Source organism: Hypanus sabinus, chromosome 7 (assembly GCF_030144855.1).
Source record: "Hypanus sabinus isolate sHypSab1 chromosome 7, sHypSab1.hap1, whole genome shotgun sequence".
Classification (NCBI taxonomy): domain Eukaryota; kingdom Metazoa; phylum Chordata; class Chondrichthyes; order Myliobatiformes; family Dasyatidae; genus Hypanus; species Hypanus sabinus.
This window is the reverse complement of record NC_082712.1, coordinates 179,330,936-179,391,883: the sequence shown is the minus strand read 5'-3', so window position 1 is coordinate 179,391,883 and position 60,948 is coordinate 179,330,936. Positions and strand designations below refer to the sequence as shown.

Sequence of the window (60,948 nt, the reverse complement as noted above, 5' to 3'; positions counted from 1 at the left end):
CACTATAAAGAAACATCCTTTCCACATCCACAATGTAGCCCTTTCAATATTCGGTAGGTTTCAATGAGAAACACTCCCATTCTTCTAAACTCCAGTGAGTACAGGCCCAGAGACATCATCTCCAACCGAAGCTTGTGTGGATATAACTTGCACCCCAAATGTTATACCATAAAACCACAGACCACAATCAATTTCCATATAGAGTCTGGACAGACGGAGTAGCATGCACAAAGGGGAAGGCTGGTTTTATCAGTTACATACCAACACAGTTGGGGGGGGGGGGGGGGAGGAGGGGTTGTTGGGATAAACTCTCACTCTCTTGTAAATACACCCAATGGTGTATGTCTCAAATAGGCTCTCTCAACCAAGCCCAGCTTCTGGACTTCACATGGGGCTTATCTACTTACTAGGCTAAGCAAACATTTTTCAACTGACAGGAGGAAGGGCAAAGGCAGATTACTGGTATCTTAAAACTATTCACTTTGGGTAGATGAGGCTTGTTACTCATGGTTGACAGCTCATCTAGGGGGAAGAAAAACTCTGATCTCAAACCTCTGCTGCTCTGTACTTATACCCACTTAGGAGGAAGGCTTTGAGAGTAAATCTGGAGGAAAACTCCAGAGCTGGAGAGCTAAGGCAAACCTACATTGAGTTCAATGCTGACTGGCAACTCCTCAATGCCACTGGTGCCAACACTCTGCTGTTCGTTTAGATCCATCAGCTGCCTGGAGAAGAGAGCCTGCTGCTTGGGCAACACCAATGAAGGTCTCCCTCAGATACAAGAACATGCACATTGAAAGGCTTTGCCCACTGCCCACCAAGCAATGATCACAGGTCAGTTGACAGAGACACAGAGTAGAGCTGGGTGTGTTGTTGTAAAGTCACAGTGACCAAGTTGGTAATCAGTGAACTCTCCTTTTCCTGAAACATGAAGCTAATGAAAAAATCTTTTATTGATTTACATCCAACAAACAAAACTAATTAAAAAAATAATTTCAACAATAAAGCAAAGAACTGTTCAAAGTGTGGCAAGTTCTTCCTGCAAGTTAATGCAAATAGATGGACATTATTCAACAATAAAACTTCATCATAACTATCAGAAATACTGACATCATTAGTAGTCATTAACTTCACTATCATGCAATTAAACAGGCTCAAACCAGCTTTGAATCTCAGCAACTGAACACTTGGTTACTAAAGATCTTCAGATTAATTTGTTATCTCTAATTCCAACAAAGGTAGCTAGCAAACGAGTCAAGGTGACTGACCACAGGTACGGGGTGCATGGAGCACCCAGGGAGGGGCAGCACTCACTGTGAAGGGCTTTGTAGTGTCCACTCTGGGGAAGTTCACTCTCCTTTGGTCTCCACCGGACTCTCAGCTCTCACCTGTGGCTCCTGTTTGCATACGATAGCAGCCACTGCCCGCTACACCGCTTCAACAAGCAGGTTAAACCAGGTGAGGGTAGCCCTAGTGAATTAGGGACATGCCTGTACCAGCATGCAAAGTCAGCTCTGGTGGATTGGGTGGATGAGAAGTACAGTGAGATCCAACCATCAGGACAGCAGTATTGCAACACTCAGAGGAGAGCAAAGGTCTTGACGAAGCACACTGTAATTTGAAAATTGCACAGATGGAGATATACTGCAAAGGTTTTTACTCCTCATGCAGGTAAGAAATAAACTCAATTCAATTACCTATGGTCTTCCACTGCAACCAAGGAAGGCCCCACTTGTGACAACTACTCGTACCGCTGGACCTGGACTTACGAAGTCGAGAGTGTGGAACTGCCCCGGTGCAATGGTTTTTCCACGTTAAAAACTCCCACACAGGTTTCCTGTCATTGTCAGATACAACAGACAACCACCAAGGTGGCTGAGAAGGCTGCACCAACAAGAACAAACAACCCAGATGTCAAGCCCTCTACATTCTGCAGAAGGCAAGAGGCAAAATCTTCCATTGCTACTTGACTATGCTCTATGGATATACCTGTTTATCCACATACTGACTGGGTTGTGTGCAGCTGCTCTTCCTCATTAGAAGGGGAAGGTTGAATAGGTTAGGACTTTATTCCCCAGAATGTAGACGATTGACAGGAGACTTGATTGAGGAAGGTAAATGCAAGCAGGCTTTTTCTACTGAGTTTGTTTGAGACTCAAACTAGAGGTCAATGGTTAAGATGGAATACATAAGGGGAACATTTTCACACAGAGGATAGTGAGCGTGTCAAACAAGCTGCCAGTGTAAGTGGTGGATGACGGTTTATTTCAACATTTAATAAATTTGGATGGATACAAGGATGAGAGGGGTATGGAAGGCTGTGGTCAGGGTGCAGGTCGATGGGACTAGCTAGAATAATAGCTTTCAGCATGGACAAGGTGAGCTGAAGGGCCTGCTACAATGTTCCATCTTTGGAAACCAGAACAAGCCAGAATCACTGAGCATTTAAAACAGGGACTGCAATGGCCTGCCTCTGCAGTCTGCTTGTGCCAACAGTATGTTCCAGTTTTACAAAGTAATTAATAAAGTCGCTTATGAGGACTTGGGCACAGAGGAAGTTCTAGTGTAAAGGAGTTTGGAAGATGATGATGGATGTTGTGTAGCAGTAAATCTCGACATGGCCTGTGATGAACATAGATTTGATTTGGTAGGTTTTACAGGTATTTGAATCATTTTATAAATTTATTCTTACACATTAAAGCTGAAAGTTTCAACGATTTGACTCTTTTTCCAAGGATACAACTCATATCCTCAATATTTATTATTAATGGTTTTCTTTTATTGTATTTCTGCAGTTTGACTATTTATACTTATTTATCAATTCTGTTGTTTTTCTTTTTGTATTTGCACAATTTGTTGCCTTTTGCACACTAATTGTCTATCTTTGTGTATTTTAATTGATTCGATTGTTTCTTTGTATTTACTGTGAATGCCTGCAAGAAAATGAATCTCACAGTTTTAAATGGTGACATACATGTACTTTGATAATAAACTTACTTTTAACTTTGAAAGGCAACATTGTTTTTCAAAAATGCAAAGTCATTAAAGCACTGGCACAAATAGAGTAAATATTTCTAAATTTTCCTTTTGCAGCGACTGCTATATAGAGTAATTGTGGCCGTAAATGTCAAACCAAAGCTGCTTACTGTCACAAGCTAAAGGCTACACCACCCAGTTCATGGACTGTTTGTCCCACTCCCATCATGGAGAGGCTACGTAGCATCCACACCAAGTCAACCAGACTCAAAAACAGTTACTTTCCCCAAGCAGTAAAGCTGATCAACACCTCCACCCACTAACCCACCCCTCCACACCCCCAACCACCACTACTTTATCATTTCCTGTCAGTCACCTTATGTACAGACACTCCTGTGCCCAGCGCCACTTTATGGACACACAATCAATGTACATAAGATATCTTATGTATTTATCTATATTGTGTTTTTTAAAATTGTTTTCTTTATCTTTCATTTTTTTTATGTTGCATCGGATTCAGAGTAACAATTATTTTGTTCTCCTTTACATTTGTGCACAGGAAATGACATTAAACAGCCCTGAATTATTCACCGTCATTCACAGCTTCCTCAGAGAACCTGCCCCACACTAAATACTGTCACAAGACACAGTGCTAGGATGTTTAGGAAAATCTAGCAGCATCCTGACATGTCTTTTGAAAGCATCATTTATAATCCATTCAGCATAATCAGCTGTTAAATCATCAATGCATTCTGTTCTGCTTCAGTTAATTCCAACCACAGGTCTCCATGTTCTGGTCTCCCCATTGTAGGAAGGATATCAAGGCTTTGGAAAGGGTGCACGAGAGGCTGACCAGGATGCTGCCTGGATTAGAGAAATTGGACAGACTTGAGTCGTTTTCTCCGAGTGGTGGAGGCTGAAGTGGGGATCTAATAGGGAGTTTATAAGATTATGAGAGGCATAGATAGAGTAGACAGAATCTTTTTCCCCCCCAGAGTTTAAATGTCTAACACCAGAGAGCATGCATTTAAGATGAGAGTGGATAATTTCAAAGGAGATGCCTGGGGTGTGGTAGAGGCGGATACATGAGAGACTTTTGAGAGACGTTTAGACAAGCACATGAATGTGAGGAAAATGGAGGGATCTGGGCATTGTGTATGCAGGAGAGATTAGTTTAGCTGGCCGTTTGATTACTAATTTGTTTGGTTCAGCACAACATTGAGGGTCGAAGGGCCTGTTCCTGTGCTGTACTGTTCTATCCCAGCTAGGATGATTGCTAGGAAAATCACAGCCCAGTAATTGAATCTCACTGCAATGATTAACTCAAGCACAAATACAGGATTAACTGCTTTGTTTTCAGGAGATTAACATACCTATTCGCATGAAGTCACATGGTGACGCTTATCGAAAGAACAAGTAAAATAACAGGGAGTGCTAAAGGTGGCTTTGCCACGTTGGACACAATGCATGTTTGCCAAACCTTCAGTCTCTTTACCAAAGCACAACAAAAAAAATCACAGCCAGCCTGTAATCTGCTTTAGCTCACAATCAAACTGTCAGGTCAAAAAAAATCAAAAGTGATCCAATATACAAAAGCCCCAGGGCTCAGAATCCATGGTAGATGATTTATGTGTAGAAGGAAATATTTGTAGAACTCCATGGTCAGTCCCAAGCCCGGCTGCGGAAGGAGGAGGGTTGAGCACGGGCTAGCAATCCCATCCCGTAAAATCCCAATGCTATAGAAACTCCAACAGAAGCTCCAAAGACCTCATCCCTGGGAGAGGAAGGATCTTCACCTAGAAGACATTAAGTAGCTACAGGGCCGACCAACCTTCAGCCCAGGACAGAGGACTCTGGCGAGCTGCTGTTGTCAGTCTGTGCCCCAGTAAATGCGATGGACTTAAAAAGGAGACGACCAGTTGCAAGTAGTCTGTGGGGCAAATAGCTCCTGTGAGTCTTAAGGCTTGTGGGGATGCCCAGCCTCGTCCGCTATTTTGAGGATGTAGCTGGCAACATCTTCTTCGGTTGGGGCATCAGATACCACCCAGGAGTCGCCGGCCTCTTTCACCTGCAGTCGGCAAATAGGGCAGTTCCGGTTGTGATCGCTCCTGCCACAGAGAAAGGAAACAAACTCTCAGTGTCACTGTTAACAGGCAAGGCTTCCTCTCCCTCCTGGGCAGCCTGGCACACAGTTATAAATAGTGACAACACATCCTCACAAAATGCAGGAGGAACTCAGGAAGTCACGGAGCAACTATGAAGAGGAACAAAGAATCAGCTAACAAAGTTTCAGATCCTGAAGAAGAGCCTTGGCCCTTTGTGCTGCACCACCAGCAACCCAATTGAATCCTAGCCTAATCATGGGACAATTTATAATGACCAGTTAATCTTCTAACCAAAATGTCTTTAGAATGTGGGAGGAAACTCATATATTCCACGGGACGACACAGTAACTCCTTACAGAGGACACTGGGATTGAACTCTGAACTGCAATGACACTGTACTACTGTGGCACCTGGTTACCTTTGGTGAGTTTTGGGTTATCTTACTGCATAAGAGGTGCTACATAAATGCACAATGACTCATGCAGCCTTAGGTCCTGATGACGGGTCTCAACCCAAAATGTCTCCTCTTTTCTCCCTCCGTAGATACTGCATGACCTGCAGAGTTCCTCCAGCGTTTTGTGTGTGTTGCTCTGTAGAATGTCTTGTGCTTACAACATTCCCTCCGCACCTTGTCTGGTTTGGCGCATTCAGAGACAACAGTGGTTTTCAGTCTGGCTACAGTTCAGTTTTAAAATTCCTTTAGCTCCGTCATCTCCAGAGATTCTACAACCCTGAATGTCTCTGCATTCTTCCAGTTCAAGTGTATTACAGATCCCTGATCATTTCAGCCTTAGCAACAGTGCCATTCAGTTGTCTTGTGCCCTAAGCTCTGAAGTTCCTGCCCAACCTTTGAGTATAGTGTTCAGTTCTGGTCCTCTCAGTATAGGAAGGATGTGGAAATCTTAGACAGGGCACAGAGGAGATCTACCAGGATGCCATATGGATTAGAGAGCATGTCTTACGAGGACAGGCTGGACAAGCTTGGGTTTTCTCTCTTTGGATTGAAGGAGATTGAGAGAAGACTTGATGGAGGTGTATAAGACGATAAAAGAGGTATAGATCAAGTGGATAGCCAGAGTTTGTCCCTCCCCCCAAAGTGGGAATGGCTAATACGAAAGGACATAATTTAAGGCAGTTGGAGGAAAGTATTGGGGGCGGGGGGGGAGAGAGTCAGAGGGAAATGTTTTCCACAGAGAGTGGTGGGTGTGTGGAATGTCCTGCCAGGAGTGGTGTAGAAGCATTAGGGGCATTTAGGAAACTTTTAGATAGGCACATGGATGACAGAAAAATGGAGGACGATGTAAGAGGGAAGGATTAGATTGATGTTGGAAGGAGGTTAAAAGGTCTACGATGCTGCTGTGTTCTCTGTTCTATAAATTTGCCCTTTTTGTCTAAACTTTCTTAACAGCTCCTTTGGATGGCTTTGTGTCCATTTTTTATCATCTCCTGTGAAGAATCTTGGGACATTTTATTCTATTTAAGGTGCTACCTAAATGCACAGTGACTCATGCAGCCTCAGACTAGTCACCAGGTTCCCCTCAGTTAATGGTAGGGATCCATGGCATAAAAATCATCCTGAACTAGTGGATAATTCATTACTCTCAATAAACTAGATGACTCATAAAACCAAAACTATACAAGCTGCCCAAACAGAAGGCACTTGAGAACTGAGCATAGAAATATGTCCAGAGCAGCTTTGTCCTACTCTGGCAAAGGCCCATGCAGTAAATCTACCGACTTTTCTGCCAACAGATTCCAGGCAGGCACAGTCCCTGGTTTCAGCGGTGCTTTTGGCTTATTTCCTGGGACTCTGAAGGTCAAAACTACTGTTGACAGATCTTTAGACATGATATCAGGCTACGAGGTTACTAACTAAATTCAAATTAATGAGTTGTATTTACATAGAGCATTTAACCAAAGAAAAAAATGCAAAGTGGCATAACTTTAACTAATTTGGAACATTGCTGCTAGACTTTTAACAAAAACCAGGATTAGGGAACACATTACTCCTCTGTCCTAGCTACTTTGCACGAGCTTCTTGCATCTTTTGGAATTGATTTCATAGTTCTTTTACGACTTTTTAAAGTTATTGTTTGGGACATCACAGAATCATTTTCAGCAAAAACTGTAGGTAGACAGAGTCGTAAAGAATACTTTAGACTCACTGGCCTTCATAAATCAAAGTACTGAGTACAGGAGTTAGGATGTTGAAGGTGGTGAGGGTTAATCTGGAGTATTGTGTCCAGTTCTGCTTATCTTGCTACAGTAAAGATATCAATAAGATTGAAAGAGTGCAGAGAAGTTTTACACGAACATTGCCAGGACCTGAAGACCTGCTGATTAGGAAAAGGTTAAATAGCTTGGGACTTCCCTGGAGCGTAAGAGGATAAGGGGAGATTTGATTGAGGTATACAAAATTATGAGGGGTATAGATAGGGTAAATGCAAGTAGGCTTTTTCCACTGAGGCTGGGTGAGACTTGAACTACAGGTCAAGGGTTAAGGGTGAAAGGTGAAATGCTTAAGGCGATCTTCTTCATTCAGGGTCGTGAGAGTGTGGAATCAGTTGCCAGCAGAAGAGGTGAATCTGGGTTTAATTTCACCATTTAAGAGAAATTTGGGTAAATTCATGGAATGGGAGAGGTATGGAAGGCTACAGACCAGGTGCATGTCGATGGGATTAGGTAGTTTAAGAGTTTGACATGAACTAGCTGGACTGAAAGGCCTGTTTCTGTGCTGTAGTGTTCTATGTCTCTATGAGTGCAACATGCATTGTACAACATGGAGGAACTCAGCAGGTCAGGAAGCATCTATGGAGAGGAAGAAACAATCAATGTCTGCTTTGCCATTCTATCATGGTTCCCTCCCAACCCCATTCTCCTGCTTCTCTTCATAACCTTTGATGACTTGACTGATCAAGAACCTTTCAACCTCCACTTTAAATATATCCAATGACCTGATTTCCAAAATTGACTGTGACAATGACTTCCACAGATTCATCACTCTCCGGCTAAAGAAATTCCTCTTATCTCTGTTCTAAACGTATATCTTTCTATTCTGAGGCTGTGCCCTCTGGTCTTGGACTCCCACACTATAGGAAACATCCTCTCCCTGTCCACTCCATCTAGGCCTTCTCCTTAACTGGACAGGACTGGATGGGCCTTACTCGTCCCTGTCCTACTGCAATACCCACCAGTGCGATGGGCTAGTTAATCCATGTCGACACTCGAGAAGGCAGCTGCACCTGGAAGCTGAATCAACTCACCATTTGTCAATGCACTTCTGGCAGAAGCTGTGAGTACAGGGGAGAATGAGGTCTGCTCGACCGTCCATACAGATACAGCACTCTTCTTCATCAGTCATCTCCTTAATCCTACAACAAAAATACGTGACATTGAGGTTATTTCAATCAAACACACAACTTAATGCAAGCAGCCTTTTTCCACTGAGATTGGGTGGGATTACAACCAGAGGTCATGGGTTAAAGGTGAAGGGTGAAATGTCTAATGGGAACATGAGGAGGAACTTCTTCACTTAGAAAGTGTTGAGAGTGTGGAAGAAGTTGCCAGCGGTGGTGTTAGATGTGAGTTTGATTTCAATATTTCAGAGAAATTTTGAAAGGTACACAAATAGTCCTCCATGAGATCAAACCATGAGTTCTCCTTTACTACAGGGAATAAGATCCACTGGACACAATACACCAAGTGCAGCCACACAAACAACTTATATAAGTGCAGCTCCGAAACTCGATGCCCTGACTGATGAAGGCCAGCATGCTAAACATCATCTTCACCAGCCTGTCTGTTTGCATGGCCACTTTCAGTGAACTGTGCACTTGTACTCCCAGCTCCCTCTTTTCCACGACACTCCTCGGTGAGCTGACATTCACTGTATCGATCCCAGCTCCCTCTGTTCCATGACACTCCTCAGTGAGCTGACATTCACTGTATTGGTCCCAGCTCCCTCTGTTCCACGACACTCCTCAGTGAGCTGACATTCACTGTATCGGTCCCAGCTCCCTCTGTTCCACGACACTCCTCAGTGAGCTGACATTCACTGTATCGGTCCCAGCTCCCTCTGTTCCATGACACTCCTCAGTGAGCTGACATTCACTGTATCGGTCCCAGCTCCCTCTGTTCCACGACACTCCTCAGTGAGCTGACATTCACTGTATCGGTCCCAGCTCCCTCTGTTCCACGACACTCCTCAGTGAGCTGACATTCACTTGTACTCCCAGACCCCTCTGTTCCATGACACTCCTCAGTGAGCTGACATTCACTTGTACTCCCTGCTCCCTCTGTTCCATGACACTCCTCAGTGAGCAGACATTCACTTGTACTCCCAGACCCCTCTGTTCCACGACACTCCTCAGTGAGCTGACATTCACTGTATCGGTCCCAGCTCCCTCTGTTCCACGACACTCCTCAGTGAGCTGACATTCACTGTATCGGTCCCAGCTCCCTCTGTTCCATGACACTCCTCAGTGAGCTGACATTCACTTGTACTCCCAGCTCCCTCTGATCCACGACACTCCTCAGTGAGCTGACATTCACTGTATCGGTCCCAGCTCCCTGTTCCACGACACTTCTCAGTGAGCTGACATTCACTGTATCGGTCCCAGCTCCCTCTGTTCCATGACACTCCTCAGTGAGCTGACATTCACTTGTACTCCCAGCTCCCTCTGTTCCACGACACTCCTCAGTGAGCTGACATTCACTGTATCGGTTCCAGCTCCCTCTGATCCACGACACTCCTCAGTGAGCTGACATTCACTTGTACTCCCAGCTCCCTCTGTTCCATGACACTCCTCAGTGAGCTGACATTCACTTGTACTCCCAGCTCCCTCTGATCCACGACACTCCTCAGTGAGCTGACATTCACTGTATCGGTCCCAGCTCCCTGTTCCACGACACTCCTCAGTGAGCTGACATTCACTGTATCGGTCCCAGCTCCCTCTGATCCACGACACTCCTCAGTGAGCTGACATTCACTTGTACTCCCAGCTCCCTCTGTTCCACGACACTCCTCAGTGAGCTGACATTCACCGTATCGGTCCCAGCTCCCTCTGATCCACGACACTCCTCAGTGAGCTGACATTCACCGTATCGGTCCCAGCTCCCTCTGTTCCACGACACTCCTCAGTGAGCTGACATTCACTGTATCGGTCCTAGCTCCCTCTGTTCCACGACACTCCTCAGTGAGCTGACATTCACTGTATCGGTCCTAGCTCCCTCTGTTCCATGACACTCCTCAGTGAGCTGACATTCACCGTATCGGTCCCAGCTCCCTCTGTTCCACGACACTCCTCAGTGAGCTGACATTCACTGTATCGGTCCTAGCTCCCTCTGTTCCATGACACTCCTCAGTGAGCTGACATTCACTTGTACTCCCAGCTCCCTCTGTTCCATGACACTCCTCAGTGAGCTGACATTCACTGTATCGGACCCAGCTCCCTCTGTTCCATGACACTCCTCAGTGAGCTGACATTCACTTGTACTCCCAGCTCCCTCTGTTCCATGACACTCCTCAGTGAGCTGACATTCACTTGTACTCCCAGGTCCCGCTTCCATTCGTCCTTGGGTTGAAGGTGGAATTATTAACATTGATCATAGGACACTACAGCAAAACAGTCTCTTCAGCCTTTCAGCACACAATGTTGTGCTGACCTTCTAACCTACTTTAAAGTCAGTCTAACACTTTTTCTACCATCCTTGTGTCTACCTAGGAGTTTCTTAAATGACCCTAATGTGCCAGCCCTGGCAGGGCATCCAGACAATCACCACTCTGTGTAAAAAAACCTCTGATGTATAAAGTTGTTCTCATGTGTAGGCTATCTTCTTGGTGGAACCCTTCCCTTCAACATACACACCCCACATACTTTCATCCAGTCACCTTAAAATTACGCCCTCATCTATTAGCCATTTCCACCCTGGGAAAGTGTCAGACTGTCCATTCAATCTATATCTCTTATTATCTTGTACACCTATCAAGTCACCCCTCATCCTCCTTCTCTCCAAAGAGAAAACCTCTGGCTCACTTAACCTACCCTCAATAAGCTATGCTCTTCAATGCAGGCAGCATTCTGATACATGTCCTCTGCAACTTCTCTAAAGCTCCCACATCCTTCTTATAATTAGGCAACCAGAGTTGTCCCTAAAATGGGTCAAACCCCAACTGCAAAAGGAGGAGGGACCATAGGGCTAACAATGCATCCCGTAAAAACCCAGAGCTACAGAAACGCCAACAGATGATCCAAACACCTCATCCCTGGGAGAAGAAGCTTGAAAGACTGGCCCAGGACAGAGGACCTGGTGTCCTGCCATCAGCAGCCTATGCCCCAGTAGGGGTGATGGGCTTAACAACAACAGAAGTAAATGTCCAGAGTCCACAAAGATACAGTGGTGGATCAGGGATATCCCCAGTTTCTTTTTCACTGTGTAAAATGCACAGTGTAATGTTCAAGTTCAAGTTTATTGTCCTCTGACTGTACATATATACAACCCAACAAAACCACGTTCCTCCAGACCACGGTCACCCACAATACATATATACAACCCAACAAAACCACGTTCCTCCAGACCACGGTCACCCACAATACATATATACAACCCAACAAAACCACGTTCCTCCAGACCACGGTCACCCACAATACATATATACAACCCAACAAAACCACGTTCCTCCAGATCACGGTCACCCACAATACATATATACAACCCAACAAAACCACGTTCCTCCAGACCACGGTCACCCACAATACATATATACAACCCAACGAAACCGCGTTCCTCTGGACCACGGTCACCCACAATACATATATACAACCCAACAAAACCACGTTCCTCTGGACCACGGTCACCCACAATGCATATATACAACCCAACAAAACCACGTTCCTCTGGACCACGGTCACCCACAATACATATATACAACCCAACGAAACAACGTTCTTCTGGACCATGGTCACCCAAAATGCGTATATACAACCCAACGAAACAACGTTCCTCCAGACCACGGTCACCCACAATACGTATATACAACCCAACGAAACAACGTTCCTCCGGACCACGGTCACCCACAATACGTATATACAACCCAACGAAACAGCGTCCCTCCGGACCACGGTCACCCACAATACGTATATACAACCCAACGAAACAACGTTCCTCCGGACCACGGTCACCCAAAATGCGTATATACAACCCAACGAAACAACGTTCCTCCAGACCACGGTCACCCACAATACGTATATACAACCCAACGAAACAACGTTCCTCCAGACCACGGTCACCCAAAATGCGTATATACAACCCAACGAAACAACGTTCCTCCAGACCACGGTCACCCACAATACATATATACAACCCAACGAAACAACGTCCCTCTGGACCACGGTCACCCACAATACATATATACAACCCAACGAAAGAACGTCCCTCTGGACCACGGTCACCCACAATACATATATACAACCCAACGAAACAACGTTCCTCTGGACCACGGTCACCCACAATACATATATACAACCCAATGAAACAACGTTCCTCTGGACCACGGTCACCCACAATACATATATACAACCCAACAAAACAACGTCCCTCCGGACCACGGTCACCCACAATACATATATACAACCCAACGAAACAACGTTCTTCTGGACCACGGTCACCCACAATACATATAAACAACCCAACGAAACAACGTTCTTCTGGACCACGGTCACCCACAATACATATATACAACCCAACGAAACAACGTCCCTCCAGACCACGGTCACCCACAATACATATATACAACCCAACGAAACAACGTCCCTCCGGACCACGGTCACCCACAATACATATATACAACCCAACGAAACAACGTTCCTCTGGACCACGGTCACCCACAATACATATAAACAACCCAACGAAACAACGTTCTTCTGGACCACGGTCACCCACAATACATATATACAACCCAACAAAACAACGTCCCTCCGGACCACGGTCACCCACAATACATATATACAACCCAACGAAACAACGTCGCTCCGGACCACGGTCACCCACAATACATATATACAACCCAACGAAACAACGTTCCTCTGGACCACGGTCACCCACAATACATATATACAACCCAACGAAACAACGTTCCTCCAGACCACGGTCACCCACAATACGTATATACAACCCAACGAAACAACGTTCCTCCGGACCACGGTCACCCACAATACGTATATACAACCCAACGAAACAGCGTCCCTCCGGACCACGGTCACCCACAATACGTATATACAACCCAACGAAACAACGTTCCTCCGGACCACGGTCACCCACGATACGTACATACAACCCAACGAAACAACGTTCCTCCGGACCACGGTCACCCACGATACGTACATACAACCCAACGAAACAACATTCCTCCGGACCACGGTCACCCACAATACATATATACAACCCAACGAAACAACGTTCCTCCGGACCACGGTCACCCACAATGCATATATACAACCCAATGAAACAATGTTCCTCCGGACCACGGTCACCCACAATACGTATATACAACCCAATGAAACAGCGTTCCTCTGGACCATGATCACCCACAATACATATATACAACCCAACGAAACAATGTTCTTCCGGACCACGGTCACCCACAATACATATATACAACCCAACGAAACAACGTTCCTCCGGACCACGGTCACCCACAATACATATATACAACCCAACGAAACAATGTTCCTCCGGACCACGGTCACCCACAATACATATATACAACCCAACGAAACAACGTTCCTCCGGACCACGGTCACCCACAATACATATATAACACACACAGCACACAAACCAAAATATTACAAGTTAAAAAAATATAATTCAAAATGCAAGTAGCACACAGTACCAGTAGACAGTCAACAGTTCAGTAAACAGCTCAAAGAAATTTTTATTATCAAAGTACATATGTCACCACATACAGCCCTGAGTGAGATCCATTTTCCTGTGGGCATACACAATGAATCTATAGAATAGTATCTATAACAGCATCAATGAAAGATCAACCAGAGCGCAGAAGACAACACACTGTGCAAATGCAAATATAAATATAATGCTGCTTTCCTACAACAGTGTTTCATATAGATGTGCTCAATGGTTGGAAGGACTTTACCCATGTGGTACTGGGCTGTATCCAATACTTTTTGGAAGATTTTCTGTTTAAAGGCATTGGTGTTTCCATACCAGGCTTTGCTGCAGTCTTTACTCTCCTCTATGCAGTTATACAAGTTCGTCAAAAATTTAAATGTCATTCTGAATCTCTGCAAACTCCGAAGGAAGTCAAGGCGATGCGGTGCTTTCTTTGTAATAGCACTTAACATACTGGGCCCATGATAGGTACTCTGATATAGTAACACACAAGAATTGAAAATTCACTGTCCCACTGTCCTAGTGACGAGAACCTGGCGGTATTCATTAGTTTCATAGCCTGAAGGAAGAAGCCGTTATCTAGTCTAGCAGTCCTAGTCCTGATGCTCCTGCATCTCCTTCCTGACGATAGTTGGTCAAAGAGATTTGTAGGATGGGTGATGAGATCCTCAACAATGTTTTGGGCCCTTTGTCCTGGTAAGTGTCACAAATTGGGGGGGGGGGGGTGGTGATGGATGGATGACATGATTTCACACAATGCATCTAAGTGAAAAAACCACAACAGTGTATATTTGGGTGAACATTAGAAGTTGTTTATCAGATTCTATGACAGAACTATTTCTATCTGCAGATTAAGCTGCTGTGCCAGTAACCTTTGGACACGACTGGTTTTCAGTAAGTCACCATGTGTTCAGCTTCATAACTGAAGGATTTGGCTTCAAGTCTGAATGAGTATAAATTTCCTCACACGTTTGTTTTTTTACAGATTAAGTTCTACCTCTCTTCTTGCATCTGTTGCCGGAAGGAACAAACAAGATGTTTTTAGCACTGAACATTTTGGCATGGAAACTACTGCGATGGACAGGAAGTGTCTACAACGGCTTGTCAAAAATATCCATCATTAACACTAGCCTACCTGCCATCAAGGACATATATACAGAAAGGTGTCGGAAAAGGGCCAGTTACATCGTGAAGGATCCCACCCACCTTGCTCATGGACTGTTTGTCCCACTCCCATCAGGGACGGGGTTACATGGCATCAACGCCAGGACCAACAGATTCATAGTTACTTACCCCAAGCAGTAAGGCTGTTCAACACTAACCTACCCCTCCACACCACCAAAAAAAAACTACTTTAACGTTTCCTCTCAGTCACCATATACAGAGGCATGCAAAAGTTTGGGCACCCCTGGTCAAAATTTCTATTACTGTGAATAGCTAAGTGAGTAGAAGATGAAGGGAACTCCAAAAGTCAAAGTTAAAGATGAAACATTCTTTTCAACATTTCAACTTTCTTTGTCAAGGACTCTCCTACACCCACCGATGACCCCTCCTCCTGTCTTCAACCCTCCTCCTCTTCATGGACACCCCACTCTGGTCTTCTACCTGCTCTGGATCTCTTTATTGCTAATTGCCGATGGGACATCAACTGTCTTGACTTCACCACACCCTGTTCCAATTCCAACCTCACTCCTTCCGAACGCACTGCTCTCCGCTCCCTCCGCACCAATCCCAACCTCACTATAAAACCTGCTGATAAGGGGGGAGCTGCTGTCTGGCGTACTGACCTCTACCTGGCCGAGGCACAGCGACAACTCTCTGATACCTCCTCTTATTTACCCCTTGATCATGACCCCACTAAGGAGCACCAGGCCATTGTCTCCTATACCATCACCAACCTTATCAGCTCTGGGGATCTCCCATCCACTGCCACCAACCTCATAGTTCCCACACCCCGCACTTCCCGTTTCTACCTCCTACCCAAGATCCACAAACCTGCCTGTCCAGGTAGACGCATTGTATCAGCTTGCTCCTGCCCCACTGAACTCATTTCTGCATACCTTGACACTGTCTTATCCCCCTTGTTCAATCTCTTCCCACCTATGTTCGTGACATTTCTCATGCTTCGAATTTTTTCAAAGATTTTAAGTTCCCTGGCCCCCACCGTCTTATTTTCACCATGGACATCCAGTCCCTATATACCTCCATCCCCCACTGGGATGGTCTCGAAGCTCTTCGTTTTTTTTTGGATTCCAGACCTAACCAATTCCCCTCTACCACCACTCTCCTCCGTCTAGCGGAATTAGTTCTTACTCTCAATAATTTCTCCTTTGACTCCTCCCACTTCCTCCAAACCAAGGGTGTAGCCATGGGCACCCGTATGGGTCCCTGTTATGCCTGCCTTTTTGTTGGCTTTGTGGAACAGTCCATGTTCCAAGGCTATACTGGTATCCATCCCCCTCTTTTCCTTCGCTACATCGACGACTGCATTGGCACTACCTCTTGCACACGTGCTGAGCTCGTTGACTTCATTAACTTTGCCTCCAGCTTTCACCCTGCCCTCAAATTTACCTGGTCCATTTCCGACACTTCCCTCCCCTTTTTTGATCTTTCTGTCTCCATCTCTGGAGACGGCCTATCTACTGATATCTACTATAAGCCTACAGACTCTCACAGCTATCTGGACTATTCCTCTTCCCACCCTGTCTCTTACAAAAAGGCTATCCCCTTCTCACAATTCCTCCGTCTCCGCCGCATCTGCTCTCAGGATGAGGCTTTTCATTCCAGGACGAAGGAGATGTCTTCCTTTTTTAAACAAAGGGGCTTCCCTTCATCCACCATTAACTCTGCTCTCAAACACATCTCTCCCATTTCCCGCACATCTGCCCTCACCCCATCCACCCGCCACCCCACTCGGGATAGGGTTCCCCTTGTCCTTACCTACCACCCCACCAGCCTCCAGGTCCAACATATAATTCTCCATAACTTCCGCCACCTCCAACAGGATCCCACTACCCAGCACATCTTTCCCTCCCCCCCCCTTCTGCTTTTCACAGGGATCGCTCCCTACGCGACTCCCTTGTCCACTCGTCCCCCCCATCCCTTCCCACCGATCTCCCTCCTGGCACTTATCCTTGTAAACGGAACAAGTGCTACACCTGCCCTTACACTTCCTCCCTCACCACCATTCAGGGCCCCAGACAGTCCTTCCAGGTGAGGCGACACTTCACCTGTGAGTCGGCTGGTGTGGTATACTGCGTCCAGTGCTCCCGGTGTGGCCTTTTATATATTGGTGAGACCCGACGCAGACTGGGAGACCGATTCGCTGAGCACCTACGCTTGGTCCGCCAGAAAAAGCAGGATCTCCCAGTGGCCACACATATTAATTCCACGTCCCATTCCCATTCTGATATGTCTATCCATGGCCTCCTCTATTGTCAAAATGAATCCAAACTCAGGTTGGAGGAACAACACCTTAAATACCAGCTGGGTAGCCTCTAACCTGATGGCATGAACATTGACTTCTCTAACTTCCGTTAATGCCCCTCCTCCCCTTCTTACACCATCCCTGACATATTTAGTTGTTTGCCTGTTCTCCATCTCCCTCTGGTGCTCCCCCCACTTTCTTTCTCCTGAGGCCTCCCATCCCATGATCCTTTCCCTTCTCCAGCTCTGTATCACTTTCGCCAATCACCTTTCCAGCTCTTAGCTTCATCCCACCCCCCCCCCCCCGTCTTCTCCTATCATTTCGCATTTCCCCCTCCCCCCACTACTTTCAAATCTCTTACTATCTTTCCTTTTGGTTAGTCCTGACGAAGGGTCTCGGCCCGAAAGGTCGACAGCGCTTCTCCCTATCGATGCTGCCTGGTCTGCTGTGTTCCACCAGCATTTTGTGTGTGTTGTTGTTTCAACATTTTAAGCAAGATTAGTGTATTATTTTTGTTTTGTACAATTTTAGACTGGAAAAAAATAAGGAGCACCATGCAAAAGTTTGGGCACCCCAAGAGATTTGAGCTCTCAGATAACTTTTACCAAGGTCTCAGACCTTAATTAGCTTGTTAGGGCTATGGCTTGTTCACAGTCATCGTTAAGAAAGGCCAGTTGATGCAAATCTCAAAGTTTTATAAATACCCTGACTCTTCAAACCTTGTCCCACCAATCAGCAGCCATGGGCACCTCTAAGCAGCTGCCTAGCACTCTGAAAATTAAAATAAACGATGCCCACAAAGCAGGAGAAGGCTATATGAAGATAGCAAAGCATTTTCAGGTAGCCGTTTCCTCAGTTTGTAATGTAATTAAGAAATGGCAGTTAACAGGAACAGTGGGGGGTCAAGTTGAGGTCTGGAAGACCAAGAAAACTTTCCAAGAAAATTGCTTGCAGGATTGCTAGAAAGGCAAATCAAAACCCCTGTTTGACTGCAAAGGACCTTCAGGAAGATTTAGCAGACTCTGGAGTGGTGGTGCACTGTTCTACTGTGCAGTGACACCTGCACAAATATGACCTTCATGGAAGAGTCATCAGAAAAAAAACATTTCCTGCGTCCTCACCACAAAATTCAGCGTCAGAAGTTTGCAAAGGAACATCTAAACAAGCCTGATACATTTTTGAAACAAGTCCTGTGGACTGAAGTTAAAATAGAACTTTTTGGCCGCAATGAGCAAAACTATGTTTGGAGAAAAAAGGGTGCAGAATTTCATGGAAAGAACACCTCTCCAACTGTTAAGCACGGGGGTGGATCGATCATGCTTTGGGCTTATGTTGCAGCCAGTGGCACGGGGAACATTTCACTAGTAGAGGGAAGAATGAATTCAATTAAATAGCAGCAAATTCTGGAAGCAAACATCACACTGTCTGTAAAAAAGCTGAAGATGAAAAGAGGATGGCTTCTACAACAGGAGAATGATCCTAAACTCACCTCAAAATCCATAATGGACTACCTCAAGAGGCACAAGCTGAAGGTTTGCCATGGCTCTCACAGTCCCCCAACCTAAACATCATCGAAAAGCTGTGTATAGACCTCAAAAGAGCAGTGCATGCAAGACAGCCCAAGAATCTCACAGAACTAGAAGCCGTTTACAAGGAAGAATAGGCGAAAATCCCCCAAACAAGAACTGAAAGACTCTTAGGCGGCTACAGAAAGCGTTTACAAGCTGTGATACTTGCCAAAGGGGGTGTTCTGAACATGCAGGGTGCCCAAACTTTTGCTTCGGCCCTTATCAACTTTTGTTACTTTGAAATTGTAAAAGATGGAAATAAAAAAATAATCTTGCTTAAAATATTAAAGAAATGTGTCAACTTTAACTTTATGCCTTTTGGAAATCAGGTCATTTTTTACTCACTTAGCTATTCACAGTAAGAGAAATTTTGACCGAGGTGCCTAAACTTTTGCATACCACTGTATACAGCCTATGTCACTTTATGGACATACAATCTATGTATATAAGCTACCTTATGTATTTAATTTTTTGGGATTTTTGTGCTGCATCGAATCGAGAGTAACAATTCTCCTTTACACTTCTGTACAGGAATTGACATTAAACAATCTTGAACAGTGTTATTGTGCTATGGTTAAAAGAAAACATTCAATTGGCCATTTTAATTCTGGTGTAATAATGGTCTAGGTATCCAGGTCTTCCAGCCATACCGCCCTGCGGTAACCCTAACCTAATTACGGGACAATTTGCAATGACCAACTAACTTACTAACTGTTATGTTTTTGGACTGTGGGAGAAAACTCGCACAGTCCCGGAGAGAATATACAAGTTCCTGACAGGCAGCAGTGGGAATTGAACCTGTGTCACTAGTAGTGTAAAGCGCTGTGCTAACCACTTTGCTACCTGCCTCTTACCAAGAATTCATGTGGAATCTCGTTGTGGGGTCCAGGCCTTCATGACTCCCTAGAATCCTAACTCCGGGTGGCACAGTAGTATAGTGGTTGGCATAACACTTCTCAGTGCTAGCAAAATTCAGAGACTGGACGTTCTTCCTGGGACCATGTGGGATTCTCTGGGTGCTCCAGTTTCCTCCCACATTCGAAAGATATACAGGTTAGGGTTAGTAAGTTGTGGGCATGCTTGTTGGTACTGAAAGTGTATTGACACTTGTGGGTTGCCTCTAACACAATCCTCCGACTGTGCTGGTCATTGATGCTGTATGTTTCAATGTTTTAATGTACATGTGACAAATAAAACTGAAGTTTATTATCTGTATCTTTATAAAAGATTCCTGACAAGGTCATAACTGGTACAGGACCTGAGGCTTCACTTACTTCAATGGTTCAGTTAATTGTCTGGTGTGTTTAAATTAACCCTTTGCACATCCAATTTCTGAACTTGCACCCTATTTAGAATAGAGTCTATGCTTTTATTCCTTCTACCAAAGTGCTCAAGCCCCATTAGGGAATTAGTCCAGACTGTCGACTATTCCCTCCGGAACATGTGATAAATAAGTGAATCTGAATAAAGTACTGCAGACCCCTCGTTGATGGTGCTGCACTCCACTGAAGGACGGAAGAGTAAGCTCCATTCTGATGCTCGTTTGGGAATCTGAACTCTGGACAGTCTTACTGACTCCACCTTGTGGTCAGTGAACAGAAGACACAGGACCTCCACTTTGCCTTTGCCTCACAGATATCAATGCTGAACAGACAATACTGCAAATCTTCATCTAAACATCTCACTATATTAAACTGATATTCTAAAGTTACTACATCTTAGTCAACACACATAAAATGGTGGAGGAACTCAGCAAGTCAGCAGCATCAAAGGAGAGGAATAAGCAATAGATGTTCTGGGCCAAAGACCTCCAAGTTCTGCTGAAGGGTCTCAGCCCAAAACCTCGACTGTTTATTCCTCTCCAAAAATGCTGCCTGGCCTGCTGAGTTCCTACAGTATATTATATGTGTTGTTCTGCATTTCCAGCATTTGCAGGATCTCAGAATGAGCAATTATGCAATACTTAGAGAATGTCCCATGAATAATCTGCATTGGAGCATTGTTACCAGGATGTAGAATACATGCATGTAAGGAGTTTCTTCTTTTATGTTACTGCATATGTAATCAAAATGGCTTCTTTGTTAAAAGTCAAAATGCTTCTTTGTTATGCTAACTGGTGAGAGAGTGCTTCCCCTCGCAGCTTGTTTGGGTTATAATTACTGAGAACGAGAATTGTATTCGTTTGTTAACCAATTGGGATAGAGGTTATTCTTTCTTGTGGGTCTGTAAGCTCTTGCTGGGCGGACTTTTGGGGAGATGGCGCGAGGGGTTAGAGGGAGAAGACGCAATTTTGTAAGCTGGGCGACAGTACAGTCCCCAAGCGGGGGGGGGGGGGGGGGGGGGGTGCCAAGGCCAAGGGTTTTCGGCGAGGAGAGGAGACGAGGACAGATCTATGTGAGGCGTCTGGTTGACCACCGTTGTTGGTGCACTCTCTCATATTTGAAACTACTTGCAGTTCCCACTGCTGTGTTACCAATGCAAAGAAGCAAATTTTAAGGTGATTGGAGGAAAGTCAGAAGTAGTTGTTTTTATATAAACACAGAGTGGTGGGTGCATGGGTGGTAAAGGCAGATAATTTAGGGACTTGGCACATGGATGACAGAAAAATGGAAGGTTATGTGGAAGGGAAAGGTTAGAATGTTCTTAGACTAGGTTAAAAGGTTTGCGCAATGTTGTGGACTTAATGACCTGAAATATGCTGTAATATTCTTTATTCCAAGACCTGGAACCCCTGGTTGACAAGCACACTGCAACTACATCACACGAATTGCAATGGCTTGAGATGCCTGATCTTGTTCCATTCCTTGAGCCCAGAATTATCATTTTGATAACTGGTTGCAAACATAGTGAAAAATAAACTGCAGAATCATTGTTTCACTGAACGTAGTGGATACACTATGTTGGAGCAGGAACGTGTTTCAACGCTTGAGGGCTGCCCCCAGCACATCCTTAGGTCATGCTGTGTTAGCATAATCAATGCATTACAACACACACGCCCACCTTCACTGTCACCTGGTTTCACCTATCACCTGCCAGCTTTCACTCCCCTATTTCCCCCCATTTACAGTTCCGATGCAGGATCTTGGCCCAATGACCGTTTACTCATTTCCATAGATACTGCCTGACCTGCTGAGTTCTTTCAGCATTTTGTATGTGTTGCAACACATTTCTCTGTATGTTTTGATGTGGTAAATAAATGATTTGGAATCTGACCCTCAACCATCAGACACTTGAGCCAGTGTGGCGAACTTCACTCACCCCAATACTAAACTGTTCCCACAACCTATTGACTCACTTTCAAGGAATCTTCATCTCACATTCTTGATATTTATTGCTTATTTATTTATCTTTTTTTTTGTCTTTTGTTTCTTTGTACTTGCTGTGAACGCTCACAAGAAAATGAATCTCAGGGTTGTACATGGTGACATGCAAGTACTTTGATAATAAATTTACTCTAAACTTTGAACATGCATGCACCATCAATCTAAACACCATGCCACTCAAGGACGTGGGCTAATATTACTATTGTGACTATGTGTTTTACTGCCACTGTAATTGTGTGTTCTATGTGCTGTGGTTGGTTCTATGTTTTACACCATGGCCCTGGAGTAATGCTGTTTCATTTGGCTGTATTCATGTTTATAGCTGAATGACAAAAGTGTCTTCCAACCTTAAACCAGTAACCTCTAATCCCACCGGAAAAAAATGAGTCAGTCATAGAACACTACAGCACAGAAGTCCACCTAAACTATGCTGAAACAATAATCTGCCTCGTCCCATTGAACTGCCCCCAGACCATAGTTCTCTATGCCCTTCCCATCCATGTACTTATCCAAATTTCACTTCAATGTTGAAATTGACCTCGCATCCACAACTTGCACCTGTAGCTCGTTCCACACTCTCACCATCCTCTGAGGAAAGAAGTTCCCCTTAAACCTTTCACTCTTAACCCATGGCCTCTAGTTGTAGTCTTGCCCAACCTCAGTGGAAAAAGCCTACTTGCATTTATCCTTTCTGTACCCCTCACAATTTTGCAAACCTCTATCAAATCTCCCCTTATTCTCCTACGCTCCAGGGAATAAAGTCCTAACTTATTCAACTATTCCCTATAACTCAGGTCCTCAAGTCCCAGCAACATCCTTGTCAATGTTCTCAGCACTCTTTCAATCTTTTATTCACATCTTTCCTGTCGGTAGCTGACCAAAACCTTCCTTCTTTCTATTCTATCTGAGCGTGATATGTTGGTGCTGGAATGTGTGGTGACATTTGCAGGCTGCCTCCAGCACATCATTAGGTGTGTTTTGGTTGCTAACGCAAACAACGCATTTCACTGTATGCTTTGACGTACATGTGATAAAGAAATCTGAATCTGTGCTCTAGGTCACCCCTCAGTCTCCTGCATTCCAGTGCAAATAAGCACAGCCTACCCAATCTCTCCTGATAACAACATCCTTCTAATCTAGGCAATTTCCTAGTGAATCTTTTCTGATGAAGTTGAGGTCTGTTAATATATCTCTACTAATGAAGTGGGTCAAATAAAGAAATAAGAGTAGATTCCAATTAATTGGGCCATTGGACAGCTGCTTATTTGGGACAACTCTGAAAGAACAAAAAAAACTCATCAAGAAAATAGCTGGCATTCGTCGTTTATTTGGGACACAATGCCATTTATTTGGGCAGGAGACTGCTGTCAAACAGGTTCTAACTAGCTGCACATGCTTGTGTGGCTGTTAAGACACAACACCATGCTTCAAGCAAGTAGTTTTTAAAGTAGCATTACTTGCATGTGTTTGTGTTCAAAAAGCAGTGATTTTGTCACCTATGGTTGGCAAGAAATAAGCAGTAAGACAATTCAGAATTGTTTTGCTCACTGCAGTTCCAAACATTCAGCCTTGGAAAAGTAGCCTTGGCTAGGAGTAAAATTGAAACAATTTCATTACTTCAACAAGTTAGGGACTATGAAGAATTTGAAAGTGTCGATAATCATTCTGAATGTTACAATGTAAATGAAGCATTTGAAGGATGCACTCGTCGATAGCATTGTATGAAGGCAGTCCATTATCTGCACTTGGTGTCTGCGCTGATTTTGTTCATTGACAGTCAAAAGAATGCGACGCAGATGAACTGCTCGGTCGAGAAGTGTTAGAAAGTAGTAGTTCTATAGTACTGTAGTGGCATTGGTAGTGTTCTAATTTGTCTGTATTTCATTCAAATACATAATTTATTACTCAGTTTGTCTTTTTTTATACCTTCTTAACTATTTCCATGAAGCTTCAGCTAATTGAGACAGCCACCCAATTGGGCCAAAGTGTACTGTCCCAATGTGTCCCAATTAACCGGAATCCACCGCACAACCCCTTTAGGAGGTAAGAATCTGATTTATTATTACTCGCATGTGATGTGAAATTTGTTAACTTAGCAGCAGTAGTTCAATGGAATACATAATCTAGCAGAGAGAAAAAAAATAATCATAAAATATGATAATAAATAAACAAGTGTTCTACAGTGAAGCACAAACCAATTAGCCATGAAATGAACACTGCTTCCTTGAAATACGAAGTGGTTTCAAGTTCACTCACCTGCCAAGCCAGATACTAGCCTGGCACGATGATCCATCTGTGGCCATATCTTCAGAGATGCTGCTTTGGCCAAACACACTGCCTGCCTGCATGCTGATCTCCCGATACAGCTGAGTGAACTGATAGAGATTTAGAATTCTAGACGCTTCAATAATTCCTGTAGTTTTGTTAATCTGTCAAAAATGTTTGCATATGATTAAAGTTAGCTGTTTGCAAATAGCACACAATAGACAAGAATTTGCATTTATGAAGTCAGAATTCAACACAGGCACTCAACACGAGAAACATCTTGCTTAGAGATTTAGATTTTATGGAAGATTTTCAAAAAGGATAGCATTCTAACTGGTTGAATCACTGTCTGGTATGGAGCGCCATTGCACAGGATCAGAAAAAAACTACAGCTTGTAAACTTGGACAGCTCCATCGTGAGCATTAGCTTCCACCTCATTTAGAACACCTTAAAAAGATGGCATCTGTCATTAAGGACCATCACCCAGGACATGCCCTTTTCTCGCTGCTACCATCAGGGAAAAGATACAGGAGCCCGAAAACACACTCAATGTTTCAGGAACCCATGAACCTATGTATACCACCTCACTATTTTTTGCACTCTTTTTGCACTACTTAACTTAATTTATTATATATATTTCTTACTGTAATTTATAGGTTTTTAAAAAATTACATATTGCAATGTATTGTTGTCACAAAAACAACAATGTGAGTGATATTAAGCCAGATTCTGAGAATTTCACTGGTTACGACTTTAATTTGGTGGCCTAGTAACATAGAGGTTAACACAAAGTTCTGAAGTACCAGCAACTCAGATTGAATTCCACCACTGTAAGGAACTGTACATTCTCGTCATGACAACGCAGGTTTCCTCTGGTGTTGCAGTGTTCTCATGCTCCAAAGATGTACGAGTACGTGGTGGGCATTCTATGTTAGCACTGGAAGTAAGGTAACACTCGTGGGCTGCCCCCAACACATCCTTAGTCTGTGATGCAAACAACACATTTCTCTGTATGCTTTGATGTACATATGACTAATAAATCTAATTGTTAAATCTTTTCTTTAAAACAGCTCTTAGAAACGGCAAGGGCAGCACAGTAAGTGTGTGAAAATGCTGGTAGCCTAGCTCCTACCTTTATCTTCTCCAAAAACACCAAATTTAAAAGACGTTCTTTGTTGTAAGATATAAAGAGAAGAAATTTGATCAGTAATTGTTTCATTATTGTCATCGTCACAGGTACTGGGATACAGGGTACAGCTTTTATTTGTGTGCCATTCAGACAGGCCACACCATACTAATTAATTACATCAAGATAGTGAAAGGAAAATGGTGCAGTATTTCGTGTTACACTTATGAGAACGTGCAAGTGAGAGTAGGGTCATCATGAGGTGGATAGGGAGATTGGTAAGATGGCAACGTGCGAAAGAGTGCAGAGACATCTCTAGGTCTAAACAACATGTGAATTTGTCCTTTACATGATTGCAAGACACTGTTGTTATCAAATACAGCAGGTCTATCCCACTGGATAGCAGGGGGGATGGACTTGTTTCTCACTGTGTTACAACTGGCTTTAGCCACTCAAGGAAGAAGGCACCACTAGCGGCAGTGCACAATCTAACAGATGGGGGTGGTCGTCCTGGATGGTTTCGTTGTGATCGCAAGACCCTGCTGGACATTGATAATGTAGAATACCGAGAGTCTAATTCATCGGTTTATTGTCAAGACCAACAGTGGGCAAACTGCGTGGCCTTGGTTGTGGCATGAGACGGGCTGTCTCATTGATGCCCGTTGCAGCCTCTGGGGAAGAGACACCCGAGATGACTGTGTGCTGTTTGATTCCGTGTTGGTTTGGGGACTGACCCTCCCTCCAGTGTTCAGGCAAGCCAGATTGCTTTCGATTGTGGCTGTGCTAAAGGCCACGCCATTCAGTGGTTGGCCTGTATTATCTTCTTTTGTAACTGTATGTTTTTCTGCTATCATAATTACATGTGCTGTGCCATGTGAGAGTGTTGGTACTGAGTTTTACACCTTGGCCCCAGAGGAACACTTTCACTTTGATGTATTCAATTGCATGATTGAATGCCAATTAAACTTCAACTTGAATAAATCAGAATCAGATTAATATCACCAGTATATATATCAGGAGATTTGTTGTCTTTGTGACAGCAGTACTATGCAATACAATACATAATAAGAGAAAAAACGTGAATTACAGTAAATAGTTAACACATTAAATAGTTCAATTAAATAAGTAGGAAGTTGAGAAGCAGGATCGCAAAGGTAGTGATCTCGGGTTTACTGCCTGTGCCACGTGACAGTGAGTATAGGAATAGAATGAGGTGGATGATAAATGTGTGGCTGAGGGATTGGAGCAGAGGGCAGGGATTCAGATTTCTGGATCATTGGGACCTCTTTTGGGGCAGGTGTGACCTGTAGAAAAAGGACGGGTTGCACTTAAATCCCAGGGGACCAATATCCTGGTGGGGAGGTTTGCAGTTGGCTCACAAATAAAGAAAGCCTGTAGACAGTGCGAGAGGGAGGGTAGAGAAGGGTCGCACTCAGACCGAAGGTTTGAGATGTGTCTATTTTAAGGCAAGGAGTGCTCTGAACAAATCAGATGAGCTTACAGCGTAGATCAGTACTTGAAGGTATGATGTGGTGGCTATTACAGAGACTTGGATGGCTCAAGGACAGGAATGGTTGCTTCAAGTGCCAGGTTGATGTTTCAGAAAGGACAGGGAGGGAGGCAGATAGTGTCACAGCTGCAGAAAAGGTGGACGGCATGGAGGGATTGTCTACAGAGTCTCTGTGGGTGGAGGTTAGGAACAGAAAGAGGTCAATAATTTCACCAGGTGTTTTTTATAGGCCATTATGAATTACCATTCAGTATTCGCTATGGAAAAGGATCTTGGTGATTGTAGTGATGACTTGAAGCAGACTGAAAAGCTTGAGCAAGTAGATATTAAGAAAGAGGATGGGCTGGAGCTTTTGGAAAGCATCAAGTTGGATAAGTTGCCAGGACCAGATGAGATGTATCCCAGGCTACTGTGGGAGGCGAGGGAGGAGACTGCTGAGCCTCTGGTGGTGATCTTTGAATCATCAATGGGGACGGGAGAGTTTCCAGAGGATTGCGGATGTTGTTCCTTTATTCAAGAAAGGGAGTAGAGATACCCCAGAAAATTATAGACAAGTGATTGGTAAGTTGATGGAGAAGATCCTGAGAGGCAGGACTTATGAACATTTGGAGAGGTATAATATGATTAGGAATAGTCAGCATGGCTTTGTCAAGGGCAGGTTGTGCCTTACGAGTCTGATTGAATTTCTTGAGGATGAGACTAAACACATTGATGAAGCAAGAGCAGTAGATGTAGTGTATATGGATTTCAGCAAGGCATTTGACAAGGTACCCCATGCAAGGCTTATTGAGAAAGTAAGGAGGCATGGGATCCAAGGGGACATTGCTTTGTGGATCCAGAACTGGCTTGCCCACAGAAGGCAAAGAGTGGCTGTAGACGGGTCATATTCTGTATGGAGATCGGTCACCAGTGGTGTGCCTCAGGGATCTGTTCTGGGACTCTTACCCTTCATGATTTTTTATAAATTACCTGGATGAGGAAGTGGAGGGATGGGTTAGCAAGTTTGCTGATGTCACAAAGGTTGGAGGTGGTGTGGAAGTGTGGAGGGCTGTCAGAGGATACAGCGGGACATTGATAGGATACAAAACTGGGCTAAGAAGTGGCAGATAGAATTCAACCCAGATGAATGTGAAGTGGTTCATTTTGGTAGGTCAAATATGATGGCAGATTATAGTATTAATGGTAAGACTCTTGGCAGTGTGGAGGATCAGAGGGATCTTGGGGTCTGAGTCCGTAGGACGCTCAAAACAGCTGCGCAGGTTGACTCTGTGGTTAAGAAGGCGTACGGTGTATTGGCCTTCATCAAATGTGGAATTGAATTTAGGAGTCGAGAGGTAATGTTGCAGCTATATAGGACCCTGGTCAGAACCCACTTGGAGAACTATGCTCATTTCTGGTCGCCTCAACACAGAAAGGATGTGGAAACTATAGAAAGGGTGCAGAGGAGATTTACAAGGATGTTGCCTGGATTGGGGAGCATGCCTTATGAGAATAGTTTGAGTGAACTCGGCCTTTTCTCCTTGGAGCAACAGAGTTGGAGGGGTGATCTGATAGACGTGTATAAGATGATGAGAGGCAATGATCATGTGGATAGTCAGAGGCTTTTTCCCAAGGCTGAAATGGTTGCCACAAGAGGACACAGGTTTAAGGTGCTGGGGAGTAGATACAGAGGTGATATCAGGGTAAGTTTTTTTATGCAAGAGAGTGGTGAGTGCATGGAATGGGCTGCCGGCAACGGTGGAGGTGGAGGATACGATAGGGTCTTTTAAGAGACTTTTGGATAGGTACATAGAGCTTAGAAAAATAGAGTGCTATAGGTAAGCCTAGTGATTTCTAAAGTAGGGACATGTTCGGCACAACCGTGTGGGCCGAAGGACCTGTATTGTGCTGTAGGTTTTCTATGTTTCTAGGTAGTGCAAAAGTACAAATAAGAAAGTAATGAGGTAGTGTTCATGAGTTCAAAGTCCATTCAGAAATCAGATGGCAGAGGGGAAGAAGCTATCCCTGAAAGATTGAGTGTGTCCCTTCAGACTTCTGTACTTCCTTGGTAGCAAGAACAAGGCATGATCTGGATGATGGGGGTCCTCAATGATGGATGTTGCCTTTTTGCAATATCGTTGCTTGATGATGTCCTGGATACGGAGGGTAGTGCCAATGATGGAGCTGACTAAGTTTACAACTCTCTGTAGCTTATTTCTATCCTGTGCAGTAGCCCTGCTCCCCCCCCCCCACCAAAACCAGACAGTTAAAATGCTCTCCATGTTACATCTGTAGATGTCTTTGGTGACATACCAAGTCTCCTCAAAATCCTAATGAAATACATATAACATATATATAACAATCACAGCACGGAAACAGGCCATCTCGGCCCTCCTAGTCCGTGCCGAACTCTTAATCTCACCTAGTCCCACCTACCTGCACTCAGCCCATAACCCTCCACTCCTTTCCTGTCCATATTCCTATCCAATTTTACCTTAAATGACACAACTGAACTGGCCTCTACTACTTCTACAGGAAGCTCATTCCACACAGCTATCACTCTCTAAGTAAAGAAATACCCCCTCGTGTTTCCCTTAAACTTCTGCCCCCTAACTCTCAAATCATGTCCTCTCGTTTGAATCTCCCCTACTCTCAATGGAAACAGCCTATTCACGTCAACTCTATCTATCCCTCTCAAAATTTTAAATACCTCGATCAAATCCCCCCTCAACCTTCTACGCTCCAATGAATAGAGACCTAACTTGCTCAACCTTTCTCTGTAACTTAGGTGCTGAAATCCAGGTAACATCCTAGTAAATCGTCTCTGCACTCTCTCTAATTTATTGATATCTTTCCTATAATTCGGTGACCAGAACTCCACACAATATTCCAAATTTGGCCTTACCAATGCCTTGTACAATTTTAACATTACATCCCAACTTCTGTACTCAATGCTTTGATTTATAAAGGCCAGCGTTCCAAAAGCCTTCTTCACCACCCTATCTACATGAGACTCCACCCTCAGGGAACTATGCACCATTATTCCTAGATCTCTCTGTTCCACTGCATTCCTCAATGCCCTACCATTTACCCTGTATGTTCTATTTGGATTATTCCTGCCAAAATGTAGAACCTCACACTTCTCAGCATCAAACTCCATCTGCCAACGTTCAGCCCATTCTTCTAACCGACATAAATCTCCCTGCAAGCTTTGAAAACCCACCTCATTATCCACAACACCTCCTACCTTAGTATCATCGGCCTACTTACTAATCCAATTTACCACCCCATCATCCAGATCATTTATGTATATTACAAACAACATTGGGCCCAAAACAGATCCCTGAGGCACCCCGCTAGTCACCGGCCTACATCCCGATAAACAATTATCCATCACTACTCTCTGGCATCTCCCATCTAGCCACTGTTGAATCCATTTTATTACTCCAGCATTAATACCTAACGACTGAACCTTCTTAACTAACCTTCCATGTGGAACTTTGTCAAAGGCTTTGCTGAAGTCCATATAGACTACATCCACTGCCTTACCCTCGTCAACATTCCTCGTAACTTCTTCAAAAAATTCAATAAGGTTTGTCAAACATGACCTTCCACGCACAAATCCATGCTGGCTACTCCTAATCAGATCCTGTCTATCCAGATAATTATTAATACTATCTCTAAGAATACTTTCCATTAATTTACCCACCACTGATGTCAAACTGACAGGTCTATAATTGCTAGGCTTACTTCTAGAACCCTTTTTAAACAATGGAACCACATGAGCAATATGCCAATCCTCCGGCACAATCCCCGTTTCTAATAACATCTTAAAGATCTCCGTCAGAGCTCCTGCTATCTCTACACAAACTTCCCTCAAGGTCTTGGGGAATATCCTGTCAGGACCCGGAGATTTATCCACTTTTAAATTTCTTAAAAGCGCCAGTACTTCCACCTCTTTAATTGTCATAGGTTTCTTAACTTCCTTACTTGTTTCCCACACCTTACACAATTCAATATCCTTCTCCTTAGTGAATACCGAAGAGTTAATACAGCCAGTCATTCTTTGTTAGCTGCATCAATATGTTGGGTCCAGATTAGATCCTCAGAGATATTGACACCCAGGAACTTGAAGCTGCTCACACTTTCTACTTTGGCCCATCTAGTCTGTGCCAAAGTATTAATCTACCTATTCCCATCAATCTGAACCTGGACTATAGCCCTCGGTAACCCATCCCATCCTTGTATTTATCCAAATTTCTCATAAAAGTTGAAATTCACCACTACCACTGACAGCTCGTTCCACACTGAGTAGAGAAGTGTCTCCTCAGGTTCTCCTTAAACATTTCATCCTTCAACCTTAACCTCTCATTCCAAAATCACCCATCCTCACTGGAAAATGCCTGCTTGCATTAACCCTATCTATGCTCCTCATAATTTTGTAAACCTCTATCAAATCTCCCCTCAATCTCCTACATTCTAGAAATACAGTCCAAACCTATTCAACCTTTCCCTATAACTCAGATCCTCAAGTCTCAGCAAAATCCTTGTAAAATTTCTCTAAACTCTTAACCTTATTTACATCTTTCCTGTAGGTGGGTGACCAAAGCTGCACACAACGCTTCAAATTAGGCCTCACCAACATCACATACAATTTCAACAAAACATCCCAACTGTTGTATTCAACACTTTGGTCAATGTGCCAGAAGCTCAGTTACACCCTACGATAGTCACATGTAGTTACAATCTAGCACAATCATATCAGCACAAGTCCCTGAGTGACATGGCCTGGAGACTTGACAGTGGACATAACATGCAAGGTGCAAGTTTATGAAAAGCACTATAATGTTACTGAGACTATCATAAGAAAACAAAAAGTCACAGAAATAAGTGAAACAGCAGCAATATGAGATGAAAAGTGACCAGTGTGCCTGTGAGTTGGGGACTGGCAGGGCATTTAAACAGGGCGTACATGTGTGCTGGGTGAAGAAGCTGTTATTCACTTGGGAATAAATTTATCAAGAATCTTGAGAATAAATTAGAACTTTGCATTTGAATTTGCAGCTAATGGTGCTGAATGACTACCCTATACAGAAAGGAAGTGGATTCATGAGCACATTATTTCAAGGTTTAGCACAGGAAGATAGATGCAAGGAACATAGACACAACACTGCTTCCCCTCTCGATGTTGCCTGCCCAGTGGGAGGGAGATTTACTTGAAGCTTGTTCATTCCTTCTTCGATTTCAGGGACTAAAAGATATGTCAAGTGTGACCTGCTGTGTGGAAGTTGTGGTAAGGCGAGGGTTAAAGACAAAGTCCAGACAAGGACATCCTTGGGCTGTTGTCAAGTGAGACCAGAAGAAAACTGTGTATACTACAGACAAGATACACTGGGGTGACTGTGGCAGTATGTACTCAAGCCAAACATGTGAGGCCCTTGTAGTGAGACTTTTCCATAAGGTTTTCCTAAAACACAGTACAGGGTGCTGGAGACAGACAAGATAGAAATAATGGAAGGATGTGAAACACACCTAACAACTAAGGGACAATTACTTCACTAACTTCAAAATATCATTGGTTGTCAGTTTCAAGCTTTGAGGACTTTTAACAGCTTTAACGTGAATTTACACAATGGCCACAATCTGCAACTGATAAGCTGTATAAAAATAGCAGTGTTCTGTCCTGGCTTCCAAGGTTCATTTATTATCAAAGTAAGCATGCAGTACCGAACCCTATATCCCCTCCCCCAAGAAAGAGCGGGCAACAACACAGAACTTCAGGAACATCCTTCAACATGACTGTCAGAGTGTGGGTGACAGGGGCTATGTTGTTCTCCTTGTGCACAAGTAAAATAAACATGTTTGAGTCACGAGTACGTGTGTTCTGGGCCCAGTTATCTTAGTTATTTTATTATTGGTGATGACATCAGCAGTTTCAGAGATATTTTAGGTTTTCAGCAATTGTAGTTAGTTACTGATTTTCGTTTCAATTTACACAACTTTTCAGGAATGCACGTTCTGAGTGACTAGAGTCCTGCTGCACATCATATAATGTACTCAAGAATTTTCTACAATATGATTAATTTTGTTTATGCACAATTAGGAAGTGTTTTGTACCTTTGAGCTAACAATGCGAACGATGACTTTCCAAAGGGCTGAGGTGTCAGATCCTGGCTGAACTTCAAACAATAAGTACTTCTCTTGTCCTGCAGCCAGCTTTTCCGTACTACAGGGGCAGAAATACAAAATGATAACATCACTGTCAGTAAGCTATGAAGGCTCAAAGACCAGTATGCTGCATTTTTTCGTTCACGTATTGTCTGAATCTTTCAGTACACTAAATCTATTCTTTCAGACAATTCAGTTTTTCCACCATCAGTATATTGCAGCTACAGAGTACAATGAATATATAAAACATAGAATAGTATAGGCCCTTCGACCCACAATGTCAGTGTTATGTACGTACAGAGCAACAGCAGGGTAATATTGGATTTAGCTGGGTGGGTACTGTGGACAGTGTTATGTACGTACAGAGCAACAGCAGGGTAATATTGGATTTAGCTGGGTGGGTACTGTGGGCAGTGTTATGTACGTACAGAGCAACAACAGGGTAATATTGGATTTAGCTGGGTGGGTACTGTGGGCAGTGTTATGTACGTACAGAGCAACAGCAGGGTAATATTGGATTTAGCTGGGTGGGTACTGTGGGCAGTGTTATGTACGTACTGAGCAACAACAGGGTAATATTGGATTTAGCTGGGTGGGTACTGTGGACAGTGCTATGTATGCGCAAAACAAGAACAACAGATTAGTGTGATTAAGCATTTTTACTGAGTCATGTTAATAACAGTAAATGCTGGGTAACTCAGTGTGGGAGCGATGAATCTGTTCCACCGAAAACATGCACACTCAAAAGCCTGCAGTAAAAGAGACACTGGAGGCATTGCATTATCAAATGACCATACCCTCCACATTTTCTTAACCGATCTGATACGGCTCAGTCTGTGCCAAAGCTTATGCTGAATTACACTAAGTCCCTTTGGCTGCACATGGGCCAGATCCCTCCCCCCGTACATTCAGATGTCTATAACAGCCTCTCAATGAATCTGCTTCCACCACCACCACCCTGTGTGTTTAAAATATAACTTCCCTTTTCACCATAAATGCACATCCTCTTATTTGAAAACTAGGGTATATACTATCAGCTTATCAACTGTCCTCCAACTGTAAGAAACTGGCAGTAAACATCATAAGACACAGGAGCAGAATAAGACCATTCGGCCCATCGGGTCTAATCCCCCATTCCATCATGGCTGATCTATTATCCCTCTAAACATTCTCCTGCCTGCATCCCGTAAACTTTGACACTGACTAATCAAGAACCTATCAACCTCTGCTTTAAATATATCAAATGACGGCCTCCACAGCCATCTATGGTAATGAAAACCACAGACTTACCACCCTCTGGCTAAAGAAATTCCTCCTCATCTCTTCTAAAGTGACATCCCTCTATTCTGAGGCTGTGCTGTCTGGTCCTAGACTCCCCACTATAGGAAAAATCCTCTCCACATCCACGCTATCTAGCCTCATAATATTCAATGGGCACACTTACAGGATTCCCTCTTAAAAGACACACCATCCTGATTTTACAGCACATTAGCGAAACACTACGACAACACCAGTGATCAGCCTTCAATTCCCACCGCTGTCTGTAAGGAGTTGTATGTTCTCCCCGTGACTGTGTGGATTTCCTCCAGGTGCCTCAGTTTCCTCCCAAATTCCAAAGATGTACCATCTAGGATTAGTAAGTTGTGGACATGCAATGTTGGTGCTGGAAGGATAACAACACTTGTGGTTTGCCCCCACCACACCCTCATTGCATTGGTCAATGACACAAACAATACATTTCACTGTATGCACATGTGACAAAAAGCTAATCTCATCTAATATGCCCTCAGTGACCACATTATTCGGAACAGGAGTGGAACCCAGTAAAGTCTTTTGCTGCTGCAGCCCATCCACTTCAAGGTTCAACATGCTGTGCATTTAAAGATGCTCTTCTGCACGCCCCTGTTGGAAGATGTGGTTATTTGAGTTACATTCACCTTCCTGCCAGCTTGAATTGATCTGACCATTCTCCTCTGACCTCTTCCACTAACAAGGCATTTACAAGGGTTCGTCCTCTTTAAAGACAGCCTAACACTGGCCTCTGAGACGGAGGTCACAGGGTCATCAGATGCAGCAGGGATCATCACAGCTGTAATTGCGTTCTCCCTTTCAAAACGGACATAGAAGGCATTGAGTTCATCTGGTAGTGAAGCATCGCTGCCTGCCATTCATGCTATTGGGTTTCGCTTTGTAGGAAGTAATGTCTTGCAGTCCCTGCCAGAGTTGTCGTGCATCTGATGTCACCTCCAACCTCATTTGAAATTGTCTCTTCACCCTTGAAATAGCCTTCCGCAAATCATGCCTGGTTTTCTGGTACAGGCCTGGGTTGCCAGACTTGAATGCCACAGATCTAGTCTTCAGCAGATGATGTACCTCCTGATTCATCCACGGCTTTTGATTTGGGAATGTACAGTAAGTCTTTGTAGGCACACACTCATCCACACAGGTTTTAATGAAGTCAGTAACAACTGTAGCATACTCATCCAGATTCAAAGATGAATCCCTGAATACAGCCCAGTCCACCGATTCAAAGCAGTCCTGTAGGCGCTCCTGTGCTTCCCTTGTCCAAACCGTCTTGCTCCTCACTACTGGTGCCTATACTCAGGAGCAGAAATAGTCAGATGATCAGACTTTCTGAAGTGAGGACGTCGAATAGCACGGTAGGCATTCTTGATGGTGGTGTAGCAGTGGTCCAGTGTGTTGTTTCCTCTGGTATTGCAAGTGATCTGTTGATTGTAGTTACTTTGTGATTTTCACACTATTCCCTGTAAACCGTAGACACTTGTGTGAAAATCCCAGGAGATGACCCTCAAGAGCAGAAGAGAAATAAAATTTCGTATAAGAAGCAAATTATCCCAGTAATGTCTACTTATATAATATCCTGATGTACTTGTGAGCCCTCATGTAGGATTCCCTGAAGGTTAACATCCAGATTGAGTTGGAGATAAGGAAGGCAAATACAGTTGGCCCTCCTTATCCACGGGGGATTGGTTCCATGACCCCCCGCGGATTCCAAAATTCACGGATGCTCAAGTCCCTTATTTGACATGTATCAGTGAGGTGGTCTTTAGGACCCAGCGGAACCCTGGACTTTATTTAACGTGTCTCTGTGAGGTAGACATTAGGACCTGGCAGTGCAGCTCTGAATCCGCAGTGTTTCTGTTCACGAAAATAATCACGATCATGATTGAAAATAAGTTGGAAGTAATAAAGCGATCGGAAAGAGGTGAAACACCATCAGTCATTGGAAAAGCGTTAGGCTACAATCGGTCAACGATCGGAACAATTTTAATGGAGAATATGAAAGGCCCTGCCCCGATGAAAGCTACAATTATTGCTAAGCAACGCAGTGGTTTAATTATTGAAACACGTATGTTTCTTAAGTGTTTTATATGCATAGAAAGGTAAAATATGTACTATATACTAAGAAAAACGTTTGACTAACTGATGCTAAATAATACCAGATGTACCTGTTCCGACTTCAAATCCGACTTAAAGACGGACTCAGGAACAGAACTCATTCATAACCCGAGGACTGCCTGTACTTTTAAGTAATTTCTAGATTACTTATAATACCTAATACAATGTATATGCTATGTAAATAGTTGTTATACTGTATTGATTAGGGAATAATGACAAGAAAAATAGTCTGTACATGCTCAAGCAACGAGTGCTGGAGAGAGAACTTCCGGGTTTTCCCGATCCGCAGTTGGTTGAATCCGCGCGTACGGAATCCACGAAAAAGGAGGGCCGACTGTACAATGTTAGCATTTATTTCAAGAGGCCTAGAATATAAAAGCAAAGATGTGATGCTGAGGTTTTATAAGGCATTGGTCAGACCACACTTGGAGTATTATGAGCAGTTTTCATCCCTTTATCTAAAAGATGTGGCACTGAAGTGGGTCCAGAGGAAGTGCCACAAGAATGTTTCCAGGATTGAAAGGGTTAATGTATGAGTGTTTGATGGCTCTAGGCCTTTTCCCACTGCAGCTTTGAAGAATTTGGGGGGGGGAGGGGAATCTTATTGAAATTTATTGAATATTAAAGGACTAGATGGAGTAGATGTGAAAAGGATGTTTCATTTAGAGACTCAGACCAGAAGGTATATCCTCAGAAGAGAAACGTCCATTTAGAACAGAGATGAGAAGGAATTTCTTGAGCCAGAGGGTGGTGAATCTGTGGAATTCATTGCCAGACAGCTGAGAAAGCAAAGTCATTGGACATATTTAAACTGGAGGTTGATATGTTCTTGATTAATCAGGGCATCAAAGCTTACAGAGAGAAGGCAGGAGAATGGGGTTGAGAAGGATAATTAGCCAGCTATGATAGAATGGCAGAGCAGACTCGATGGGCCAAATGGCCTAATTCTGCTCCCTTGTCCGATGATCTGAAGTCTTATGGATTTCAGAACTGAGAAAAAGTAAATAGGGAGGTGTATCCAGAGATACCGGCCACGTGACAGATGCACTGCCACCTGGCTGTTCGGAGGACACACCACATGCCAATCAACATTTGGTCCCTCCCAACTAATCAATGCACACCTAAATTATTGGTCACCTTAATTGGATTATCTCGCCCAGCCCCATGCTTTAAAAGGTGAGACTTGGCCTTAGCTTGCCCACTCTTACAGACCACCACATTGAAGGTAAGTGCATTGATTTATGTTTGGGAAGGTCTATTGTCTGTCCTGGTAAGGGAGCCGCAGCTATCCAAGGTCAAGGGGGATAGCTGTTGTAGTGCTTTTCCATTGTTCTTTGTTTGTGTAATCATACCCTGTCCCCACACCGCTCCCTGTGTATTGTAGTTGCTTGTGTTGACCCGACTTCCCCTTGTGAATAAATTCCTTATTATTAAAACTGTGTGTGTCCAGGCCTCTACTGTTGAGACTCAAAGAACCAGTTATTTTCCATCACAACATCTGGCACTGCAGAGCAGGGTCTCATAGGTTTGGGCTGGACAGAAGCACAGGGGATAATGTTCCATTATCCATAAGGGGAAGAAAGCCAGTGCAGGCTCCCAGGATAAGATCTGATGAAAGGGAGGGGTTTGAGAGTCCGGCCAGCATGCTGGCAGACCAGGAAAACCAGTGACTGGTCTGAGCAGTTAGAGCCCTGTGGAGAGAAGCTGGGCCATCATGTGGTCTCCCTCCTGAAGGAATCAGGGTTCCCCAAAGCCAAGGGGAGTCCAAGGGGTGCCTTCTGGTTGTTTGCGTCCCTGCTGAGACGCCGGGTTAGAATTACTGATCACCTGCAGCACATGTGTGGTCGGAAGGACAGGGAAATTGAAGACCTCAGTCAGTGTTGTTGCACGCTGAAGGAAGCAGCACAGGCTGCCCAGGCCCGAGCCAATGACCTTGAAGTTAGGGGAACTGAACTTGCCTGTCGCCTCATAAAGCTTCAGCAGGCCGGGGCAGCCCGAAGGTCTGACTGGCAGCCGGACCCATTAAAGATTCGAGCCTCAGTCCAGTGTGGCGACAAGCTGGACGCATGGCTGGGGGATGGGAACATCTGGCTGGATAGTGACGACGAGGGGGTGCCCGAGGAACCAAGGTCCCACAACCACCCTTCCCCCTTCTCACCCAAGCTCCAACATGCCCAACCCGTCACCACGTGGTCCCAGGTTCACCGCAGGGAGGAAGGGAACGAGGGGGAGACGCCCGGACCTTCCCCTAGTCACTCCAAGACCACAGAGACCCGGGAATTCTCCCCCAAGGAGCTGACCCAGTTGGCGGATCGCTACTGCCAACGACCAGGCGAGCACCTGGCCGCCTGGCTGCTCCAGCTGTGCGACGAGGGGGGGCCCAACTTCAGCCTCTCCCATCAGGAGGCAAGCGCCCTGGGAAGCCTCTCTGACCAGCAGAGCATAAACAATGCGCTGCGGGCGCCACAAGCAGAAATCCGCGACGGCACAACCCTGTGGGATTGGGTAGTGACCGCGGTACGAGCTCGCTATCCCACACTTCTGGAGTGGGATCTACACGGGCGCCCGCAATGGGGTACGGTCAGTGAGGACACCCGGGTTATCAGGGAATGGGCACTGGTCAACGGCATCTATCAAGGTGCCTGTGACCGTAACTTCCTTGAAAACACACGAGTGACCGGTGCCCTAGCGGGATACTTGGTCACTACCGCACGCCCCGATCTGAGGTCTGTAATCCTGCCCCTCATGGCACCAGCCAGCGGTAGGACCGTACGGGATGCCATCACCCTCCTGGAGGGATTAGAATATATGCAGAGGGGGGCACCTACGCAGGTCCAAAAGACCGAGACAAGGGCCCTTGACACTATCCCTCTCAGATACACACGCAGGCAGCTGTACACGGATCTGCTGCGTGCAGGGGTGGATCGTAACCAGATAGATTGCATCCCCACCCCCAGCCTATATGCCCTGTGGAAGGAGCATTGCAGGGGGAAGACTACTTACAAAAAGACCACCCACACCGAGCCACCCTCCGCGCCTCCCCTGCCTGAAACTGTCTCGAAGGCCCTCGAAGCAAAACTCAGACAGCTCGTCAGGCAGGAAATGTCCCACCTCCACCAGCAAAGTGCCTCACCCCTGGCGTGGCAGCCCTCTTCCCCCTTCCCATGGGATGGCCAGGGCCCCCGGCGCATTTGCTCTCAAACCCTTTCCCGCCCGGGGGACCTGAGGCCACATATACCCATCACAGTACATTGGGGAAAGGGAAACACACAGAGGTGGACCTGAGGCCACATATACCCGTCACAGTACATTGGGGAAAGGGAAACACACAGAGGTGGATGGTGCTTGTCGACACAGGCACCCAGCACACCATTATCCCAGGCAATCCTGCCTTATGGAGGGGTACGGACATGCAGATAGAGGGATTGGGGAGGTCACCCTTCGCCCAGCCATAGGCAACCATTCCCCCAGACGTGTACAGGTCCTTATTGCCTCCTCCCCGGAATGTATCCTCGGGATCAACGTTTTAAAGGGACAATCACTTGAAACAAACAGGGGCAAGTTCACCTTCAGCATCGCGCGAGCCACTATTGTCGTCGGGGCGGCTAAGTGGGAGCCAATTGTCATTCCCCCTCCCTCCAAGATCATCTGTAACAGTCAGTACAGGGTGCCGGGGGAGCGCCAAGAAATCGCAGGCTCCATTCAAGCCCTGTTACGGGAGGGAATTATTAGAACCGCTGCCTCGCCTTTCAATAGCCCCATTTGGCCCGTCCATAAGCGGAACGGCTCCTGGCAGATGACCGTTGATTATAGGCAATTGAACAAGGCTGCACCCCGCCTCGCCGTCGCTGTACCTGACATTGTCACCCTTATTGAAGACATCGCAGGCTGTCCCCATAAATCCTGGTACGCTGTTGTCGATTTAGTGAATGCATTTTTCTCGATTCCCCTGCACTCGGATAGCCAAGACCAGTTTGCCTTTACTTGGGATAGCAGACAATACACATTTAATCGCCTGCCCCAAGGCTACATTCACAGCCCCACTATCTGCCATGGCCTTGTCTCCCACGATTTACATAACATCCAATTCCCGCAGGAGATTTCGATTGCACGTTATATAGACGATATTCTTCTCCAAGGCCCTTCTGAGACCATTGTGTCAAAGGCCCTTCACATGCTAATCGAATCCCTCAGGGGACGGGGCTGGGTCATTAATATGGAAAAAATACAGGGCCCCAGCCAGGGTGTCATTTTTCTTGGAATACAATGGAACTTCGGGCACAGAAGCATACCCGATGCCGCCAAAAATAAAATTTTAAATTTTGCCGTCCCCTCGAATAAAACTGACACACAGAGATTCGTGGGGCTCCTGGGCTTTGGCGGTAGCATATTCCCCACTTGACCATGCTTCTCCAGCCGCTCTATAGGATCTCCAGGAAAAAATCCACATTTCCCTGGGGGCCAGCGGAACAGGTTGCCTTGGATACGGCGAAACTAGCGGTGGAACAAGCCATGCCACTTCCTTCCCGCCAAGCGGGTCTGCCTTTTGAGTTACAGGTCTCAGCAAGCGAGACAGTCGCCGAGTGGAGCCTCTGGCAGAAGACCCCAGGGCGTAGAGTCCCCCTCGGTTTCTGGACTAAGTCCCTATCTGAAGCGGCAGTGCGCTACAGCCCCTTCGAGCGCCAGCTACTAGCCTGCTACCTGGCGCTCCTCGCCACAGAACACCAAACAGGCACTGACCCTGTCGTCCTTCGCCCCCATCTCCCCATAATGCGATGGGTCAAGTCCCCCGATTCTACCCACAAGGAGGGCTGTGCCAGAGGTCCTCCATTGTCAAGTGGAAGTGGTGCATTGCAGACCGGGCTGAGCCCGGTCATGGCTTCCCCCCAGTCCCAGGACCCTGCCCCGGACATCCCTGAGGTACAACCCTCCCCAGCATGTTGGGGTCAACCCTTCGATTCCTCGACCGACAGCAAACTGCGCGCCTGGTTCACAGACAGCTCCAGTCGCTGGAAAGGGGGTAAACAGTTTTGGAAAGCGGCAGCACTTCATCCCGCCACGGGGAGAATTTTAACCACTGAGGGGGGAGGGGGTTCCAGTCAACTTGCTGAGCTGGCGGCAGAAGCCCTCACCCTCCAAAACACTACCGGACCAGTCCACATCTATACTGACTCCTGGGCAGTAGCTAATGGCATTGCAGTGTGGATGGCCCGGTGGCGAGACATGGGGTGGGAAATACACGGACGTCCCCTCTGGGGACAGCACCACTGGCGTTTCATTTGGGACCAGGCTACCCACAGGAAAATTTCTGTCCACCATGTGGATGCCCATACCCAGAAAGACAATGAAGAGGCAACGTTTAACACTGCTGTGGGCCAGGCTACCTAATTATCATCTGCCACCACTTCCACCCCTGACACAGACCCCAGTGCACTAGCTGCGTGGGCACACCGCAAAGGTGGCCACTGAGGGGCCGATGGCACGCGGCGCTGGGCTGAACAATTCGGTGTCGCCTTGATACCCAATCAATGTAAAACCTCTGTAGATAACCGCCCCATCTGCCAGCAAGTCAAGCCACAGGACTGGCCGATAGGGCCACCGGGCCATATTCCTCACAGCACGGGAGCGGGTCAGGTATGGTAAATCAACTATATTGGACCGCTCCCACGACAGAATAAGAAGCGGTATGTCCTCACGATGGTGGACACATACCCAGGTGTCCTGGTGGTGGTGCCCTGTGACAGGGCCGACTAGAACGGCACCATCAGAGGATTACAACACCTCTCCTCTCTCTATGGGGTCCCATGGGAGGTACAATCCGATCAGGGCTCACACTTTACTGGGACCAAAGCCCAGACCTGGGCGGCTGAGGCAGGGATCTCGTGGCTGTTCCACATACCCCATCACCCCCAGGCATCGGGCTTAATTGAAAGAATGAACGGCCCGCTCAAGGAAAAAATCCGCAATCTGACACCCTCTCGCACGCTGCAGGGGTGGCTAAGTGTCCTTCAGCAGGCCGTCGATCGGTTAAACACACGGCCCACTAGCCAAGGGGGAGCCCCACTGGCCCACCACCTGGCACAGTCCCCAACTCCCGACTGGGAATCCACCGAACCCCCCCCCCCCCCGAGACCGAGGACTCGGGCAGAGTATGGATCCGACAGCCGCAGAGCCTCCCCAGTAAGGGAGAAATAGTAGCATGCGGTCCAGGGAACACCCTCTGGGTTGCCATTCCGGGCAAATCTGATTTGTCCTGTATACATACCCGGCATTTAACCAGACAGGAATGAGTTTCCTCCTTCACCTACCCCCACCCCCGTCTCCCTCTACAGGACAATGGTGCGACTCCACTCATCCCTCCTGGTCGCTGCGATGCTCGGCTCCGTGACGGCTGCCAACACCTTCCTCAGGGTCGCTTACGAGTTTGCCAGCAACACCAACAGATCGGACTGCTGGATCTGCTTGCGGGCCCCAGCACACGCTGATGATGCGCTGCCACTCACACTGATCCCACTGGATGACATTGAGATGAACTGTTTACACAGACTGTTTGCTCCTGCTGGTTTTGGTATATCTGTTTGGGGGGCCCCTGCTGGCAGTCCCCCACCACTCTCCTCCCCACTCCACAACATCTCTTCCCTTGACCCCTGATGGGGTGGGTGCTTCAGGAACTGGTATTTCCCTCCCTACAATTTGACCTCCACCCGAGTCCCCACCCTCAGAGTTATTCCACAGCCACACATACCTAACGAATGCTGGTGCAGACTCCGCAATGAGCACCCTTCTAACTTTTCAGTTGGTCACAGCAACTGTCAGCGAAACTGGTACCTGGGTGCCCCAGTGACCACTGCCGACGATGCCGCTAAGCTGGGAGCTCCCTGGACCCTAAACGGGACCCACTGGATCTGCGGCCACCGCGCCTACCCGTGGCTCCCCACGAGCTGGTACGGCTGCTGCTTTCATCCACCCCCTGAATGACCTTGGGGAGCATCCGGCGTACAACGGCCACCGGGACAAGAGGGCCATTACAGAGGCAGAGAGGTTCTGGATGATGGCCTTTCCCAGTTATGGTACGACCCGGCTGTCCCGGGAGGTGATCCAGATGACCAGTGTGCTCGAGACTCTGGCCAACGAGACGGCAGTGGCACTGCAACACACGGAGGATGGTACCACCTGGCTGTCCCGGGAGGTGATCCAGATGGCCAGTGTGCTCGAGACTGTGGCCAACGAGACGGCAGTGGCACTGCAACACCCGGAGGATGGTACGGCCCGGCTGTCCCGGGAGGTGATCCAGATGACCAGTGTGCTCGAGACTCTGGCCAACGAGACGGCAGTGGCACTGCAACACCCGGAGGCTGCCCTCACCCGAACGGCGGCAGAACAGACCCCTGTCAGGATGGTTGCCCTGCAGAACCGAGTGGACTGGACTACCTACTCGCTGCTGATGGAGGAACGTGTGCATTGGTTGGTGAGGAATGCTGAGTCCAGCAACATCACTCACTTGGCCGCTCACATTCGGGACTCGGTGGCTAAAATTCAAAAATCTAGGGACCAGCTCCTCCAGCACAACACCTCATGGGGCAATTGGAGGCCGTTTGGGTCCCTAGAGGGGTGGTGGGGTGGGCAACTGTCATTCACTGGTCCATCGCACTCATTCTTGTAACCATAGCCATTTCTATACTATGTTGCGCATGCCAGCTGATTAAGAGTGTCTCTGCATTTACTTAGCTGCTCAAAATTGGTTATTTCTGGTATATGCGATTTTGTTTCACCCTCTTATGTGTGTTGGCTATGTGTTGCGTCTTCCGAGGGGTGGAGTGTATCCAGAGATACCGGCCACGTGACAGATGCACTGCCACCTGGCTGGTCGGAGGCCACACCACATGCCAGTCAGCATTTGGTCCCTCCCAACTAATCAACACACATCTAAATTATTGGTCACCTTAATTGGATTATCTCGCCCAGCCCCATGCTATAAAAGGTGAGACTTGGCCTTGGCTAGCCCTTTCTTACAGACCACCTCATTGAAGGCAAGTGCATTGATTTATGTTTGGGAAGGTCTATCGTCTGTCCTGGTAAGGGAGCCGCAGCTATCCAAGGTCAAGGGGGATAGCTGTTCTAGTGCTTTTCCCTTGTTCGTTTGTGTAACCGTACCCTGTCCCCACACCGCTCCCTGTGTATTGTAGTTGCTTGTGTTGACCCAACTTCCCCTTGTGAATAAATTCCTTATTATTAAAACTGTGTGTGTCCAGGCCTCTACTGTTGAGACTCAAAGAATCAGTCATTTTCCATCACAACAGGAGGGCTTAGAGATGGCCCACATTACTGCAGAGGTCCTGCATGTCTTGAAATGTATAAAGGAAGATAAATCTCTCGGGCCTGATCAGGTACATCCAAGAATAGTGTGGCAGGCTGGAGAAGAAATTGTGTGAGCCTTGGCTGAGATAATTATATTATATTAGCCACAGATGAGGTGCTGGTAGACGTGAGGATGGCAAATGCGTTTTTCATTAAGAAGTGCTACGAAGAGAAACCTCATCATCTGGTTTATTATCACCAGCATGTCGTGAAATTTGTTGTTTTGTAGCAGCAGTGCATTGCAATCATCATCATCAGGTGCCGTGCCCAGTCTGAGCTTTGACTGCCATGGCTCACACACTCCTGTTTCGGGTCAAGTGGATCAATTCATTGGTATTCATTTCCAGTTTTCTGGCTGCTGTCTCCATCATCTTTTGTCTCTGCCTTCCTCTTACTTTCTTCCCTTCAATCTTTCCCATAATTACCATGCATTCAAACTCCTCTTTCCTAATCACATGTCCAATGAAATTACCTTTTCATGATCTCATGCATTATTTCTATTTTTCATGACTTACTCGTTAGAAATTTGTTTCGTCCATGATATTCTTTGCATCCTCCTCAAAAACCACATCTCTGCTGCTTCAATTCGTTTCCCCATGTTATTAGATATTGTCCAAAATTCATAACATAACATAATATAATATAACATAATTGGATAAACATAACATTTCAGTACTCTGAGGCGGGTTGTCATGCCTAGTTTAGTGTTGGTCAGTATTCTCTTCATTCTCGTAAAGGTGTCATTTGCCATCCCTGTTCTTCTTTTGATGTCCATGTCGCACCTGCCATCTGATGTCACCCAGCTTCCTAAGTAGCAAAAGTTCTGTACTTGTTTTAGGTCTTCCCCATTTATTCTCAGCCTGCAGATAGGATTCTCCTTCTTTTTGGATATCACTAAACATTCTGTCTTTTTGCAATTGATAGATAGACCCATTTTTGCACTTCCTTCAACAACTATGTCAATTAAGTTTTGTAGTTCTTCCTCTGTACTTGCAATTAACAGTGTCATCTGCATATCTGAAATTATTCATGTTTTCACCGCCAACTTTGATTCCCAAGATGTCTCTTATTTTTTTTATAATACTGTTTCACTATACACATTAAACAAGTCAGGGGAGAAATTCAAGTCTAGTGCCTCTCTTGATTTTCGTAAACTGACTCATTTCTCCATCTATTCTTACAACAGCAGTTTGTTCCCAGTACAGAGTTCTGACTAGGCGGAGGTCTTTTGAATCTAGATTTAGTTTCCTGTAATATTTCAAATAACTTACCGAATGCTTTTGTGTAATCGATAAAACAAACAAATCTTTTTGCACTTGAATAGCTCGTTCTGATAGTATCCTTAACATCAATATCGCATTTCTCGTACCTTTGTCTTTCACAAAAACACATTGTTCTTTACCTATTTCAGCTTGTATCTTACTTTTAGCTCTTGTCATCAAAATTTTTAGAAGTATTTTAGTGATATGACTAGTGCAATACATAGTAATAAAAACTAATTTACAATAAGTACACACACACACACTTGCAAAAGTTTGGGCACGCCTGTTCAAAATTTCTGTTACTGTGAATAGTTAAGTGAATAGAAGATGAACTGATCTCCAAAAGTTAAAGATGAAACATATTTTTCAACATTTTAAGCAAGATTTGTGTATTATTTGTTTTGTATCGTTTTAGAATGAGAAAAAGGAGCACCATACAAAAGTTTGGGCACCCCAAGAGATTTGAGCTCTCAGATAACTTTTACCAAGGTCTCAGACCTTAATTAGCTTGTTAGAGCTATGGCTTGTTCATAGTCATCATTAGGAAAGGCCAAGTGATGCAAATCTCAAAGCTTTATAAATACCCTGACTCTTCAAACCTTGTCCCACCAATCAGCAGCCATGGGCTCCTCTAAGCAGCTGCCTAGCACTCTGAAAATTACAATAAGTGATGCCCACAAAGCAGAAGGCTAAAAGAAGATAGCAAAGCATTTTCAGGTAGCCGTTTCCTCAGTTTGTAATGTAATTAAGAAATGTCAGTTAACAGGAACGGTGGAGGTCAAGTTGAGGTCTGGAAGACCAAGAAAACTTTAAAAGAGAACTGCTCGTAGGATTGCTAGAAAGGTAAATCAAAACCCCGTTTGACTTCAAAGGACCTGCAGGAAGATTTAGCAGACTCTGGAGTGGGGGTGCACTGTTCTACTGTGCAGTGACACCTGCACAAATATGACCTTCATAGTAGAGTCATCAGACGAAAACCTTTCCTGTGTCCTCACCACAAAATTCAGCATCAGAAGATTGAAAATGAACATCTAAACAAGCCTGATGCATTTTGGAAACAAGCCCTGTGGACTGATGAAGTTAAAATAGCACTTTTTGGCTGTAATGAGCAGAGGTATGTTTGGAGAAAAAAGGGTGCAGAATTTCATGAAAAGAACACCTCTCCAACTGTTAAGCTCGAGAGTGGATCGATCATGCTTTGGGCTTGTGTTGCAGCCAGTGGCACGGGGAACATTTCACTGGTAGAGGGAAGAATGAATTCAATTAAATGCCAGCAAATTCTGGAAGCAAACATCACACTGTCTGTAAATAAGGTGAAGATGAAAAGAGGATGGCTTCTACAACAGGATAATGATCCTAAACACACCTCAAAATCCACAATGGACTACCTCAAGAGGCACAAGCTGAAGGTTTTGCCATGGCCCTCACTGTCCCCCGACCTAAATATCATTGAAAATCTGTGGATAGACCTCAAAAGATCAGTGCATGCAAGACGACCCAAGAATCTCACAGAATTAGAAGCCTTTTGCAAGGAAGAATAGGCGAAAATCCCCCAAACAAGAATTGAAAGACTCTTAGCTGGCTACAGAAAGTGTTTACAAGGCGTGATACTTGCCAAAGGGGATGTTACTATGTACTGACCATGCAGGATGCCTAAACTTTTGCTTCAGGCTCTTTTCCTTTTTTGTTATTTTGAAACTGTAAAAGATGGAAATAAAAAAGTAATCTTGGTTAAAATATTAAAGAAATGTGTCACCTTTAACTTTATGCCTTTTGGAAATCAGGACATCTTTTACTCGCTTAGCTATTCACAGTAACAGAAATTTTGACTGGGGTGCCCAAACTTTTGCATACCACTGTATATATTAAATAAGTAGTGCAAAGGGAAAACACACTGAGGAAGTGTTTATTGGTTCGTTGTCTATCCAGAAATGTGAAAATCTAATGGCTGAGGGGAAGAAGCTGTTCCTGAAATGTCGAGTGTGTGTGTCTTCATGCTCCTGTACTGCCTCCTTTATGGTATCAATGAGAAGAGGGTCCTTAATGATGGATGTTGCCTTTTTGAGGCATCACCTTTTGAAAGTGTCCTTGATGCTAGGGAGGCTAGAGCCCACAATGGAGCTGACTTAGCTTACAATTTTCAGGTTTTTTTCCAACCCTGTGCAGTGGCCCCTCCATACCAAACGGTGATGCAACCATAGAATGCTCTCATCAGCAACTGGAAATCTGCCAATAGTTGTGTCATACACAAATGTTTAGCTGGCATTTGAACTGTCACGGGTGTAGAGAGAGCAGAGCTGTGGGCTAAGCTCCATCATCCCTGAGGTGCGCCAGTGTCGATTGTCGGTGAAGAGAATGCGTTATTTCCAGACTGCGGTCTGCTGGTGAGGATGTCAAGGACCCAGAGGCACAGAGGGGTACAAAGGCCCAGATTTTGGACCTTTTGATTAGAACTGAAGGTATGATTGTGTTGATTGCTCAACTACAGTCAATAAACAGCAGGCTGACATAAGTATACTTACTGTCCAGGTGATCCAAGGCTGAGTGGAGAGCCAGTGAGATTGCATTTACTGTAGATCTACTGTGGTGATGGACAACTTGCAGCAGGTCCACATCCTTGTTTAGGCAGGAGTTGATTCTAGCTATAACCAACCTCTCAAAGCACCTCATCTCAGTAGATGAGACAGCCACTGGACAATAGTCACTGAGGCAACTCACCCTGTTCTTCTTGGGCATTGATATGATTGTTGCCCTTTTGAAGAAGGTGGAACCTCCAACTGTAAGTAGTGAGAGTTTGAAGATATCCTTGAACATTTCCCCCCAGTTGGTTGGCAGCAAGTTTTCAGAGCCCTTCCAGCTACACCATCAGGGTCAGGTGCCTTGCAAGGGTTCACTCTCTTGAAAGATATTCTTATGCTGGCTTCCGAAACAGAGATCACAGGGTCACCAGATGCTGCAGGGATTCACAGCGGTGTAGTTTTATTCTCCCTTTCAAAGTGTGCATAAAAAGCGTTGAGCTCATCGGGATGTGAAGCATCACAGCCATTCATGCAGGTTTCACTTTGTAGGACATAATTTGCCAGTGCTGACGTGCATCCGATTCCATCTCTAACATCAATTGGAATTGGTTTTTTTGCTCTTAAGATAGCCTTGCATAGGTCGTACCTGAACCTCTTGTATAGTTCTGGATCGCCAGTCTTGCATGTCGTAGATCAAGACCATAGCAGACAAAGGATCTCCTGGTTCATCCACAGCTTTTGATTCTGGTATACTGAGTGTGTTCATCAACAGCACTGAGTATAGCAGGGGTCACCAGCCTTCTTCGCACCGTGGACCGGTTTAATATTGACAATATTCTTGCGGACTGGCTGACGGGGGGGGGGAGGTGTTAGTCACGACTGGAATACAGCGATACTCGAAGGAGGTTCCTTATGTCCAGTCTATTCCACAATTTAGTTTACGTGGCTATCAGCACTTGCTTCTGTCATACTTGCTCACGTTTCTTCCATTCAAAAAACTCAACAGGTTTGTCTTTAAGTGTGGGGTGCTTGGATTCAAGGTGCTGAAACAGTTTTGAGGGCTTCATTGCCTCATTAGACAACCTCCAAGCCCAAGCTCCAGCCTCCTGCCCGCCCACCACCAGATGCCTTGGCCAGGTGCGGCTGGTCGTGGGTGGGGTGAGAGGACGAGGTAAGGACCGGAGGTCCCTGTGCCGGTCACAGTCCGGAGAGAGTGACCAACCAAGCGAGGAGTGCAACAGGGCGCCTCCCTGCCCTCCTTGTAGGTAGGTAGGATCTCTCGGCTGAGAAAAGTTTAGCTGGAGGGATGACTTTCAGTAGATCGCAGCGAGGTAGCTGCTCTGCTACTTATGAAACCCTGAGCCCAACTTAGGTCGTCTGCGAATATTTTAGCACCAGGTTCCCCACAAACATTCGGAGTGGTAAACAGGTTTAGAGGCGGCGCCCATCTGTCCGCACTCCTGGCCAGTAGCAACGGCACTTCTTGCCAGCCGCGTGAGGTCGCTGGTTACCTGAGGTCAATCAGTGACCCCTGGTGCTAGAGTGTCACTGCATTCAGGCGACTGATGACCTCACGTGTGTTCAAGTTTAACAGTGTGCGTGACAGGGAGTGAGGAAAGGTGCAGCTGACTCATATCATTTTATATCGACAACTCATATCGTTTCCTCGCGGCCCGGTAGTGCTTTGCGGCCCAGCACCAGTCCACAGCCCGGTGGTTGGGGACCACTGGAGTATAGAAACTGGGATGTTATGCTGCAGTTATAAGACATTAGTAAGACCACATTAGGAATATTGTGCTCAGTTTTGGTCAGTCTGCCAATGAGATGTCAGTGCGCTGGAAAGAGTGCAGAGATTTATGAGGATGTTGCTGGGACTCGGAGTGAGTTAAAAAGAGAGGCTGACTAAGTTGGGATGTTACTCAATGATGTGCAGGAGACTGAGGGATGATATTATACACAGGTTTATAAAATCATGAGAGACATAGGGAAGGTGAATTTTCCCAGTCCATGGGGGGGAGGGGGGAAGAAAATTATTTGGAACCTGAGGGGCAATGGGTTTTTTTTTACCCAGGTGGTAAGTGTATGGAACAAGCTGCCAAAGGAAGTGGCTGATGCAGGTACGTTGACAACATTTAAAAGACATTTGGACAGGTACAAGGATAGAGAAGCCTTGGGGGGATATGGGGCAGGTCTGGGATACGGAGCTTAGACAGTTACCCAGATAGAGAAGCCTTGGAGGATATGGGCCAAGTGCAGACAAGTGTGACTAGAGTAGATGGGAATCTGGTTCAGCATGCAGCAGTTAGCCCCAAAGGCCTGTTTCTATGCCAGATAACTCTATAACACATTATAATTTACTGCATTCATAACAATAAAAGGCGCAATCAGAGTTAGGCCATTCAGCCCACTGAGTCTGCTCCACCATTCCATAATTGATTTATTATTCCTCTCAACCCCATTCTCCTGCCTTCTTCCCACAACCTTTAACATCCTGACTAATCAAAAACCTATCAAGCTCTGCTTTATATGTACCCAATGAATTGGCCTCCACAGTCATCTGTGACAACTAATTCCACAGATTCACTACCCTCTGGCTAAAGAAATTACTCATCTTCATTCTAAATGGACATCCCTTTATTGAGGCTGTACCCTCTTACCCTCTGGTCCAAGACTCACCCAACTCCAGGAAACATCCTCTCCACATTCACTCTATCTAGGCCTTTAATATTCAATAGGTTTCAATAAGAACCCCTCCCCCCCATTCTTCTAAACTCCAGCAAGTACAGAGCCAGAACCATCAAACATAAGTCTTCATGTCTTTCTGCAGATGCTGCTAATATTGATTACAAATACAAAATGCTCTAGGAACTCACCAGGTCAGGCAGCATCTATGGAGGGGAATGAACAGTTAACATTTCAGGCCAAGACACTTCATCAGGACTGGAAAGGAAGGGGGCCAAATCCAGAATGCCTGCTTCACATTGTTGCCATTAAGTAGAAGATTCAGAAGCCTGAAGGCACATACTCAGTGATTCAAGATCAGCTTCTTCCCTTCTGTCATCCAATTTCTAATTGGGCATTGAACCCGTGAACACTACCTCACTGCTTTTTTATTTCTGTTATTTTGCCCTACATATTTTAGCTCAACTATTTAATAGACATATATATACCTACTGTAATTTCATTTTTTCCTCTATATTTATCATGTATTTTATTGTACTGCTGCTCTAAAGTTAACAAATTTTGTGACATATGCTGGTGATACTAAATCTGATTCTGAATAAGAGGGTGGTGGAAAGGAAGGAGGACAAGCGGGCAGGTGACGGATGAGACCAAGTGAGGGGGAAGGTTGGTGGGTGGGGAAGGGGGTAAAGTAAGAAACTGGGAGGTGATAGGCAGAAGATATGAGGGGACAGGGCATGAAAGAAAGGGGAGGGGGGGCACTGGAGGGAGGTGACATGCAGCTGAGAAGGGAAAAGGAGAGAGAAGAACCAGAATGGAGAATGGGAAGACAGAAGCGGGAGGAGAAGATATTACCAGAAGTTAGAGAAATTAATGTTCATGCAATCAAGTTGGAAGTGACCCAGACAGAATATGAGGTGTCAAAAACAGGTCCTCCCCAGGTTGCAAACACTCAACTCACGTACAGCCCATACACACTGATGATAATTTGGGAAGCCAGTGCAATGGCTACAAGCATTTTCAGTTTGTGGCTGCATTTCTGACCTCTGAACTGTTCAGGTGATGAACTGCTCATGGGAACCCATGAAGGACCTGTACTTCATTCCATGACTATTAACTTCAATCAGTAATTCTCAGCACAATAGATGTTCTGAATCTGTGATACAGCTTAATTACTCTCAGATGTGGTGTAACATGAAGGAGGGGGAACAACTCACATCTCATTAAGCTCCGCCACTCTAGCAAGAAACTCCTCATAGGTCAGGAAGCCACTCTCTCTCATCAGGGAAGCATGCTTCATCACCCTGTCCGGTAACTTATTCAACACCGTCGGACCTTGGTTAGAGATGTGTTGCCCCATTATCAGGTGAGTAATGGGGGGGCTCTACTCCCGGCTCATCCGTAAACTTGTGTCTGTTCAGAGAGGAACACAGGACAATACTGTCAACGGTCTTATTTATCAGTTCATTCAGAAATTCAGAGCAGAATAGGCCCTTCGAGCCACAGTTCAAAAACCCCAACAGCCCTGAACCTAATCACAGGACAATTTACAATGACCAGTTAACCTACCCAGTACGTCTTTGGACTGCAGGAGAAAACTTACACACACCACGGGGAGGATGTACAGAGACTCTCCATAGAGAACCCTGAGACTGAACTCTGACTCGCTACTGCAGTACCCACAATAATGAATCGTTTCTTAGACTGTTTCAAATAAGTTCAAGAGCACTAGAGATTAGTGTGACCTTACGACAGCTCAGAGCATTGGCATTCTAGCATCCTCCATGAACAAGTTTGTTCATCTGTGAGTGAGTTTCCTCCAGGTATTTTCCCCACAGCCCAAAGACATACAAGTCAATTAAGTGGTCAGTGCAAATTGTTCTGTGATCAGGCTAGCGTTAAATAGTTGGGTTGTGAGGCAGTGCCGTTCAGTGGGTCAGAGGGCCTATTCCATGCTAAATAAAATAATTATATAGCACAGTTCAAATCACACTTTACAGATCGGCAAGATGAAAGCACCAAGTCATTAGACAAGAGGGAGCAGGACAGAAGTGTGAAGGGAGGCAAAGGTCAAAGTTGGGGTATGTGTAGTCAAGGAGCCTTTGGCTGAAGGAAGGGGCTGATATGATTGAGAAGCCTTAGGGGGAAGCAGCAAGGATAAGGTGGGGGAGTCAAGGGGCTGTCTGGGGAAATGGGGAGGGGTGGAGTTTGGACAAGGAGTCAGGCTGAATGGAGAATTGGAGGGATGATTGGGGTAGGTTGGAGCAGAAGGTGGAGGGGTGGTGGACAGAGGATGGCGAGAGGTGGCTGAAGAACAGGACAGACATGACGTTGGCAGGGTGGGGAAATAGGACAGGTTGTGGACTGCATTTAGGTATGGTTGAAGTGCAGGGAGGGGAGTTGATGTGGGGTAGATGTGGGAGGACTGTGGACTGGAAGAAGAGTGAGGGGTTCACGTGGGGTTTAGAGATGGGGTGGACATGAGGGTGTTGAGGACTGGAGGTACATACGGTTCAATGTGGAGGGACAGTGTGTCAGGGAGATGGAGGTTTTGGGGTATTGTGGGGTTGGTGTGAATGAGGATCGGGGAGAAACGGCAAAGATGTGAGGGTCCCGGGGAGTTGGACGGGGATGAGGAGGGTCCCGGGGAGTTGGACGGGGATGAGGAGGGTCCCGGGGAGTTGGACGGGGATGAGGAGGGTCCCGGGGAGTTGGACGGGGATGAGGAGGGTCCCGGGGAGTTGGAGGGGGATGAGGAGGGTCCCGGGGAGTTGGAGGGGGATGAGGAGGGTCCCGGGGAGTTGGAGGGCGATGAGGAGGGTCCCGGGGAGTTGGAGGGCGATGAGGAGGGTCCCGGGGAGTTGGAGGGCGACGAGGAGGGTCCCGGGGAGTTGGAGGGCGACGAGGAGGGTCCCGGGGAGTTGGAGGGCGACGAGGAGGGTCCCGGGGAGTTGGAGGGCGACGAGGAGGGTCCCGGGGAGTTGGACGGGGATGAGGAGGTCCCGGGGAATTGGAGGGCGATGAGGAGGGTCCCGGGGAGTTGGAGGGCGATGAGGAGGGTCCCGGGGAGTTGGAGGGCGATGAGGAGGGTCCCGGGGAGTTGGAGGGCGATGAGGAGGGTCCCGGGGAGTTGGACGGGGAGGAGGAGGGTCCCGGGGAGTTGGAGGGCGATGAGGAGGGTCCCGGGGAGTTGGAGGGCGATGAGGAGGGTCCCGGGGAGTTGGAGGGCGATGAGGAGGGTCCCGGGGAGTTGGAGGGCGATGAGGAGGGTCCCGGGGAGTTGGAGGGCGTTGAGGAGTGTCCCGGGGAGTTGGAGGGCGATGAGGAGGGTCCCGGGGAGTTGGAGGGCGATGAGGAGGGTCCCGGGGAGTTGGAGGGCGATGAGGAGGGTCCCGGGGAGTTGGAGGGCGATGAGGAGGGTCCCGGGGAGTTGGAGGGCGATGAGGAGGGTCCCGGGGAGTTGGAGGGCGATGAGGAGGGTCCCGGGGAGTTGGAGGGCGTTGAGGAGTGTCCCGGGGAGTTGGAGGGCGATGAGGAGGGTCCCGGGGAGTTGGAGGGCGATGAGGAGGGTCCCGGGGAGTTGGACGGGGATGAGGAGGTCCCGGGGAATTGGAGGGCGATGAGGAGGGTCCCGGGGAGTTGGAGGGCGATGAGGAGGGTCCCGGGGAGTTGGAGGGCGATGAGGAGGGTCCCGGGGAGTTGGAGGGCGATGAGGAGGGTCCCGGGGAGTTGGACGGGGATGAGGAGGTCCCGGGGAGTTGGAGGGCGATGAGGAGGGTCCCGGGGAGTTGGACGGGGATGAGGAGGGTCCCGGGGAGTTGGAGGGCGATGAGGAGGGTCCCGGGGAGTTGGACGGGGATGAGGAGGTCCCGGGGAATTGGAGGGCGATGAGGAGGGTCCCGGGGAGTTGGAGGGCGATGAGGAGGGTGATGAGGAGGGTCCCGGGGAGTTGGAGGGCGATGAGGAGGGTCCCGGGGAGTTGGAGGGCGATGAGGAGGGTCCCGGGGAGTTGGAGGGCGATGAGGAGGGTCCCGGGGAGTTGGACGGGGATGAGGAGGTCCCGGGGAGTTGGAGGGCGATGAGGAGGGTCCCGGGGAGTTGGACGGGGATGAGGAGGGTCCCGGGGAGTTGGAGGGCGATGAGGAGGGTCCCGGGGAGTTGGAGGGCGATGAGGAGGGTCCCGGGGAGTTGGAGGGCGATGAGGAGGGTCCCGGGGAGTTGGACGGGCATGAGGAGGGTCCCGGGGAGTTGGACGGCGATGAGGAGGGTCCCGGGGAGTTGGAGGGCGATGAGGAGGGTCCCGGGGAGTTGGAGGGCGATGAGGAGGTCCCGGGGAGTTGGAGGGCGATGAGGAGGTCCCGGGGAGTTGGAGGGCGATGAGGAGGGTCCCGGGGAGTTGGAGGGCGATGAGGAGGGTCCCGGGGAGTTGGACGGCGATGAGGAGGGTCCCGGGGAGCTGGAGGGCGATGAGGAGGGTCCCGGGGAGCTGGAGGGCGATGAGGAGGGTCCCGGGGAGCTGGAGGGCGATGAGGAGGGTCCCGGGGAGTTGGAGGGCGATGAGGAGGGTCCCGGGGAGTTGGAGCGCGATGAGGAGGGTCCCGGGGAGTTGGAGGGCGATGAGGAGGGTCCCGGGGAGTTGGACGGGGATGAGGAGGGTCCCGGGGAGTTGGACGGGGATGAGGAGGGTCCCGGGGAGTTGGAGGGCGATGAGGAGGGTCCCGGGGAGTTGGATGGGGATGAGGAGGGTCCCGGGGAGTTGGAAGGCGATGAGGAGGGTCCCGGGGAGCTGGACGGGGATGAGGAGGTCCCGGGGAGTTGGAGGGCAATGAGGAGGGTTCCGGGGAGTTGGAGGGCGATGAGGAGGGTCCCAGGGAGTTGGAGGGCGATGAGGAGGGTCCCGGGGAGTTGGACGGGGACGAGGAGGGTCCTGGGGAGTTGGAGGGCGATGAGGAGGGTCCCGGGGAGTTGGACGGGGATGAGGAGGGTCCCGGGGAGTTGGAGGGCGATGAGGAGGGTCCCGGGGAGTTGGACGGGGACGAGGAGGGTCCCGGGGAGTTGGACGGGGACGAGGAGGGTCCCGGGGAGTTGGACGGGGATGAGGAGGGTCCCGGGAGTTGGAGGGCGATGAGGAGGGTCCCGGGTAGTTGGACGGGGACGAGGAGGGTCCCGGGGAGTTGGAGGGCGATGAGGAGGGTCCCGGGGAGTTTGACGGGGACGAGGAGGGTCCCGGGGAGTTGGACGGGGACGAGGAGGGTCCCGGGGAGCTGGACGGGGACGAGGAGGGTCCCGGGGAGTTGGACGGGGACGAGGAGGGTCCCGGGGAGTTGGAGGGCGATGAGGAGGGTCCCGGGGAGTTGGAGGGCGATGAGGAGGGTCCCGGGGAGTTGGACGGGGATGAGGAGGGTCCCGGGGAGTTGGACGGGGATGAGGAGGTCCCGGGGAGTTGGAGGGCGATGAGGAGGGTCCCGGGGAGTTGGAGGGCGATGAGGAGGGTCCCGGGGAGTTGGAGGGCGATGAGGAGGGTCCTGGGGAGTTGGATGGGGATGAGAAGGGTCCCGGGGAGTTGGAGGGCGATGAGGAGGGTCCCGGGGAGTTTGACGGGGACGAGGAGGGTCCCGGGGAGTTGGACGGGGACGAGGAGGGTCCCGGGGAGTTGGACGGGGACGAGGAGGGTCCCGGGGAGTTGGACGGGGACGAGGAGGGTCCCGGGGAGTTGGACGGGGACGAGGAGGGTCCCGGGGATTTGGACGGGGACGAGGAGGTCCCGGGGAGTTGGAGGGCGATGAGGAGGGTCCCGGGGAGTTGGAGGGCGATGAGGAGGGTCCCGGGGAGTTGGAGGGCGATGAGGAGGGTCCCGGGGAGTTGGAGGGCGATGAGGAGGGTCCCGGGGAGTTGGACGGGGATGAGGAGGGTCCCGGGGAGTTGGAGGGCGATGAGGAGGGTCCCGGGGAGTTGGACGGGGACGAGGAGGGTCCCGGGGAGCTGGACGGGGACGAGGAGGGTCCCGGGGAGCTGGACGGGGACGAGGAGGGTCCCGGGGAGTTGGAGGGCGATGAGGAGGGTCCCGGTGAGTTGGACGGGGACGAGGAGGGTCCCGGGGAATTGGACGGGGACGAGGAGGGTCCCGGGGAGTTGGAGGGCGATGAGGAGGGTCCCGGGGAGTTGGAGGGCGATGAGGAGGGTCCCGGGGAGTTGGAGGGCGATGAGGAGGGTCCCGGGGAGTTGGACGGGGATGAGGAGGGTCCCGGGGAGTTGGACGGGGATGAGGAGGGTCCCGGGGAGTTGGAGGGCGATGAGGAGGGTCCCGGGGAGTTGGACGGGGACGAGGAGGGTCCCGGGGAGCTGGAGGGCGATGAGGAGGGTCCCGGGGAGTTGGACGGGGACGAGGAGGGTCCCGGGGAGTTGGAGGGCGATGAGGAGGGTCCCGGGGAGTTGGAGGGCGATGAGGAGGGTCCCGGGGAGTTGGAGGGCGATGAGGAGGGTCCCGGGGAGTTGGACGGGGACGAGGAGAGTCCCGGGGAGTTGGACGGGGACGAGGAGAGTCCCGGGGAGTTGGACGGGGACGAGGAGAGTCCCGGGGAGTTGGACGGGGACGAGGAGGGTCCCGGGGAGTTGGAGGGCGATGAGGAGGGTCCCGGGGAGTTGGACGGGGACGAGGAGGGTCCCGGGGAGTTGGACGGGGACGAGGAGGGTCCCGGGGAGTTGGACGGGGACGAGGAGGGTCCCGGGGAGTTGGACGGGGACGAGGAGGGTCCCGGGGAGTTGGACGGGGACGAGGAGGGTCCCGGGGAGTTGGACGGGGACGAGGAGGGTCCCGGGGAGTTGGAGGGCGATGAGGAGGGTCCCGGGGAGTTGGACGGGGACGAGGAGGGTCCCGGGGAGCTGGACGGGTATGAGGAGGGTCCCGGGGAGTTGGAGGGCGATGAGGAGGGTCCCAGTGAAGTCCGGGCAGGGTGTTTAGGTGTATCGGAGGACGTGGTGGAGGTGCAGGTGGGAATGCGGGTGGTGGAGGTTTGAGGCGGGACTCCGGGGCTCCTGCCCGGGTGTGCGGGTGCAGGTTGGTCCCAGGCCGGAACAAGGGCCTGTCCCGGTACCGCGACCCCGCCGCCTGCGCTCCTGAGGCCGTGTTACTGCGGAGAGGGACGGGGCAGGCCGCAACATGAGCCGCGCTCTCACCTGCCGGGCCCGCGCAAGACCACCCTCCCCTCTGCTCGCTCGCATCCGCTGCTGCGCACGTTCCCGAGCCCTGCGCGGGGACGCGCGCAAACGTCACTGAGAAGCGAAGACATGCGCAACTCAAACGTCACTGAGGGTAGGGGGAGGGGCTCTGGGTTACGACCGGGTGGGCGGAGCTCCAGGCCGAGGGGCGGGGCTGTGGTGTGGGGTGCGGCTATGGGCGGGGCTGAGTTAGGGGCGGGAATTCCCAGAGCTCTGGGATTGGTCCGAAGGCTGAGATTGATAGGACGTCGGGATGCTTGAATTGCTTATAAACAAACGGCAGAAACCTGCGATCCACGGAGCGGGGCGCCCGGTCCTGTGCAAGGTCGTCATCTTAGACAACAAACTGCAAATAGTAATTTAACTTTTTTTATTCTTCCTCACTTCTTTTCTAATATTTGTATAGATGTTCTAACGCCCTTCTCTTGGACAGCATTGGTGGTGTGCAGAGGGGAGACTTGCAGTGTGGGCAACTGCCTGTCTTCATTAAAAAAACCCTTGCCCAGGTTTGAGCTTTGGAAACTTTGCAAGGCGTAACTCCATGGTCTACCGGGACTAATGGAGGCCTACGTATATATGCACTTGTAATGATACCGAGACACTGTAATTTTCTTTGGGATCAATAAAGTATCTATTCTATATAAATAATTAGCAATAAATAACGAACATGAAATAAGATGAAGAGTCCTTAAAGTGAGACCATTCAGTTGTGGGAACATCAGAGCCTGATGGGTAGTAATCGTTCTTGGCAGAGTTGGTGTGAGTCCTGAGGCTCCTGCACCTTCTACCTGATGGCAGCAGTGAGAAAAGAGCACAGGCTGGGTGGTGAGGATCTTTGATGTAGCTTTCCTGCAGAAATGTCTCATGTAGATGTGCTCAATGGTTGGGAGGGTTTTACCCATGATGTACTGGGCTGAATCCTTTACCTTTTATAGGATTTTCTGCTCAAAGGCATTTGTGCTCCCATACCAGGCTGTAATGCAACCAGTCAGCACACTTTCCACAGTCACGTACCCTGTGATGGGTTAAAGAACCAGCAGAAATGGAAAACATTTTGCAGTCTGGTATTGATATAAACTAATAGTGTTTATTAGTAACTACGCAATACAGTAATATAAATGCAGATATATCAGACAGGTTAACAATGATTATAGATATAAATATATATGTGTGGAAATAGAAAACCAGGCTTTTTCAAGTCTAGGGGTAAATGGATACAGTCTTACGATGATGAAGAAAGTTCAGTTCAGTTTGTGGTATTTTGTTGAGTTGAGTTAGAGAGAGGTGTAGGTTTTCAGGTGAGCTGGTGTCGTTGATCTTCCAGTTGTCCTCTGAAATCCTTTTAAAGCCACCGACTGTGACCATAATCAAAGCAACCATTCTTCTGTGGTGGAATTATCAACCTAGGCAAAGGTTGGACACACAAATAACTCCCCACCGGTCACACTTTTTCTGCACTGCGAGAGCCACTGATCGATTCTCCTGATTGATCCTCCAAGAACCCACCTTCCTGTGGGCACAGCAAGCTCATCCGATCCAAAACCATGTGTGTCTGGCTCCAGCAGCTGAACACCGGCTGTCCATCAAACTGCGCCGCCCTTCCCTCTCTGTAAGAACTTACAGGCAGTCAGTGTCCTTGTAGAAATGTAACAAACTGCCGAGAAACCATAACATCAATCTTCTCCTCTCTCTCTTAATAACAAAGTCTCTGTGTTGGACACCTCCCTCTCTCTCTTTCTTTTTAAGAGCACAGTTCATAAGGTCAATTCAAGACCCTGTCACACCACCAGGCATCTATAGAAGTTTCCCGAAGTCTTTGATAACATGCCCAATCTCCACAGACTCCTGAGGAAGTAGAAGTACTGTTGTGCTTTTTTTCACTTTTATACTTATATGATGGGTCCAGGACAACTGCTCTGAGGTTGTGATACCCAGGAAGTTACTGACCATTTTGACCTCAAACCCTCTAATGATTACTGGCTCATGAACCTCTGGTTTCCCTCTCCTGAAATCTACAATCAGTTCCTTGGTCTTATTGACATTGAGTGAGAGGATGTTGTTATGACACCACTCAGCCATGTTTTCAATCTCCCTCCTGTACGCTGATTCATCACCTCCTGTGGTACAGCCC

At 47.4% G+C, this 60,948-nt stretch overlaps 2 protein-coding genes across 6 annotated transcripts; one reads left to right on the top strand and one right to left on the bottom strand.

Moving 5' to 3' along the window:
• Nucleotides 1–933: 933 nt before the first annotated feature.
• rnf141 (ring finger protein 141) lies at nucleotides 934–58,909 on the bottom strand. Of its 3 annotated transcripts, XM_059976238.1 has the most exons (7): nucleotides 58,776–58,909; nucleotides 52,817–53,012; nucleotides 48,040–48,096; nucleotides 33,308–33,416; nucleotides 24,566–24,738; nucleotides 8,345–8,452; nucleotides 934–5,084 (listed from the first exon to the last, which is right to left on the bottom strand). In XM_059976238.1, the coding sequence occupies exons 2-7, from the start codon at nucleotides 52,957–52,959 to the stop codon at nucleotides 4,934–4,936; spliced, it is 741 nt and encodes a 246-aa protein (XP_059832221.1). In that variant the 5' UTR covers nucleotides 52,960–53,012; nucleotides 58,776–58,909; the 3' UTR covers nucleotides 934–4,933. The 3 variants fall into 3 exon arrangements, with proteins under 3 accessions (XP_059832221.1, XP_059832222.1, XP_059832224.1); XM_059976239.1 differs by lacking the exon at nucleotides 48,040–48,096; XM_059976241.1 differs by lacking the exons at nucleotides 48,040–48,096; nucleotides 58,776–58,909 and adding an exon at nucleotides 37,014–37,143 and having other exon boundaries at nucleotides 52,817–52,939.
• LOC132397440 (uncharacterized) lies at nucleotides 5,135–20,199 on the top strand. 3 transcript variants are annotated; one of them, XM_059976236.1, is made up of 3 exons: nucleotides 5,135–5,504; nucleotides 14,842–14,885; nucleotides 14,977–20,199. In XM_059976236.1, exon 3 carries the CDS (start codon nucleotides 16,171–16,173, stop codon nucleotides 17,206–17,208), a length of 1,038 nt encoding a protein of 345 aa, XP_059832219.1. In that variant the 5' UTR covers nucleotides 5,135–5,504; nucleotides 14,842–14,885; nucleotides 14,977–16,170; the 3' UTR covers nucleotides 17,209–20,199. The 3 variants fall into 3 exon arrangements, 2 of the variants coding, with proteins under 2 accessions (XP_059832219.1, XP_059832220.1); XM_059976237.1 differs by lacking the exon at nucleotides 14,842–14,885; XR_009513380.1 differs by lacking the exon at nucleotides 5,135–5,504 and having other exon boundaries at nucleotides 12,365–14,885.
• Nucleotides 58,910–60,948: the final 2,039 nt, after the last annotated feature.

Excerpts from the sequence above, each read along its gene's own strand:
- rnf141 (XM_059976238.1), bottom strand. The coding sequence starts at position 52,959 with ATGGGGCAACACATCTCTAACCAAGGTCCGACGGTGTTGAATAAGTTA. Across the intron at positions 33,417-48,039 it reads AAGTTTAGGCATCCTGCATG|TACGGAAAAGCTGGCTGCAG; the intron begins GTCAGTACATAG and ends CTGCCCCTGTAG. Across the intron at positions 5,085-8,344 it reads CAGAAGTGCATTGACAAATG|GAGCGATCACAACCGGAACT; the intron begins GTGAGTTGATTC and ends TCTCTGTGGCAG.
- LOC132397440 (XM_059976237.1), top strand. The coding sequence starts at position 16,171 with ATGGACATCCAGTCCCTATATACCTCCATCCCCCACTGGGATGGTCTC.